We start from the raw sequence: 72,089 nt of genomic DNA on the forward strand, positions 1-72,089 counted from the left end.
TTCCAGCTTGTTTTACTCAGATACATCTCAGTCCTTTAAAGTTGGAATTACAACATCAAACACCAGGGGCCAGTCAGTTAATCCATGGACAGTCACCAGACCAATTTCCTACCGACAGTGTCCTGTTACATTAATGTATTTTTCACATAAACAGCAGTGACAGATTGTACTCCCGCTTGCTTTATCTAAATACACTTTACTCCTTCAAAGCCAGAATTAAAACAACAAAACAAAAGGGACAATAATTTTATCCACAAACCAACTCCATGCCTGTATTCTGCCTACAGTATCTACTTTGACTCTGATGGGATTAAAAATAAGTTTCATTAATATATTTTTGTTTCAAAGAAAAAGTAGTCATAGCTTGTCTTCTAACTTGCTTCACCCAAAGACACATTAGTTTTGCAAATCTAGAATTACAAAAAATAAACATTGGGTCAGTTATTTCATCCACACACAGCCTCAATTGCCCTTTGCCTATCTAGAAAATCTGGTTTGGCCATTCTAGGATAAAAAATAATTGTTATTGTTTTTGCAAAACAAAAAATGCAGTTATGTAATCTCAGCCTGTATTCAAGCTTGTTTACCCAAAACACATTAGACTTGCAAAGTTAGAATTAAAATAGCAAAGAGTAGGTAAACCATTTCATCCACATACAGCCCCCATACTGTCTGTCCACAGTGTCTGGTTTGACCTTGCCAGATTAAAAAAAAAAGAATAATTGTATTACTGTATTTTGTTCATATAAACAATAGTCACAGTTTGTATTCCATCGTACTTCACACAAATACACCTTAGTCTTCAGAGCTAGAATTATCACTACAAAATAGCAGGGCCAATAATTGCAATCATAAACAGCCTTCATAACCATGACATAAAAAATGCATTAAAATAAATTATTTTACAGACCAGTAATTACAGCTTGTATTCCCACTTGCTTCACCCAAATACGTATTAATCTTGCAAAACCAGAATTATAACATCGAGTAGCTAGGGCCAGTCATTTCATAAACAGTCCCATTAACAACTCATTAATGTTTTTTGTTTCTAAGAAGCAGTAATCATAGCTTGTAGTCCAGTTTGCTTCACCCAAATATACATTAGTCCTCCAAAGTCAGAATCAGAACAGCAAACAGCAGGGCTGGTCATTTCATCTAAAGAAACTCCTAAGTCAATTGTCTACCCACAGTATCTGGTTTAATCCTGTAGGATAAACAAAAAATATGGTTGTATTAATGTATCTCTCTCACAATCTGTATTCCATCTTGCTTGACCCAAATGCACATTAGTACTGTAACATAATCATTCAAGAGCAAGCAACAGGGCCAGTTTTTATCTACAAATAGCCCTCACACCCATTGCTATCCACAGCATCTGAATTTACGCTGCCAAGTTAAAAAGACAAATAAATAATGGTAACACTAATGTATTTTTCACATAAACAGTAATTACAACTTGAATTCCATCTTACTTCATCCAAGTACATATTAGTTTGGTAACAACAGCAAACAGAATCCATAATTTCATCCATAAACATCTCCTATACCTGCTGCCTACCTAAAGCATCTATCAGATTAAGAAGTAATAATAATTATGGTTACGCTAGTGTAGTTTTTCTGCTCAAAATCAGCAGTTATAGCTTGTATTCCAACTTGCTTCATCCAACTGCACTTTAGTCTTGCAACGCCAACATTATAGTATCAGCCAACAAAGGAGGACCAGTTATTTAATCTACAAATAGCCCTAGACCCTTTGCTACCCACCATCTGTTTTGACCTTGTCAGGAATAAAAAAATACTTAACCTGCTACTATCTAGAGAAACTCTAGGAACAACTTTTCTGTGCAAGACAAAAAAAAAACACTCATTCAATATGTGTGTGCTCCACTTTGTCATAAAAATAACTGCATCTAGGAACTAGTAGCAGAAGATTTGCTCCCAAGTCTTTATCATGGTCATTTATTTGGGCCAGAAGATTGAACAATGAACAATCAGTTGGAGTGCACATTTAATAGGGAGGGAGTTTTTCCAGGACAAACAGATATGGAAAAAGTAAATATATGTATTGAATTAATTTGACAATAGGCACGACCAAACTTGCAAATAACCGTGAGAATAGTGCTACTGCATTTGTAAGTACAGTAACTGAAAAACTTACAGAAAGTGGGACTTCAATGTACAGTAACATATTTTAACATAACATATTTTAACATAACATGACGGTTAAACAACCTTTCTATACATCATAGGTTCATAGGTAAGTACTAATCTGTCCTTGTGGGACATTAAGTTTATCCAGTTTTCCCTCAAAGGTATTCACTGTACTGCACTTTTAAACTGTGTATTACAGAATTGCCACCTACTTTTAACTGTTTTTTGCTTTTTCACTGTTTCAGCTGTTTGCTGTTTGAGACTGTTTTTCCTGCACTACTGTATTTTCTAGCATTTGTGTATTTTATAGCATAGGTTAGATTCAGATTTGCTGAATCTAGATTGTTTGGCATTATCTGAGCACTAAAACTGAGCTCAATGATTAAGTGTCCCAGGCAAGTACATCCCAAGCTCTAAACAGCATTCTATTTTCATCCAGGATGATACTTCACTACAAACAAAAAATGATTGACTTCAACAATTGGCTTAGCTTCAGGTGTCAGTTCAGGGGGATCCAGTATCTGTCACCTTGGGACAACATGATCCCAAGACCATGCTACTTTGCTAGGGATGGTCTCCACCTGTCACATCTTGGCTTTTGGTTACTGGCTAAGGTACTTGCATTCCAATAGTGCCTTTTTTAGGCAGTCATAACAACAACATTCCCAATGTAAAAACATCTAGAGACAAATTCAAGGTTATGCTGCTTAATGCTAGGAGTCTAAATCATAAACTACACTCACTGGAAGCACTCCTTACTTTGGAAGACACAAATGTCTGTGCAGAATCAGAGACATGTTTCAAGGCCACAGAGAGTTCTCCAGACATACAAGGCTACAATGCCTTCCACAGGTTAAAAACACAAAATGAATATGAAAGAACTAAGGAGGGGGAGGTGTATCCATCTTCATTAAAGAAAAATACATCTCAAGACTGGTTAAACAGTACAACTCCCTACAGCATACTCCAAGTCCAGCTAAATTGTAGAAAAGTCCCCCTCCATATCATTATTAGTTATAGGCCCCCACCATGAACCAGGTAAACCACACTGCCTACTTGGACCTACTTGAGTCACTCACAATACAGCCAAACACCCTATTCATGGGTGACTTTAACTATCCCTCCATCGACTGGACAACATATATGAGCAATAACACCCTCTCCCCTAAGGTTCCTGGGCTTTGTTAACACAAATGCTCTGGAACATTTAGTCAGCACCCCCACAAGGGGCTCAAATATCCTTGACCTAGTGCTCATCAACATGGGAGATTGCTGCATCACCCCATGTGTGGGGCCCTCTCTGATTAGGTCAAATCCCTTCCCCCCGAGACACTAATGCCTTTTATAAACACCTAAACAAGTGTATAGACTCAGCTGTACCTGAATGGATTAAATCAGAATCCTCAAGAAAAAAACAAACCACCCTGGTGGACAACCAGCATAAATAGGTTATACAACAAGAGAAAGAAAATGCTGTCAAAGAACAAGGAGGAAAGGTCTCAGCAGAGGAAAGACACCCTCCACAGCTTGACTAATCAAATTAGACATATTAAGTCATCCAAAACTAACTATGAAACCAAATTATACCCCACAACCACAATGCATTCTATAGCTACATCCAAAATCTTAAAGGGAAGGATCGGATTAGCACTGAACTAATAGTGGAAGGTACCACTGTACAAGGTACACGGAACCTGTGGAAATTTCCAACCTGCTAGCAGACAGGTTCAGAGAACACTTCACTCCACTATCCTCACTAATCATACCCCAAAATATACCCGTCACCAGTCCTCTACCTAGTATCTCCAAAGAACAGGCCATACTGCCCTCTCCAAGGCCAAAACCACAGCCTCTGTTGGACCAAACAACACCCCAGGCCACTTAATAAATGATCTAAAACAGTAGGTGGTGAAACCAATGGGTACTCTCTTCAACCACAGTCTAAGTACTGGCTTTGCCCCACCAAAATGGAAAACTGTAACTGTGATCATTTTGCACAAAGGTGGTCCCACAACCAACCTAGGGAATTATAGGCCCATAAGCCTAACCAGCCTTACCTGTAAGGCCATGGAAAGAATCATCATGGACATATCAACAAGAATATAGAAGACCCTTAAACTCTTGACCCGAACCAGTCTGGCTTTGTTAAAAGCAAATCATGCTTGTTAAACCTGGTGGGCTTCTTTGAAAATGTCATCAAAGCTTTGGATGAAGGTAAAACAGTACATACTGCCTATCTCAACTTGGCCAAGGCCTTTGACACTATCTCCCACTCAAGCATCATCAATAAACTCACCCAGCTGGGGATAAACTCATACGTCATTAGATGGATAGCCAAATGGCTCACAGACAGAATGCATACAGTAAAAAGTATGGGATTCCACCTCTACCAGCAGAGCTGTTACTAGTGGTGCTCCACAAGGATCTGTGCTGGGTCCACTTCTTTTTGGAATCTATTTTTCAGACATTCAGGTAAAAATAGATGGCCTGTGGCTTACCAGATTTGCTGATGACTGCAAACTGAGTGCAATCACTGAATCCCAAAACAATATCATCATACTACAAAAAGGGCTTACACAAACAAATGATAGGTGCCAAAGCCATGGACTTAAACATAACACAAAAAAAATGCATTATCATCCCCTTCGGTAAAGGTAAATTCCCAGCAAATTACAACATTAACAATACCCCCCTAAGTTCAAACCCAGTGGTGAGAGACTTGGGAATGCAGGTTGACAGTAGCTTTAACTTCGATCATCATGTGTCTACAGTGGTGAGGAAGGCCTTCTAGTTTGCCCATCTCATAAGCAATGGAATAGCATCCAAAAAGGAGGAAGTTATAACTCCTCTGTATTCGTTCCTCATCAGACCAATAATGGAATACAACGCTCCCTTCTATATGTACCTCACCAGACATCTGCAGCAGCTGGGAAGACCTCAGAGGTTTCTCACCAAGAAAATTCAAGGCCTTAATCACATGACCTACACAGACAGTCTGAAGGCTCTGTCACTATACTCTGCATCGTATAGACTGCTTAGAAGCAACTTGTACCTGGCCTACAGAGCAGTCTCAGACCCTACCTTAATGGAAATACTGCACATCTGCAAATCTTATGGAACAAGACTCGCTCATTCTAGAGACCTTAACCTAGCCTACAACATAAACAGGACTTGCTGGAGAGAGAGAGAGATACGTCTCCCACAGGCTGCCATTCCTCTGGAACAAACTCCCAATTCAAGTTAAACAGAGCTTTTCAATGATTATTTAAGCGTAACTTGGACAGTTAGATGGGGAAAAACGTAAATTCACCCCAGGAGTTTCATTTATGTCCCTTTTGGATAGGGGGAGCCAGTGTTTCGGCTTTTCCCAGTTAGGAGTCGCCACATCAGAGCACCAGTCCGCTATTGATTGGCAGTGAAGTTTTACAGTGTTGAGTTGCGAGCCCAGCACCCAGCCTTCAGAGAAGACACACACACACTTATCTGCATATCTTTAAAGTGTGCTCGACCACAGGAAGGACATGCAGATTCTGCACAGAAGGGAATCCAGCTGAGGATCGAACTGAAGAACCTCTTGTTGTGAGGATACGGGCAGTTGGTGCTGTTCATAAATTCACACGCTAATACTGGCTATTTCTCCTGGTCTGTGAAGGAACAAGGGTAAGACATGGCTAGGCTTGTAAAGGCCCTAGTAACCTCCTATGATCCTATGATCCTATACCTTGTGTTTGTGAGGTAAATATCCCAACTCCCAGTCCCAGGTTAATTAAAATCAATAACCTCTGTGTTAGAGTTAAAACATGATGTACAGAACACTGAAGTGTTAAATGATGTATTACTTCTACTGTTAAAATTATTTTCTCAGCCTTTGAGTTACATTTACTGTCTTCTGTGCTAACTTTAATGACTTTCCTTATGATTTCCTATGTTTCATTATCCAAGCTACCCCAGATTTTGCCAAATCCTGCTAGAATCGTCCAGTCAACCTCAGTTTCCCACTTCTGAATTAACAATTCTTTGCTCCTTTTTTATTCACACCACAGTTATTTTTTTTTTCTGTTGTCCCTTGCAACTAATTACACTTTTGCTCACTTTCCACTTGCAACATATCTCACTTTAAAACTCAAATGCTCTATATACATCACTATTTACACTTTGAAAGGAAAAAATATCTTCCAGTTGGCTACAACTAACCTTGTTTTTTCATTATAATTTCTTTTACTCTGGTGTTAGAATCTTTGATACAGCTACACTACTGCAACTGTTTAAATGAATGAATATGGGAACTGCTATCTTCACTGAATACCAGCAATCTCATATGTGTTGCCTGTATTAAGGCTCTGAAACATGTAAACAGTCATTTAAATTGTCAAAGAAAAGCTAACACTTTACTTAAGAGACTGCTATCTTCATCTCACTAGGAAGAGAAAGAAGTGGTAAACAAATTCAAGTGGCAATCATACCTCTCAACCTTCCCTCTCCAAAATGAGGAACAATGTCCTTGTTGGCTGTCATAATGTGGAACAAATAAGCAAAATGTCATAGGGAGGGAGTATTTCCACCACAAACAGCTATGGAAAAGTAAATACATGCATTGAATTCTTTTGGCAATAGGCCCGACCAAACTTCCAAATAACTGCGAGAATAGCACTACTACATTTTTAAGTACGGCATCTGAAAAACTTATAAAAAGTGGGACTTCAAGGTGCAGTAACATTTTAAAAGAACATGAGTGACGGTTAGGGCAATGCCATCAAGCAGTACAGAATGTTGCGTAGCCTCAAGTACCTTGTGCTTTTTTTTTTTTTTTTCTTCAGCTGTTGCTCAGACAACCTTCTCTCGGTGTTCCTGTCAGGTACTTTCACAGCAAAATGGAAAGATAAATACTTGAATAAAAATAAAGCCGCTGTGGGTTGAAATCGGAAAATGTACAAGCAAACGAGGTATGTTCTCAACCATGTACCACTTTTGCTGTATATTTTCTGATTTCAATTGAAACAGAAAAACAGACATTTTTTGTACCAGGCTGTAGGGCTGCTTAAAAAAAAAAGTGTGTGGGGGGGTGCACACCCCTGCACCAAGGCTTAAATCCGCCACTGGTTGTGGTGAGTACATAACTTAAATACCTGATGATGTCCTTTTTATTTGTTCCTCAATGACTAGAACACAGTTCCCAGCTATGTGACCCTTGGGTGGCCCTCATGGAAGGATATTCCGGAGAACTGATGAACCAAAGACAGCTCTGCTCCTGGAAGTCAAATCCAATTTGTAATGAGCAATAAAGGTAAGAGGATTAGACCAGGTAGCTGCTGCACAAATGTCATCAATATAAGATCTAGACCAAAAAGTAGTACTGGTAGCCATGGACCTGGTGGAATGTGCTTTAGGACATCTGGGTAAAGACAGACCTTCCTGACTGAAGACAAAGGAAATGCAATAAGTAATCCATTTGGCCAAGATGATTTTAGAAACTGATGAGCCCAATTTGTTTGGGGAAAAGGAAACAAACAACTGAGTTGTTCTGACTTCCTGAAATCTTCTGTTCAGTGAAAAAGATAAGATAAGGTGATTTGGAAGAGAGAGTATGGAGTTCAGAAATTCGTCTTGTAGATGTAATAGCTACTAGAAAAGCTGTTTTCTGTGATAAAAATTTTAAATCAGACTTAGCTGATGGTTCAAAGGATTTCTGAGTTAACCCTGCAGCACAACTGTCAAATCCCCGGGTGGTGATGGGTCCTTCAATGGGGGTTAAGCAAGAAAGTACCTTTAAGAAAAGCCTTGGCACAACTTTGAAGAAGTTTATGTGGAAGCATTTCTCCTGAGTGAAAATTAGACATGGCTGCCAACTGCACTTTGATAGTAGGAAAAAGGAGCTCCCTCTTGAAAATCAAATGCTAAGAAGTCTAGGACCTCCGAGATAGGGGCAGTGAATGGGTCCATTTCTTTCTGAAGAGCCCAAATAGCAAATCTTTTCCATCTGTAAATCTTTCTTGTAGAGGTCTTTTGGGAAGAAAGAGGTATCTGTTGGACTGGGGAGGAAAACCTGGGCTGTCTAGCTATCTGTGTAATTGGAGAAACCATGCAGTTAACTTGAGGCATGGGATGTCTGGATGATCCGTCCTGGAGGGATGCAAAAGCAAGTCTAGACTGGGGTCCAGAATCCATTTAAGATAATGAAGATGAGGCCAAAGGAAGGAGAACCACTCTTGACAATGTCAAAAAGGGGGGAATGAGAATAAATGTGCTCTTCAACCAAAATGCCTTCTGTAAGAATTTGGGCATCAGAGGTATTGCAGATAAGCATAAAGGAGACCAGAGGGCCAGACATGAACTAGAGTTTCTCTTGGAGACTCCTCCTAAGGGGGGAATAGGGACAAAGATCCTGCTGCACTTTTTGTGGGGAGATGCAAACAGGTCACAAAGTTGCCCCTGGTGACAGAAAATCCTCTCAGCCACTGACTGATTGAGAGAACACTCGTGTGGCTTCAGAATGGACCTGCTGAGTTTGTCTGCTAGAAAGTTGGACTTCCCCACTATATGTTTTGCCAAAAGAAAGCAGTCAGAGGACATCACCCACTGACACACTCTCACTGCCTCTCAACAAACGGAGTAATATCCGGTCTCCCCTGTTTGTTGATGTACCAAACCACAGACACATTGTCGGTTTAGTATCCCAATTGCCCCAGAACAGAGAATGTCTTGAAAGCCCTATAACACTAGGAGGACTGCTCTCATCTCTAGGACACTGATGTGTGAAATGGTCTCTTCTGGGGACCAAGTGCCTTGCACTGTCCCTCCCAAGGAGTCCTCCCACCACCCCAGTTGGGAGGCATTTATAGTCATTGTGGCTACCAGGAGCAAAAGTACAAAGGGATGCCTAGGAGAACTTTGTCTGTCTGGATAAACGTAGATGATCTTTGCAAACTTGTTTGAGTTTGACTGGAAAGGACAAGGGATAACAAAGAAGAGACCACTGAACACCTACAGTCCATTGAAGAATAAGCATGTAAAACTGGGCCATAGGAGCCAAGGTTATGGCAGCTGCCACTGAACCTAGGGCCTGAAGAGTCACTCTGGCTGGGGGATAAGGGTGTGCAATAATTTGCTGCACCTGAATTCTGATTATCCTTACATAATGTGGTGGAAGAGAGGCTATCTGACTTACTGTGTTCAGCTGGGCACCTATTAACTCCAGGCTCTGAACAGGTTGAAGATGAGATTTGCAGGTGTTGACTGAGATGCCTAGTGATTGACACAACTGGGGCAAGTAGTCCCTGGACTCCTCTAGCAAATGCTTAGTTGGAACAGCGAGGAGCCAGCCATCTAGATATGGAAACACTTGGAATCTTAACAATCTCAAGTGAGCTGCTACCACTTCCATACATTTGGTAAACACCCTGGCTGCTGTAAAAATCTATGGGATCACCTGTTCATTTTGATGTAATAGTATGCATCCTGAAGATCTATACAGCACATCCAATAGTCCTTTCATAGAAAGGGCAGAATGGAATGAACCATAAGTATTCTGAACTGACTTTTTCACAAATTGGTTCAGTTAGCTTAGATACAGAATTGGTCACAGGTAGCCAGTTTTCTTTGGTACTAAAAAGAACCTTGAGTAAGTTCTGAATCCTTTCTAGTCTGGTGGGACCTCCTGGATGGCTCTTTTGTGTAGCAGCTTTTTAATTTCTTGAGCTGCTGCCTCTCTCTGATTGGGTGGTATGTCAGGAAGCCATCTTCTTTTGATTGGTAGAATCTAGGAAAAAGTATTAAATAACCTCTGGATATACTTTTTAGCACCCAAGAATCTTTCATTATTGATGTCCAGGTACCTAGGTGCAAAAGAAAAGCACCCTCGACTGCCTCCAGAGGTGGGCAGTCAGGCAACCTTTCAGGAGAACTGAAAGGGTTTATCCAAAAAAGAATCTCAAAAAACCTGGTTTTGCTGGCCTTGCCTACCATGAGAATGGAGTCTTCCATTTCAACTCCCCCCTCTGCCTCTGGAGGAGTTATCCCCACATGAATCCTGGAAAGTTTCCTGGGACTTACAGAACCACATTTTCTTGCCTCCTCTATGATTCCTGGAAAAGGGTTATTGAGGGGTAGAAAAGCATAACCCTATGGCAGACAGGGTCTTCCCATCTTGTTCACTCTGGAAAAGTGTTTCCTTTACAGTAGGGCCAAACACAGGCATTCCATCAAAGGGTGCACTGATGAAAGAATACTTAAAAGGCTCCACAAAGTTGCATAAATGCATCCAGGCATGTCTCCTAATGACTATGCCTGAGATGGTTGCCCATGAGGTACACTATGTAGCATGGAATATTAGCCTCATGGATGCATTAGAGATGGATAATAGAGTGACCAGTTGTGAAGAGGACGTCTTGTAGTCCTCCATAGATATGGACTTAGACAGGGACTTGGAGAGTTCCTTAGCCAAGTCCTGCTGTAGTCTCATGAAATTCACCAAATAATTCAGAGACTTTAAGGCAAAGGTCACTCAAGCAAAAATGCACTTTCCAAATCTGTCTGATGTCTTGGACTCTTTGTTAGGGAAATGGACTGAGATGCTCTGCTCTGCTAGCTCCTTCATCATGGCTGCCACCACAACCACAGCATCAACAGGAACTAATTTTCTCCAGTATAATCTGTCTTTTGGTAGTGCCAAGAATTTATCAGGATGATGATGGATGGACTCTACTATATCCATATCCTTCCATGCCTGGCAAGATATTAACTCTATAAGCTCATCTGCCAGGGAAGTCACCCAAGACATAGATGGGCTGGAACCAAAAGCTTCCAGAAAGACTAACTCCTCTGGGGAAGGGGTATCTGAGGACCATCCACTTTCTGTTTGAGAATCTCTAGGATAACTCCAAAGGAGACATCATCCAGTGGAGATCTGGGGGACCCCTCCCCCTTCATCAAAATCAATACCCCCAGTGAGAGATTCCACAGGGGAATCTCTGCATTTCTTTTTACACGTTATCTCTTTGGAAACCTCTTCAGTTGGAAGGTCTGGAGAGGTATCCGAAGAGATGAGACATTCCTTGATAGGGACTGTGTAGATGCTTGATGGTGCCAGCTGTCCCTGTGGAACAGGCCTGAGAGGATCAGACCTCAAACCCAAAAGGAGAATGTCTGTAGGACCAGAGAGAAGGGAGTAGTCAAATCTCTCGGATGAAAGAAAACCCTCTCCACTTCCTCAAAGGCAGAAGGACTGGAAGAAGCTGTGGCTGGCCACACTGGAGCCAAAACCTCTGATGCTTCCATGCCTCAACCTTGCCCACACTTGTGCCTCAAAGAGGGAGTCAGACCTGAGCTGTCTGATGCTGAAGCTGCAAGGGGCAAGGACAGCTCTGACAACACTGGAGTGGAACCTAGCTCCCAAATCTGGTGCCAATGCTTCAGCTCTGAGATTCATCCCAATACAAGGGAATCAAAATGGAACAAGTCAGGGAAGCCATTAAACTCAAAGATCTGATCGTCTTCGGTTCCAACATAGACACTCGTAGGGCTTTCGGATCCAAGGACTCCAAAACTGTAGGTCAGATTGATGAAAAGATCACTACATGAGAAGTGGAAGGGAGGCTCACTGATCCAATGGGACACTGAGCAGGGATAACCCCCATCTGTATCTGAGTTCTGAGAAACATGCTCATCATCCTATCCACCTCAGCTTCTGAAGGGCTCCTGGAAGACTAAATGGAAGAAGTGGTGGATTGGGGCTTAGACTCGCTCCTCGGACCCCCCTGTAGAAAGAGGGAATGGAGCAGAGGAGAAATAGGTTGTATGGTGAGCCCTGGAGGGCAGGTTCATGGAGACGTAGCATGAACTGCAGTCAGATCCAAGGACATGGGATCTGAGTGCTTCCGTTTTGGATCCAAAGAGGTCGGACCCAATATTTTCTGAATCGTCTGTTGAGGCTCTGAAGAGGAAGCAGCAGCCTTCAGAGAGTGGGTGGGATACTGCTTGTCTGATTTCTTTGCCTCCAAAGAGGATTTGCTTGATTTTGCAGGGGCTTGAGCCCCTGAAGAAGAGAAGAAATGTGGCAGCAAACCTTTTAGTACTAACTTGTTTCTTCAGTCACTAAGGGCCATAGAGTTAAATGCAGCACAAATGAAGCAGCCAGTGTTTAGGCATGAAGCTCCAAGACAGTAGACACACTCCCTGTGTACATTGGAGTTAGAAATCTTATGCTCACAGGATGTGCATTTTTTTTTTAAAACCAGTCTACTTCTCAGCCATACTCCAAGAAAGGAGGGGAAAAGAGAAGTCTATTTATTTTTGTATTTATTTATTTCTAATTACCAGCAATGGTAGGAGTAGAATACCTTCTAGAGAGGAGAAAGGAAAAATTGTATAGACAAGCACCAACAATGGTACTGAAAACTACCAAAGGTAGTAGGCAAGTAAGAAGAACAGAAAAACTATCACTAAATAAGCTCCAAAAATTTAACAACTAAGGGAGGGAGGCAAGTGACAGATAAGATTGTAAGAAAAGTTATTCGGAAATATATATATATATATATATATATATATATATATATATATATATATATATATATATATATATATAAAAATATGTAGAAGAAAACACCCAAAAAAATCATAAGAGAAGGCTCCCTGTCTGCAGCATTATGGCACCAAATGAGATCTGGGATACAGCAAGTTGACTGGGGCATTATGGGTAGAGGGAGGAGCTTGTGACTTGGATCTGAGAGTCTTGTAAATGTGGATGAGCTGCTTCTGAAGTCAGATCCGAGACCTAGTTGTTGAAGAGCAAATGAAAAGGACAATATCAGATCCTTTCATTCTCTCTGTGAAGGCGGGACTGGCTCTATGACTCCTGAGTCCACCATTTGTAAGAGCATGGGAGGGAATAACAAAGTCTGGTCCTACGGGTGAAGGGGGAACTCCCCCATATGGAGGTGCATGTTCCTCCCATTGCCACTGGCAATCTCTGTCAATGATGGTGAGCACCCACTTATCAGAAACCACTAATTGCCAGTGTAGATCATTGTGTGCATTGTACATAGTCAGCCACTGTAGCTAGATAGTACATGCATATAAATTAATGAGCACATGCAAGATTAGTGCCATTTTGTATAGCCAGTCAGAGTGGATGCAGGAATGAATGGAGATGCACATGGGAGTGTGCTTGAAGTAAAAAGTCAATCAGCTTATGAAGTTCGAGGCATATGTTCCAGTTATATTTCCTGATGTGTTTAAATGACTTGAACACATAGCCAGCCTCAGTGTCTCATTTGCTACATGAGACATGCGACATGTTGACAGAATGGGATCTGAAGCAGCTTCAGCTTACAAACCATAAGGCATGCAGTTAGAAGTGGAGAAATATACGTCAGCCAACTCGCAAACAGATCAGCCATTATTCAGAGGTACTTACAGTCATTTAAATGATTTTTCAGTTGCTGAATAAGTGGTGAAGCATTCAAAATGTTCAAAATAATTACCAAGATAAATGAAATGCCCGAAATAACGACATACTGATAAAAGTATTCAAAATAATTAAGTGTTGAAAATAATTTCTGAAGTGTTTAAAATGTACAAAAAGGCTAAAATGACCAAATTCTTTCACAATGTACTACTTTTTCACATTGACTAAAACTTCAAAATATCTGAAGTTTCTGGAATGTTTGCAGTGTTGAAATAAAACTTTTTCAGAGAGAGTGTTGTGCAGTTGGGCTTGCTTACAAGTACCTGGTCTATGCTTATATTTAAACAACTTTTATTGTTATGGCAGAGGGATTTCGCAGACCTGGACCACTGGTGTTTGATAATAATATTGCTGAGAACTGGCAAGTGTTTAAGCAAGAATGATATTTTCATACAGGCTGCATTTTCTGATAAAGATGCACATACAATGGCATTCATACTTCTTAACTTATCTGGCTCAGAAGCCAATGAGAGGGAACATTCATTTGTGTATGCACCTACCATGTATGCAGGGGAGAAGGAGAATCACCATATTGTGATACAGACTGAAACGTGGGAAGACCCTGAGTGCTTAAAATGTAAATTTAGAGAAATATGAAACCCTCAAATGAATATTACCATGGAAAGGCACATGTTTTCCACAAGAAATCAAAAGCCTGGTAAAACTATACCAGCATATATTACTGACTTAAGAAATAAAGCAAAACCATGCAGATTTAGTCATTTACGATATGAGCTGATAAAAGACAGACTTGTGTGTGGTGTTAATAATGATGCAGTAAGAAAGATTTTGCTTCAAGCCAGTGATTTAATGTTGAGCAAAGCCATTGAGATTTGTCAAATACATGAGCTTGCAGAAAAGCATATGAATATGCTTACGAATGAGAAAAGCATGTATGCAGTATCTGCCAGTGCGATTGTTGATGATGTATAATAAGAAGTTATGTACTTACCATAACGTTCCATGTGAGTTGTTACTCTCACCTTCATTATTACTGATGGGTTCGGAGATGAACATCAGCTCAGATTCTGCCAAATAGCGGAGCTCGAGGTCTCTAACAGCTCAAGACCAATCCCTATCTCACAATGCACCACTACATTCCCCAGATCTTGTTTGATGCCAACTAGAGTAGAAACCTATCCCAGATTTCCAGGAAATCATACATCCATGGTAAAAGGAAAATTCTTCAAGAAAACCAAAACCAACCAAGTCATACCACTCTTGCTTCCAGACATAGGAAGGGGGTAGGAGGGAGGGCCGTAATAATGAAGGCGAGAGTAACAACTGACATGGAACATTATGGTAAGTACATAACTTCTTAATGTGAAGTTGTTCAATCTCACCTTCATTCTTACTGATGGGTAGCATTCCCAGCACCACAATCTTGGGTGGCTCACAGAAGTACCTGTTTCAGGACAGCAGATCCAAATGAAGCTCTGTCCCTAGAGGCCTTGTCCACTTTGTAATGAGATATAAAAGTATGTGGATTTGACCAGGCAGCAGCTGCACAAATAGAATCTATAGGCAGCCTGATCAAGAAGGCTGCAGAAGAAAAAAACACCCTTGTAGAATGAGCCTTGACCTTGTTCTGTAATGCAATACCCGCTTTACTGTAGATAAATGAGATACAATCAGTGAGCCATTTTGATAAGGTAGGTTTGGACATAGGTGTACCTTTTCTTGAATCTGAGAAGGAGACAAACAGCTGATCAGCCCTTCTGAGATCTTTTGTTCTGTCCAAATAAAATCGAAGTTGTCTATGCACATCAAGTTTGTGAAGCATATATTCCAAATGGTTTAAATGATTAGGAAAGAAGATGGGTAACTCAATCGTCTGATTCAGTGTAAATTCAGAACATACCTTAGGTAGAAACGATGGATTCATCCTGAGGGAAACCCTCTCTTTATGAAATATTAGGTAGGGCTGTTTTATGGAAAGGGCTTGCAATTCTGAAATTCTACGTGCCGATGTAATAGTCACCAAGAATAAAGTCTTCCATGAAAGAAACTTCAGTTCACAAGAAGAGGCAGGTTCAAAGGGCGGAAGAAAAATTCTTGACAAGATTAGATTTAGGTTCCAGGGAGTAGTGGGAGATCTGATTGATGGTTTTAAGTGCATAGTACCTTTCAAAAAATCCTTAGCCAGCTTATGAGACATGATACCATTTTCGGCTGCCCCTAAATGAAAATTAGAAATAGCAGCGAGTTGGACTCAAATGGTTGCTGCTGCAGCTCCTTCATTGAATAGTTTAGTTAGGAATTCCAGTATATCTGCTATAGATGCCTGGAAAGGGTCAATATTATTCTGTTGTGCCCAAATGGAAAACCTTTTCCACTTATTGAGGTAAAGTTTCCTAGTAGATGATTTGTGTGATGACAAAAGGTTATGTCGTGCTTCTTCTGATAGATTCTGGAACTTGGCTATTCTGGGAATTGGAGCAGCCAAGCTGTCAGTTTGATGGATTGAAGAGAGGGATGAAGAGCTCCTGATGAATGGGTCAACAGATCCGGCACTGGGTCCAGGATCCAAGGCTCCTCTAGCAGATGAGGCTTCAGAAAGGGGAACCAAATTTGATGAGGCCAATAGGGGGCAATTAAGATGAGTGTCCTGCCCAGGAAACTGGCTTTCTGCAATACTCTGGGAATCAGCAGGAAGGGGGGAAAAGCATAAAGGAGTCCTGGACGCCAATCGTGGACCAGAGCGTCCCTCGGTGGCTGACCATGTTGAGGGATCAGGGCAAAGTAGTTGCTGCCCTTGGTTTTTGTGGAGGTGGCAAAAAGGTCGCAGCAAGGCTGGTCCCATCTGCAGAAAATCATTTCCGCTACTTTGCTCTTGAGGGACCACTTGTGAGGTAGCAGAATAGCTCTGCTGAGTCTGTCCACTATTACGTTGGATTTCCCCAGGATGTGCATTGCAATCAGAAAACACTGGGTGGACTCTGCCCAATTCCATAATCTCAAAACCTCTCAACACAGGGGGTAGGATTTGGTTCTTCCTTGTTTGTTGATGTACCAGACAACCGACATGTTGTCCGACTGGATTGCAATTGTGCCTAGGGGAAGAGAGTCTTGAAAGGCCGGCAACACTAGAAGAACTGCTCTCATCTCCAGGATGTTTATGTGAGCCTGCCAAGTACCTTGGGTTGTCCGCCCCTGATAATGCCCCCCCCACCCAATCAGGGAGGCATCCGTGGTCACCGTTGTGACTGGAGAGGAAAGAACAAATGGGCTGCCCATAGTCACTGTTTTTGAAGTTAGCCACCAGTGAAGGTCTTTCTTGCAAGAGTTGGTAATCAAGACTAGGTGATTTAATGGTAATTCCCGAAAGGTCCATTGTGTGAAAAGCAGCCATTGAAGAATGCGCATGTGGGATCTCGCATGGGGTATTGCAGTAATTGCTGCTGCCATTGTGCCAAGCAGTTTGAGAATCTGTGATGCTGGTACTTTTCGCTTTGACAGGAGATCCACACTCTGTTGTTGGAGGACAATGACCCTTTTGGGAGGGAGCTTCAGGGACATGCTGACCATGTCTAAGTCTGCTCCTATAAAGACTGTACGCTGCAACGGCAGACTTTTCTAAATTTATCGTAATGCCCAGCTGTGAACATAGATCCCTGGTAGCATCCCTTGCCCGAATAAGCAGATGCCTGGTGGGGGCGGTAAGGAGCCAGTCATCCAAGTAAGGAAACACCTGGATTCCTGAATGCCTCAAGTGAGCCATGACCTCTGCCATGCATTTGAACACTCTGGGGGCTGTAGTGAGACCAAAGGGTAGTGCCAGAAACTGGAAATGACTGGCTCCCAGCCAGAAGTGCAGATGATCCCTGGATGGCCTTGTGTTTTTGATATGGTAGTACGCATCCTGTAGATTGATAGAGCACATCCAATCATTCTTCCCTAAAAAAAAAACGGGAGAATGGACTGAAGCGTGACCATCCGGAACTTCGTCTTCACCACATATTTGTTGAGCCTGCTGAGGTCCAGATTAGGTCTCCAGTCCCCTGTCTTCTTTGGCACCAAAAAGAACCTTGAGTAAGTTCCGGATCCTTGCTGGTGTGCTGGTACTGGCTGGATTACTCTTTTTGCAATAGGTTCTTGACCTCTATGGATGCTACATCCCATAGACTGGGTGGAATGTCTGAGATTCCTTTTGTTGGTCTGGGATAAGAGTGAAAGGGGAATGGAATATCCTCTGGATATAACATTTTGTACCCAATGGTCTTCTGAGATATTTATTCAGGTGCCTAGGTACAAAAACAAACATCCCCTGACTGCCTCCAGAGCAGGACAGTTGGGCCTCCTTTCAGGAGCGCTGATAGGGTTTCCCAAGGAACTGATCCCTGTCACCCTGGTTCTGCGAACCCCATCTGCCACGTGGGCATCATCTTCCACCATTGCCTCCCCCTCTGCCCATGGAGGAGGCTTCACCTTGTGAGTTCGGAAAGGCTCCTTGGGTCTTACGGAACCACATCTTCCCACCCCGTTGACCTTTGGGATAAGGTCTAGTAGAGGTAGAAAAATGGACTCCAACAGCAGATAGAGTCTTACCGTCTTGCTCACATCTGGTGAGGGTCTCTTTTACTTTTGGTCCAAATAAGGAGGAACCATCAAAAGGGGCATTCACAACTTATGTTTAAGAAAAATATTGGTTGCTGGAGATGTGATTTATCAATAAAAGCAGACTGGCAACATATGTTCTACGAATGCCATTTGATTAAACCATATTGGGATAAAATAAATTATTTTCTGCAAATGGTATTCAATGACAAATTCCAGATTTCCAAATCTATTATTTTGTTTAATGCACCTGTACCTGACTGTGTACCTGACTGTGTACCAAGAACAAAATATGTAATCTTGTGGACTCTCCTAGCCATTGCAAGGTAGAAGCTGAACATTACATCAAACTGGAAATCCAAAGCTTCTCCAACTTTTAAGCAATTCATGAATATGGTGTCAGCAGTATCGCAACTGGAAATGAACACTATTAAAGGAAGAACTGAAAGAACTACATCATTATATATAGCATGGCAAAAAGTAACTGAAATACTGGAGAGTAATGACTGTAGCAGATTATAATCAGGAAACAATTGTATAGAAAGTCAATTATATGCCAACAATAGACACCCTTGTAAATACTTTATTTTGGTTTTAATGTTTGATATCTGTTTAGAGGTTTTAGCCTACCTTTTTAAATAATTTGTAAATACTTCTTTTAAATAATTTGTAAATACTTCACTATCATAAATAACCTGCATTCATGATTTTGTTGTTTTTGGAAATGAATAAAAATATTTACAAAAAGGGGGGGCATTCACAAACGACGACTTAAAGGATACCACAAAAGAACATAAGCACATCCAGGAATGTCTCCACAGAGCAATTCCTGTACCCGCAGCCCTACTCATTCCATCAGCTGCGTAAGACATGAGGTGCATGGACGAGTTTACAATGGAATTGAGGACAGCAAGCTGAGACGTCACCTTGTCCGTCACTGAGTCGGCTACTGCACCCTGAAGAGCATCTCCAAGCTCCTTGAGGAGATCTCTTTGTAGACATATGAAGTGGGTCAGGTAGTTCAATGTCCAAAGTGTAAAGGTCGGAGAACTGAACATGTGCTTCCCAAATCTGTCCATTATCTTCGACTCTCTATTAAGAGGATGAACAGACGTAGAAGTCTCTGACATCTCCTTTTTAGTGGCTGCTGCCACCACCATGTCATCAACAGGTATGGGTCTAGATAAAAAGGCCTGGACATGGGGTGCTGATATGTACTTGTTTGGCCTTCTAGGAACAGGCTTCATAGAATCTGGTGACTCACACGGCCTTCGAGATAAAAGATCCATTAACTCATCAAAGGGTGGAGACACCCAAGAGGTGGAGGGTCGGGACCCAAAAGCCTTCAGGAGCACCAATTCATCCCGGGTAGGGTTTTGGAGCTGCCAGTCCCCCCTCTGCTTAAGGATCTCAAGGATATCCCTGAAGGAAATATCCTCAGAGGGGAACCTTGGGGACCCTTCCGATTCCTCCAAATCGGTGTCCGACGTGATGGATTCCTGAGGAGAATCTAGATGTCTCCTCTTACATAGCCTCTTATAAGGGACCTCCTCAGTGGAAATCTCTGGAGAAGTCTCGGAAGAGCAGGGTTCCCCCTAGGGGGCATCCTAAGGCTCTGGGTCCCTACGCTTATGGTGAACCTGTGATAGCGGAGAAGAACCAGGCGCCTTTCAGGAGGAGGGAGCCATATCAGAAGTTGTGGAAGTCATGGGGGACAAAGGCCTCCTCATGGCATCGAAGGCACCATGGCTCTGATGCGAGGAAGCACCCGGGTCTGAAGACACCAAGGATTCCTCCTGCACCAGAACCGCCGGCTCCAAGCCCAAGGTAGGACCTGAACTCATCTGTGCTGATGCCCCAAACAGGAAGAGTCTGAACCAACGTATCGGTTCGACTCCCCCCCAGAGCCGACAGGAGAGTGCTGGCTCCTAGATTCCATCGCCAGAGCAGAGGATATCAGGTTGGTTGGTACCAATGGCTCCACCAACAACTGACTGGCCTCCTCCGGCTGTGAAATCTTGGTGCTAGCCGGAGGAGGAGCAACAACAGTAGGAGAGGACTTTGTCGATTCCGAAGCTGTGAGAGTCGAAACCGACAGAATTTTTGCAAGTGCCAGGTCCTGTAGAAGTCTCAGCACCACTCAGTCCACATCTGAATCGGATAGTCTAGAAGCCCGAGAAGATACCACTGACGGAGCCGGTGACCCCAGAATCAGGGACCTCAAGGTAGCAGAGACCGATTCCAGAACTGGGGACCGGCTCCTACCAGCAACCTGAACGGTTGGTTCTGATAGCACTGCAGCTGAGACCCTAGCCTTCTTAGATGACTTCGGGACTGAACAGCCCTTCGGTGCCGAACCAGATGATGATGCAGGAGAAGATGGTTTGGGCTGACTGGAAGTAGAATCCAAATCCGACTGGAAGGCTATTTTAATTAAGCCCCTTTCAACCAACTTACATTTTCTCTCAGCTAAAATCTTGGAGCTAAAGCCATGGCAAATGGAGCAAACCTCCTGCAAGTGTACCTCCCCTAGACAGTACACACGTGTGGAATGACCATCCGTTATTGACATTTTTTGATTGCATTTGGGACACCGTTTAAATCCCAATTTAGCCTTCTCTGACATTCTGATCCAAATAACAATTATATCCAAATAAGTCCAAGAACAAATATATCTATCTGCCTATGGGTTATAAACTAGTTATTATACGGCAGCAATACTACAACAAGAGCCTTACCGACTAACAGTATTAGCAAAAAGCCTCAAGTCTGAAAACAAAAACGGCCAAGAAACAGCCAAAAGCCTAACTGGCTAAAGTAAAAGGTGCAAAATAAACTACAGCAAGCCTAACCAGGCTGGGATAGAGCTATGTACTACCACAAAAGGCTAACGACCTTAACTAAAATAACAGGGCCATGCCCAAGTATCTTAACACACTAAGAAAGAAACTTTATCCAACTGAATACAAGTCCAAACAGACAACAAACCAACACTTTTAGTACTACTAACCTAAAGACTATAACAAAGAGAAAAAAGGTAGATTTTTTTTCAAAATTCACTTATCTATCCAATAAATGGCCAAGAGCTGTAAAGAACACCCGATCAGTTGCAGCGGCAAACTAGTTTGGGGAATGTAGTGGTGCATTGTGGGATATGGCTTGGTCTCAAGCTGTTAGAGACCTCGAGCTTTGCTATTTGGCCGAATCGGAGCCAATGTTCAGCTCTGAACCCATCAGTAAGAATGAAGGTGAGATTGAACAACTTCACATCATAAAGCTAAGATAAAAAAGAAACATAAACCAAAGGGTGTGGCAGTAAACAACCTCATTGTTAACTGTCGTAATTGTGGATGTAGTCATGAACCTAAACAAGAGAAGTGTTTAGATTTTGGTCAGCAATATCACAAATGTAAAAAGCAGAATCATTTCAAAAGTCTTTGCAAGTCTAAAGTGGCACATACTTTTATTAAAAGAGAGCATCCAAAGAAGCAAGTAGATCAGACAGACAGCTGTGAGCAAATTTTCTATGTTGATGATGTCTCTGTGATTGATGAAATAGTTAATACAGTAGACTGTCAGAAAAAAGTGAAATATTTTGTACTGTACGAATTAATGGGAAACCTGTAGAGCTTAAAATAAACAATGGAACCAAGTGTAATGTTATATCAGCACAAATGATTGCTAACGTATAAGCTGGTGAGAAATGTGATTCAGCAAAGTGTGCAAAACTAGTTGTTTATGGTGGTGAAGAGATTCAAACTGATGGTGTAGTAGTTCTCACATACTATTCTGCTGGGAACAGCTATGGCTTGCAGTTTTATGTAGTCAAAAGCCATGTGCAGAGATGTAGCGAGCGCACTCCATACCCTTCAATCGGAGGAGGCACCGCAAGGAAGGGGGCCCCTAAAAGTGACAAGAAAATGTAAGGTGATACTTCATAGTGCTATTGGCAGCCATCAGTTGTCTGTTATTCAGTTTAGAATTTTAGTTGGGTCTGCAGTCACGCATAGGCAGAATTTGTTTCAGCTACAAATAATTGTGTCATCATGAAACTAACAGGAAATGTATATTTTCTCCCACAAATCTCTGGACAGCTATCACATTTTACATTTTCTTGGGACACAAATCCCAGGTAAAAGCTGTCCTATTCCATAAATAGAGAGGTGCTAAAGCCTAGTAACTTAACACAGTTATATAACCCTGTCACCAGTTTCTTTTTTAGTCAGCTGTTAGTTTCTATATTCTCTTACAAGTGCGTGCATAGAGCCATCTGTCCTTGTTACCGAATTAACATTCCAATTCACTTACCAGATGACAACTTGAGCTTATTTAAAACCCGTCATAAGTGCCTTAATATTTCACAAGATTTTGGTGGAGGCCTCGCGCTCTGTAGGACCTGCGTTAACAGGACAGTGCCATGTGCTGATAATTTAATTGTGGATTTAATGGAGTGTAATGCTAGTGGGCGTTACTTTATTTAGGGAATAAGCAGCAGTATGTTGGCATTTTGGCAACTTGATTTGAGAAGAAGGAACCTTCTCTAGAAGGGTGTTAATATACAAATAATAGCCACAGCAAGACGGGTCCACCGCTTCATAGCAGAAAAGAAAAAAGCTTGTGGGTGACCATGTATGAGAGTAAGTAAGACAGAGATCGAAAAACCACAATTTTATGAAAAATGGACCAAAAATATGAGGCAAATCTGTATAGTTGAGAGGTATGCCTGGGCAAACGAGCAGACATTTTGCACTCGTTGAGCAGTGAGTTTGCTGTTTAGCGAGTGTAAAACATGAAACAAAAAAGTGTTTGTGTATTTATGTTGTCTGCGTGTGAGTGAATCTGTGTATGAAAGCAGAGCAGGCTCTATGTATGTGTCTGTTACTGTTGGACCTATTCAAAGAATGTGTATTTGTGTTCATAATGGTGGTCGGCGGATAAATAAATGTTATTAATGTAGTTGTTTAATTTTTTAGTGTTTCCAGTGAAAAGGCGTGCTTTGTGATGTTGTCTAACAGAGTGTACAAGAGTGGAGATAGTAAATGAAAGGCAGCAAAAAATGCAGAGAAGCAACTTTTGAAAATTCCAAAGTTGCCAACATATTTTACGCTGCAGTCCAACGTACAGGTACAGGCACATGAAACAGACAGCGCTAGCAGCAACGAGTCGTATCCAGAAGCAGAAGTATCCAGAAGTGCTTCAAGTGAGGTCAAAGGTGAATCCAGTTGTTCTACTACCAAACAAACTGTGACAAATATTCCAGCTGCTGCTGGGAAAGAAGTATCTAAATTTGAACCACTGACTGATGATCCTGGAGATTGGCTGTCTATGATATTGGACAGACAACTGTGTGACATTGTTGAACGTGGCCCACAGCAGCAGAATGAAAGTTATGGATTTCCATTTCACAAAGAAAGATGGAGCTTCACACATACTCATTTCTATTGAACCATGGCAAACGGTTAGACAATAAGATATTCATGGTTAATGTACTCAAGTCCAGAAAGATGCCATTTTTAGTTTTTGTTGTAAATTATTTGGCACTGGTGGCATACCACTACGTAGTGGAACATCTGCTTGGAAAGCACTGTCAAAAAGACTTCAACACCATAAAACAGGCAAAGGTCATGAAGACTGTATGATGAAATAGTTTGACCTTCGGTCAGGCATAGTAAACTGTACATCTATTGACCAAGACGAATTGCAGGCTTTTATGAAAGAAAGAGATTTTTGGAGAGATGTCAAATGCATGATTGATGGTGTTATTTTCTTAGCTGAAAGAAACTTGGCATTTCGAGGAAGTAATGAAAAGCTTGGCGATTGTCTGAATGGCAACTTTTTGGGACTGTTTGAATTGCTTGCAAAGTATGATACTGTCCTCAGTGAACTTTTACAGAAGATTAAGAAGGCAGAGACACATGTTCAGTACCTCAGTCCACAGATCCAAAACGAGCTGATTCAACTTGTTGCCAGTAACATTCAAGAGGCCAACATAGCGCAGCTTAAAAAAGCAAAATATTACTCACTTATTTTGGACTGTACTCCCGACGTGTCACATGAATAACAGATGTCAGTGGTGTTACGCTTTGTTGAATGCAACGGTGATGATGGTGTCAGTATTCCTGAAGTGTTTGTTGGTTTTCTTAATGTTCATGATACAACTAGCAAGGACTTATTGGAAGCATTTCTTGAAAAGACAGACAACTTAGGAATAGACATTGCTGACATGAGAGGCCAAGCTTATGATAATGGCTCCAATATGAGAGGAAAGAATAAAGGAGTTCAAGCCCGCATGCTAGAAATAAATAACTGTGCATTGTACGTACCATGTGGAGCTCACACTTGGAATCCTAGACGTGGTAAAGTCATTGAAATATGCTGTTGACTTTTTCGGTCTGATTAACAGAATATACATTGTCTTTTCATCACCTTCACATTGGGATATACTTCAAGAACATATGCCAATATCTGTTAAAGGGTTATCGGACACTCGGGAGGTGAGAAATGATGCTGTGAAGCCATTGCATTATCACCTTGAAGAATTGTGCAATGCTTTGTCATCTTTGTGAGAACATGCGCTCAAAAACAAAGATGACAATACAGCAACAGAAGCCAGTGCACTTTTAGACCATGTTACTACGTGGCCTTTTGTTCTGACTGTGTGCACGTGGGACGATATACTGTTTCACGTCAATAAAACCAGCAAATTACTTCAGTCACCAGATGTTTCAATTGATGTCCTGCAGGCAGAAGTCTGTGCTACAATGAAGTTTTTGCTAGACCATCGAAATACAGGATATAACTCTGTAGTCACGAAAGCATGTGAAATAGCAGAGCATATGGGTACTAAGCAGGTGTATCCAGAAACCAGAGTGCCACGTACGAAGAGAATGTTTGATTACGAATGTGCTGATGATTCAAGTCTTCTTTCTGCTGAAGAAAAAATCAAATTGCAGTTCTTTCTTGTTCTCACTGATCAGGTCATATCTTCTGTTTCATCGCAATTTGACCAACTGATGGAGTGGTATAAGTTGTTTGGATTTTTGTACAACGCTAACAGCCTGAAGTAGTATCGCAGAGAAAATGAACTGGAGAGTCACTGCAAAAATTTTGAAAGAAAAACGAGAGACATTGATACCAACGAACTCATAATGGAATTGAATTGTTTTATTTATGTCATCGAGAGACAGAGAGGACTTGTCACGGCAAACAATTTTTTTAATGTACATATACAAGAACAGCCTTCAGGAGGTATATCCAAATCTTTGCATTTGCATCAGAATTCTTCTGACCACACCAGTTACTGTCGCCGGTGCTGAAAGGAGCTTCAGCAGGATGAAACTGATCAAGAATATCTTGCACTCAACCATGACAGATGACAGGCTTTCTGCGCTTGCAGTTATCTCAATCGAATGCAAGACTGCCAGATCTCTGGACTATGACACATTGATTAACCAATTTGTGGACAACAAGGCTTGAAAGAATCACTTTGCGTAAATACGCTAACGGTGTACGGAATACATGTACACTGTAGGCCTATGTATACATAATATCAACCCTGTATATATGTTAGCATGCTAAGAAGACATTTTTTCACCTTATTCTTTTTCAGACATGTTTTGTTAATAATTTGTATGCAATTTTGTGTGCATTATGCTAACTGAACCGTCATGGACCAACTGCACTGCAATGCAACTTTTAGATTTACATTTCATGTATTTCATTAATGATGAATACAGCATACATGAGTTCATTGGGTGAAAGCAGTCTTTTGACGTGCATATTTATGTAATTGAAGTGGATTTATTATTATAGTTACACTATAGTAAGCACTAAGCTCTAGTAGTTTAGGATTATTTTTAGTTTGGTCCTGAGTAAGCACTAAGCTCTAGTAGTTTAGGATTATTTTTAGCTTGGTCAAGGCATTTGCTGATGTATGTAGACAGTGTGGTCAATAAAATGTTCATTTCAGAGGGATAGTGTAAAAGGCCTTGGATGTATGTTCAGAGGGGGCCACGTTCTTTGTTGCTACGGCCCTGGCCATGTGCAGTCATTGTTAGGCCTCAAAGACAGTCTGAGAATGGGACTGATTTCATTTAATAAAGAGGTCCGCCATACAAGTCAGAACAACAATGATAGTTGTACACAGACTATCTTTAGTGAATATGCTATTTTCAAAGACGTGCTTGGCAAACTTCCAGTCACATATTCTATGAAGTTAAACCATGAAGTAAGCCCAGTTATCAGACCAGCTAGGAATGTTCTGGTAGCAATGCAAAGCAAAGTAAAAGCAGTACTTGACAAAATGGTGAATTTGGGTGCCCTTACTCCAGTAAAAGAACTGACTGAATGGGTATGCTCAATGGCCGTAGCTCATAAGAAAAGCTTGGATGATATTCAAATATGTATTGATCCGAGAGACATAAACAAAGCGCTTAAATGCCCTCATCATCTGATGCGCATAGTAGAAGTAGCCGGTCTCATGCCAGACACCACTGTTTTTTCATTCTTAGATGCAAAAAGTTCCTTTTGGCAAATTTCGCTGGATCACAAATCTTCATTGTTAACCACTTTCAGTACACCATTTGGTAGTTATAGATTCTTGAGAATGCCATTTGGGATAAATTCTGCCAATGAAGTATTTCAATGTGCAATGGAGCAAATTAATTCTTGTTATCCATCTGCTATTATAGTAGACAACATTACTGTAGGGGGCAACAGTGAAGACAAACATGATAAAAACTTCAAGAAAGTTCTAAACCGTGCTTGTGAAGTAAATCTTAAACTGAATCCACAGAAATGCAAATTCAAACTGAAAGAAGTTAGTTATGTGGGTAATTTGTTTACCAGTTCTGACTTACAACCAGATCCGTCTAAGCAAGTAGCAATTCTTGAGATGCCATTCCCAGAAAATGTTACATCTTTACAACATTTTCTTGGTATGGTCAACTATTTAGGAAAGTTCATCCCAGACCTGAGTGAGCTTGCAGCACCATTACATAAGCTGACATGCAAAAATGTAAACTGGTCCTGGTTGAAACAACACCAAAAAGCATTTGATGTTCTGAAACAGAAAATTACCAGTCCACCCACATTTAGATACTATGATGTTCACAAACCTGTATTTCTTTTATGTGATGCTTCAAAGTATGGTCTTGGCACAGCATGTCTTCAAGAAGGCATACCAGTAGCCTATGTATCCAGAACTTTAACCCAAACTGAAATGTACTATTCACAAATCGAAAAAGAGCTTTTGGCAGTAGTGTTCGTATGCAAAGTTCAATGATTTGATTATGGCAAACCTATCCAAATAAAGAATACATACAGCCCCTGCACACTTGCAATGCATGATGTTAAAACTGCAAAAGTACAGTTTCAATATTGTCCATACAAAAGGCAAATTTCTATACCTTGCTACTGCTTTGTCAAGAGCACCCAGAGAAACAGAACAGCATGACAATGAGAAAGCAGACTTCGAAGTCATGGAAGTCAAGAATTTTTCCTCCTCACATCTTGCTAAACTCAGAAATCATACAACTTCAGACTCAATTCTCCAGAAGCTGAAAGATCTTATCAGTGAAGGATGGCCAGCATGACAAAACAGTTTTTTTCCTAATAGAGATGAGCTTCTGATGGAAGACAGAATCATCATGAAAGGTCATAAAGTGTTAATTCCTACATTACAACAAGAATATATCAAGATTTTTCATCATGGTAAACCGGGTACTGACTCTACCAAAAGAAGGGCAAGAGGCATAGTATTTTGGCTTCTATGTCAAAAGATATAGAGAAGGAAACTCTAACGTGTTCAATTTACAACAGCATTAAATCGCACCAACAAAAAGAACTTCAGCTAACCCAGATTCCTGAATTACCATGGTCAGCGGTTGCTACTGATAGTTTCAAATGGAATGGTCAACATTACTTAGTAGACTATTATTCAAATTGGTTTGAAATTGAACTTTTTCCAAACTTAGCGTCTATGGCTGTCATTACAAAATGAAGAGACATTTTTCTGTCCATGGCAGTCCACACAAAGTCGTATCTTACAATGGTGCACAGTTTACAAGTCAGCAGTTCAAGAAATTTGCCAAGTCTTGGGACTTTGTCCATATTACTAGTAGCCCTGAGTATCCACAGTCCAATGAATTAGATGAGTGTGGAGTTCAAAGTGCAAAGGACTTGTTGGAGAAATCCAAGAGAAACGGTACTTTTTCTAAACTTACTTAATCTCAAAAACATTCTTCAAGATAATTTGCTTAGTTCACCTGCTCAGAGACTGATGTCCAGACAGACTATCAGAACTCTTCTGATCAGTAAACAATTACTGATACCAATTGCAAATAATAACAGAATGGTAAAGACTCAACTTTTGAGAAAACGCCAGTAACAAAAGTAGTACTACAATAAATCCAGCAAACCTCTCGGACCATTAAGACAAGGAGAGATTGTGAGAATGCAAACATCTAAAGGATATGGCCGAGTGGGAATCATCAAGAACATTTGTAATGAACTGAGATCTTTCATCATACAGTCTCTGAAGGAATGGATTTCAGAAGAAATCGAAAACACATACTACAAATCTTCAAACCAGTGACGCAGCAGATCGCCTGTGCCAATGGCTATATTTCTCAGAGTGACTCTACACTTTTCGAATTCCAGAGGACATTGTACTTTATTCATGTAATCCTAATGTAATCCCCAAAGTTCCAATTGCAAAAGAATACCCAGAGACTGTGCTTGTTGCTAAAACCAAAGTTTCTTGTGACCAAATCGAGTAGAATTTCCAGTCCCAATCTGAAATACACAGCGATTTAGACTTGAATTCATTTATTGTTAAATGCTGATGTGATATCTAGCTTGTAAAATATCTTGTTCTCCTACTGCATGTCGAACAAATCAAAGAGGAAGGCTGTAGATCACTGTGTGTATTGTACCTAGTCAGCCACTATAGCTAGATAGCACGTGTAAGATCAGTGCCATTTTGTATAGTCAGTCAGAGTGAATGCAGGCATGAATAAAGATGCACATGCAAAGTAACAAGTCAGTCAGTTAGCTTATGAAGTTCAAGGTATATGTTCCAGGTACAGCTCCTGATAGGTTTCTGTATAATAAAGGACTTGAACCCATACCCAGCCTCAGTGTCTCATTTGACACATGAGAGAGACGACAACCAGGACACCTTGTTGAGAGCTAAATTTTGAGACAGGTCATGGTGAGGGGAACTTGGGAATGACTGTTGCCATGCTTCCTCATACCCATAGTTTGGAAGGTAGGTTATCCTTTTTGGAAATAAATCCCTCTTTTTAGTTTTGTCAGAGGTCTTGTCTTGCCATTTCCTTTTGGTGCATTTGTTTTTGTTAGGCTGGGACTTATGTTTGTTTGGCCTCCAGAAAAGTATCCTGCTTACTGGGGGGAACTTTGGAATATGGAACATTCTGGACACCCCTTAATCAGTTTTCCTCTGTTATCCCAGCGTTTTAGATTCTGATTCGCTGCTGTACCATACGCACAATCAGAATCAAATGGAGCATTCAAAATCTCATTTTTTAACTCACCAGAAAAGTTTTGACAGTGTAAACAAGTATGCCTCTTTACCACAACCGAACTTGCTGCATTTCTAGAAACAGTATCATTCCCCTCACAGATAGTCCTTAAAGCATGTTTAGAGAAAACTGGAAAGAATATCTTTCCCATAGCCTTTCTGTTCAGCAGGTAATGCAGCAAACTCGTCTAAACTATGCATACACCTGAACACAAACTTCTGCATAAAACACTGGCAGTTAATCACTTTAAAAGCTACCACTCTGGACTTCCCCGTCTTCTTTCCCTGTAACTCTAGCCACTTGCTTTGTTTATCTTAAGGGACTGGGTTTGAAGAAGACATGGTCTTTTATTGGAAAAGGTCGCAGGGGGCATACATGGAGTGTCTGCAAACAAGGGGGTTTGGAGGCTAGGCATGGCTGAATACAACCTAAATTTGTTCAACACTGTTTAGGCAGAGACTCACTCAGAAGAGGAGAACTGCAAGCCTTCTTAAAAAAAAATATCATCCTTCAATACTTGGATTAGTGGAGGGAAGGTCGCCACATCTGGAACTTCATCCTTGAAAACATTATATACCCTGTTGATTGCAGGTGCAGCTGATGATTGCACCCAATTGAATACATCCCTAAATCTAGCTAGAATTTGCAAAAAAGAATGCATCTGCTTGGATTTCTGAACCTATTTGTCCTGAAAAGAAACTGGCTAGACACTGATGCTTCCAAAACCTCAGATTCCAGATCCCCTTCAAAATCAGGATCCTTGCCAGGTTGAATGGGGATGGGAGTACAGTGTTACTCATAACCTGGGTTTGCACCCCATAATCAGCGACCTAAATAATGGATCCAGTCTCAGCCACCAGCTCAGGTGAAAATACAGTCAGAGACTGTACAGGGAGGGACTTTTGTCTCTTTTTTTGCATGCCCTACACTAATGGAAGAATCCTCTGAGGAGGCATATCAACAGTGGCAATAGATTCTGTACTTCTGATTTCCTCTACACATAAAAAACTTTCAGGGTCGCTAAAAGGGCCTGCTGGAGAAAGCCCTGGGGAACCCCTAATTCTGTGGACAATCCCACTTGTAGGTGGAGTCCATTATGATTCCCCCTGGCCTGGTAAGGAACCCTCTGAAGGACTGTCCTGGGAAGACTCGATTTAAAAAGACTAGATGATTTACACTGCTTGAGAAAAATATGTGCAGAGTTAATAAACTGTTTACTTTTAGGAATTGAGGAAACTAAGTATTGCTTTAATGAAAGTAAAAGATCAGGTTAATGTGGGACAATATTACACAAAAACATATAAACTGACACATAATGATAGAAATAAATTACGAAGTATCAATTTCCAACAAAAAGACAAAGAACTATAAAAGTAATAAATACGCTTTACCCTGTTACAATTTGACATACTAGCCTGGAATGTTAATGGCCTGGTGGAGAGGAAAAAATAGAACACTGAACCATATTTACAGTAGTAATGCACAAATAAAATTACAAGAAATGCATCTGCTTTATAAAGAACATGAACATTTTGTAAAGAAAAGTGGGCAAAGGCTTTTTTTGCTGGAATAGGAGGAGGGCAAAAGAAATGCATCTTAATATTAATTAAAAGTGTATCATTATAAAAACTGAGGAACAAATAAAGGACAGTAAGAGGTAGTTGGCAGAGCATCAAAATTAAACTGTTTGCAGTATGCATTACACCAAAAGTATTGAGACAAGATGCAAAGAATATTATAGACATCAGAGCCTTGCATCAAGCATGTGTGGTAGTGGCTGGAGATTGGCAAACTATAGGAAATTATGAAGCTATTTCTGAAATCCAAGACTGAACCTCACATATGGGATTAACAGTGGATAGTGCCAGCCAGCAAAGAACAGCATCAGAAGGTTAAAAAGCTTTTAAACTTACAATTTCATTGTGTCACATTTACAAACAGAAAATGTGTCACACTGAAGTGTCTAACAGCTTTTAAAGTTGTTAATTCTACAGAGGAGCACTTTGGCCTGTAGTCCATGCCTCCCAGCTGTCCCTGATTTTGCCTCATATGTTTTTTTTGTTGTTTATTTCCCCCTCACCCCCATAACTGGTATTATTTGGAACAGTTAAAGGTCCATCCACTACAAAGATTTTTATTGAATCAGCAATCATATTTTATTATGTGTTCTTGATATGGATGCAAAGACTCACCTCTCCAGCTTCACTCAAGATGAGTTTCTTGGCACCCATGTCTTCAACACAAGCTGGTTATGATTTTCACAGCTGATATAAAAATGTAGAATGTTATTGGAATAAGTACAGATATTAAGGCGACACAAGAAGTTTGAAGTTAATATAAGAGAGGATAACTACTGCAGTATAAATCAAACGGCAGTTCAATCAGAACTTGCCAGTATTTACAATATGTACAACACAATTCACAAGTGAATAGGCAAGCAGAGAGAAGTACAACAATTCACAAGTGAATAGGCAAGCAGAGAGAAGTACAACAAAGTCAGACAGAGGAAGAAGGAATGTCATAGAGATTAAGTGACATGGCCACTGGAGAAGCAGGTATACTGGGCTTGTTTTAACAGGTACATTTTATGTTCCCTTTTGAATTTGGAGTAGTGTTTTTTTCTTTAGGTTTGTTGAGAAAGATTGCCAAACTGAGGCAACAGTGGAAGAGAGGCATATTTAGTAGAGTGGAGGTTAACTCTAAAAGCTGCCACGGTGGAAGTTGTTTGTAAATAGTGCCTTAAGTTACAAGAATTTCTTCATGGAGTTTGGCTGACAGATGTGAAAAAGTTTTGAGATTTAGTAGATTAAAGTGCAGAGATCCTTTATTTGCTGATTTGTTGTCTGAGTAACTGATTGTGTTGCATTCTACATCACTCTACATCACTTTGTACTAAACTCTGCTGCAGATTACACAAAACATGCCTACCCACAATTATATCATCAGATGGCACAGCTTCAAGAAGTAACAAGACAGCTGTTCAGTATACAGAAAATACAAAAAAAATTAAGCTTAATAAATATGGTTTTACTGAAGTAGCTAAAGTGAAAACCTGCATATTTTAGCATCAGAAATCCCACTTTAGATGATGAGAGCATATATACAGCCAAAATAAAAGGCAGAGAAAAAATCTTTGTATGTGATCTTTCAAAAGTATGGTATTTACAGAAGCTAAAAATGAGCAAGTAGAATACAGCATGCTGAAAAGCAACTGTAAGAACACAGAATGTCACTGCAAGATTATTCAGAAAATATGAATGAGCATACAGATTGTTTGTTTGTGTCTTTCGGCTTTTCCCGGTTAGGGGTCGCCACAGCGGAACTCCGGTCCGCTAATGATTGGCAGTTGATTTTTACGTACCGGCTTGCCAGGCCTGACGCACAACCTGCAACGAAGGTACGCCCATTCACGCATGTCTCCACGCAGTAGATGCTCTAGCTGATATGGTTTTAAAATAACTATTTTTGTACTAATCCTAAAACAACTAAATTGTTAGCTCAATATCTGAGGCAGCAAAAAGTTGAAAGGATGGCAACTACAATCAGAAATTATGAGAATAGCAGGGAAAAAGTTTACCTAAGAAAATTATGAATGTAATGAAAAATTATTGCAGTACAGTATATAGACAAGACACAGAGGTTTAGAGTAACACAGAAAATATTAACATAGTTGAGATAATTACCATTTTCTCAGTTAACGGATGTAAAAAGAGGGACATTAACATTAAAAATAAAGGGAACCAAAATTAAACAAGCAATAAGAACTGTAATAATATATTAATGTTGATAAGGTTGGATGCCAAAAAAGCAATTTGGTAGTGTGTGTTGGGAATTAAGATATTTTCAGGCATTTGGGTTTCCACAAGCATGGACATAAAATGGAAGTTATATACTCATCATTACACTGGATCTCTGTTGTCCCTAATCTATTCACTTTGATGGGGTATCCACAGCATGGCAGATCAGACTTGATAAATTTTGCTCAACTCCAGAGCTCCAGTTTCTTTCTTCTCCCATTTTGCACCCAAGTCCCCTCACAGCCCTTAGATCAAGTTTGCCTACTAATGCCAAGAAATATTGGAGAGGGGAACAAATAATTAGAGAACAGAGTTCAGGATTAGTTGAATAGGTCTGTCTGGAAAGTCAGTAAGTGACAATGTGGTGGGGAAGGTGGGCAGGACAATAAAGTGTATGAAGAATAACTAATATCCAGTGTTATGGTGAGTACATAAATTCCCTATGTTATGTTTTCCCATCTGTCCACTTCATTTGATAGAACAGAACTCCAGCTACTAGAAATTCCTAAGTGTTATCATAGAAAGATACCCATGAAGATGGTAGATCCAAAGAATGACCTAAACCTTGTAATCATATCCAGGTATGCAATGCTGACCATGTTGCTATGGCCCATATGTCACCAATGGAGGAACTCTTGAAAACCATCAAAGTTGCTATTGTCTTGGTAGAATCATCATCATCATCCTGCTTTCTTCACATGGAGTTGTGGTGTCGCAGCAACTGTCACTACCTCTCTCAATTCAATGTCAATCTCATATCTTTTTCAACAGTCATGTCTGACTGTCACAGGTCTTCATGCAATTCAAAAAGACTTAGATGAGCAGACACTGGACTCTTTGCAAAAACTTCCCACTCCAGATACTTGAAAACAGACAGAATCCCAGGTGGTTAACTATGTTGTCAATTTCCAAGCTCTCCATCAAACTGTGCAACCACAATGCAGACAGAGTATTTAGGGCAGTGATCACAGGCATTGCCATGGATCTCCATGCCTTGCTGCATTTGTGTGACTTTGGGAAGGAATTGCATATTAATGTCTGTAGATGTGTCCTTGCTTTCTGGACCTAAGGTAAAGGAAAAGCTTCTGAAAAGTGAATATGAAGGGAAAACACTATCTGCTATGGGATTGCACTTTGAAACCCCTCAAACATCGTCTCTAGAAACCAGAAGAATGACAAAGCTGTCTGGTTTAAGAAATCTCAGTGTCTTTCCTTTGACTTCCTTTTAGGCAATGGCAACCATGGCAGAGGGGACTCCTTTAATCAATGAAGCCCTTGAGGCAGAGGGGGTCTGCAAACTCAGAGGTTTAGAGACTTTTCCTCTCAGAAACTGCCCATCAGTCCTAAAGGCTTACCTGACTGGTCCACTATGAAGGTAGTCAGAGGTTGACTGTCTCTTCACCTGGAATCATGATTGGCCATCCCTCAAGACAACTGGGTGAAGAGCATAGTATTCAGAGGCTGCACAGTTCCTCCCCTAGCTACTCCCAGACTGTCATTCCTGTCTCTTTCAGCTGTGCCACCCTGACAAAAGATAGCAGCACAGGAGATAATTCAGATCTTCAAAAAAAGGCCGTCTAAGAGGTCCCATCAGACCAGAATGGATCCTGTGTTTATTCCAGATTCCAGTTCTCATGAAATAAAAGGAACTCAGGCCCATTTTACACTTAAGTGGCCTAAGCAGTTCTTCTTCTTTCGGCTGCTCCCATTAGGGGTCACCACAGCAGATCAACTGTTTCCATTTCTTCCTGTCCTCTGCATCTTGCTCTGTCACACCAACCACCTGCATGTCCTCTCTCACCACATCAATAAACCTTATCTTAGGCCTCCCTCTTTTCCCGTTACCTGGCAGCTTCATCCTTAGCATCTTTTTCCCAATATACTCTGCATCCCTCCTCAGCACATGTCCAAACCAGCGTAATCTTGCCTCTCTGGCTTTGCCTCCAAACCTTCCAACCTGGTCTGACCCTCTAATATACTTATTCCTAATCCTGTCCATCCTTGTCACACCCAGTGAAAATCTTAACATCTTCAACTCTGCCACATCAAGCTCTGACTCCTGCCTTTTTGTCAATGCCACTGGCTCCGACCCATATAACAGCTGGTCTTACTACCCTCTTGTAGACCTTCCCTTTCACTCTTACTGGTACTCGTCTGTCACAAATCACTCCTGACACTCTTCTCCATCCACTCCACCCTACCTGTACTCTCTTCTTCACCTCTCTTCCACACTCACCATTACTCTGAACTGTTGATCCCAAGTACTTAAACTCATCCACCTTTGCCACCTCTACACCCTGCATCCTCACCATTCCTCTATCATCCCTCTCATTCACACACATATATCCTGTCTTAGTCCTGCTGGCCTTCATTCCTCTTCTCTCTGGGGCATATCTCCACCTCTCCAGGGTCTCCTCCACCTGTTCCCTACTCTCACTACAGATCACAATGTCATCTGCAAACATCATAGTCCATGGGGACTCCTATCTGATCTCGTCTGTCAACCTGTCCATCACCATTGCAAATCAGAAAGGGCTCAGAGCTGATCCTTGATGTAATCCCACCTCCACCTTAAATGCATCTGTCACTCCCACTGCAGACCTCACCGCTTTCACACTACCCTCGTACATATCCTGTACCACTCTTACATACTTCTCTGACACTCCCGACTTCCTCATACAATACCACAAGTCCTCTCAAGGCACCCTGTCATATGCTTTCTCTAAATCCACAAAGACACAATGTAACTCCTTCTGACCTTCTCTGTACTTCTGCATCAACACTCTCAAAGCAAACATCGCATCTGTAGTGCTCTTTACTGGCATGAAACCATACTGCTGATCACTAATCATCACCTCCCTTCTTAACCTAGCTTCCACTACTCTTTCCCATAACTTCACGCTGTGACTGATCAGTTTAATCCCTCTGTAGTTACTACAGCTCTGCACATCACCCTTATTCTTAAAAATCAGTACCAAAACACTTTTTCTCCATTCCTCAGGCATCCTCTCACTTTCCAAGCTTTCATTAAGCAATCTAGTTAAAAACTCCAACACCTCCATGCTTCCACAGGTATGTCATCTGGACCAACAGCCTTTCTGTTCTTCATCCTCTTCATAGCTATCCTTACTTCCTCCTTGCTAATCCACAGCACTTCATGATTCACTATCCGCACATCATCCAACCTTCTCTCCCTCTCATTCTCTTCATTCATCAACCCCTCAAAGTACTCTTTCCATCTGCTCAACACACTCTTCTCGCTTGTGAGTACATTTCCCTTATTATCCTTTATCACCTACCTGCTGCACATCTTTAATAGCTTGGTCCCTCTGTCTAGCCAATCGATACAGGTCCTTTTCTCCCTACTTAGTGTCCAATCTTTTATACAACTCTTCATACGCCCTATTCTTAGCCTTTGCCACCTCTCTCTTTGATATGCACTTCATCTCTTTATACTCTTGTCTACTTTCTTCATCTCTTTGACAATCCCATTCTTCTTCACCAACCTCTTTCTCAGTATACTCTCCTGTACTTCTTCATTCCACCACCAGGTCTTCTTGTCCTCCTTCCTCTTTCCAGATGTCACACCAAGCACCTTTCTAGCCATATCTCTTACTAGCTCTGCTGTAGTTACCCAGATATTCGGTAACTCTTCACTGCCACCCAGTGCCTGTCTTAGCTCTTCCCTGAACATCACCTCACAATTACGCTTTTTCAGTTTCCACCATTTGATCGTTGGTGCTGCCCTCACACTCATCCTCCTCTTCTTGATCACCAATGTCATCCTACAAACCACCATCCTATGCTGCCTAACAACACTTTCCCCTGCCACCACATTACAGTCTCCAATCTCCTTCAAACTGGCCCTTCTACACAAGATATAATCCACCTGTGCATATCTTCCTCCACTCTTGTATGTCACCCTATGCTCCTCCCTCTTGTTAAAATATGTATTCATCACAGCCATGTCCATCCTTTTCACAAAATCCACTACCATCTGACCTTCTTCATTCCTTTGCTTAACACCATACCTACCCATCACTTCCTCATCCCGTCTGTTCCCTTCACCAACATGCCCATTGAAATCTGCTCCAATCACCAGTCTCTCACCCTTGGGTACAGTCATCACCACTTCATCCAACTCACTCCAAAATTTTTCTTTCTCATCCATCGCACACCCAACATGTGGAGCATATGCACTAACAACATTCATCATTACACCATCAATTTCCAGCTTCATAAACATCACTCTATCCGACACTCTTTTCACCTCCAAAACACTCTTAGCATACTGTTCCTTCAAGATAATGCCTACGCCATTTCTCCTCCCATCCACACCATGATAAAACAATTTGAAACCATCTCCGATACACCTAGCCTTGCTCACCTTCCATCTAGTCTCTTGCACACACAATATACCAACCTTCCTTCAGTCCATCATATCAGCTAGCTCTCTCCCTATACCAGTCATACTGCCAACATTCAATGTTCCGACCCTCACTATCACAGTCCTAGCCTTTACCTGCCTTCAGGCATGCCTTCTCCTTCTTCTCCTCCTTCGGCCAACAGTAGCCCAATTTCTGCCAGCACCCTGTTGGCCAACGGTACTGGTGGCGGTTGTTGTTAACCCGGGCCTTGACTGATCCGGTATGTATTTCTGTACTGTTGTCTGCATGTATGATTTGGCAAAAGCAGTTACGTAAAAAAAAAAAAAAAAAGACAAAGTTCCAGAAGGGCATGTTGAAACTATGAAAGCAATCCTTCTGTGTACAAAAAAGTGGATTGGATGGGCTCTATAAAGCTTCAGAATCATTGCCACCAGATGCATATCAAGACTAAAAAATCAACTAGAAGGTGTCTCTGCTTCTGGCTTATAACCAATGATTACCAGTACTGAATATTGCCATTTAGTCTACCATAGCTCCCCTGTTGTTCATCAGGCGCATTTCAGTCATGATAAACTAAAAGGGATCTACATCTTCCTGTACCTAGACAATTCGTTTCTCATTTCAGCAAGGAACTATTTGCTAGGTTTGTGGCTGTCCTTGGGCACTTCCATACTTTTTTTCAAAATCTCAGCTGAATCCCTCTTAAACCTGAGCTCGCAGTATGCCATCTGGACACAAGATTAAGAACTTCTGAACTTCCAGATGACAGACTCGCATCTCTAAGTCTTTCCTTACCAATGTTTTGACAAATGCCTCCACCTCCTGCATCACTCATTGTGGCACCCATGATACTTAAAACTTGATTAATCACTCTCATTCTCCATGTCAGATTTTACATGAGTGTGTTACAGTGGACCTTAGGCATGCAGTTGTCTTATCATCATATCTACCATCTGTCATCCATTTACAGGCATCCTGTGGACTGGTGGGAGAATTTGCCCTTGGTTACAGTCAGAAGACCTTTCATTCTATCCCTCCCAAAGACCACACACACAATAGATGGCCCTTTCTGGGGTGGGAAGCATTTTGAGAGGAGAACAGTCCGTCTCAGTTAGACGTCCATTTCACACTATGAAGATAAGGGCAGTCCTTCTAGCACTGCAGGCTCTTCAGGACTTTCTTCCTGAAGGTGTGATTTCTAAACATATGGACAACACTTCTGTGATATGTTACTTCAACAAAAAGGGGGAACCCATTGCTACCCCTGCTGTTGAGAGGCTTTGAAAGTGTGAACATTGTCAGTGTCTTCAAAGAGGTTTCTGACAACAATACATATTCCAGAACAGACCAGTCTTCTGATGGACATGGGCTGCTTCATGAATGACCCCTTAATTCAACAGTAGTGCAGATCACTTTTTTTTCTGCTGGGGACAGCCTTGATGTGAACTTTTTTGCATCCCTGGCCAACATAAAGTGCACCAGTTACTTTGGCCTAACCATCCACAGGAACACATATCTATGGATGCTATAGTCCATCAATGGCCTCCCTGTCTCCTTTATGTCTTCCCTTCACTCCATCTCATGGCACAATTCTTAAGGAAAGCCTCCCCTTGCAAGACCTCAGTTATTCTCACAGCTCTCTTTTGACCCTGACAGATTTGATTTCCCATATTCCAGTCTCAATTCAAGAAACAGCCATGGATACTCAATCCCATTCTGGATGTGTTATCTCACATATGCAGCAAGACTTATCTGGACATACCTTCTCTGAAATTAACTGCATGTTTTCTCCAATTCTAATGATGGCCAAGGATCCTTCCTTTTTTCAGGGTTATTCAGATCCTTTCTGCTTTTCAGAAGGTATAACTCAAAAGCTACACAGGAGTAAATGGAAAATATTTTTTTCCTTGAGAAATCAGTGAGGTCATGACTCTTTTTAAGAACCACTTCTATCAGTTTTGAGATCCTAGCTTCTAGCCCTAGTTTCTAAACCATTAAAGTCTAGTTGGCAGCCATTTACAACTTTCACTAAGGCTTCAATTCCATATCCATAGTCTCTCAAAAAGTTTGTAAAATTTTCATAAAAGACTTTGCTCTTCAGATTTCCTGTCAAAGAACCCTCTCCAGCATTGGACTTGAACCTTGTGCTGAAGGCCTTGATTCAGATCCTTTCAATTCTACTTCTTCCTGTGACATAAAATTTCTTTCTTGTAAGACTTGGTTATTGGTGGTGATCAGGTTACCCAGAGGAATCCCTGATCTGCATGCTGTCTCCAATAAACCCTTGTTTGTTTTCCCCCAAGAAGAATGTTTCCCTCAGAGATAGCACCTCCTTTATACCTAAAATTGCTTCTGAATTGACCTTAAACCAGATCATTCATACTCCTTCACATTTCCCAAACCATTCCAAACATAGGAGGAGAAATAGAAGTTATGTTCTTACCATAACGTTCCATGTTAGTTGTCTTCTTCTCGCCTTCTTTCTTGCTGGATGGGTTCGGAGCCGACCTCGGCTCCGACTCGGCCACTCTAAAAGCTCGAGAGTTGGATCCACCGGCTCGAGGCTCCCCTTATATCCCACAATGCTAGGCGGTATTACCTCAGATCTCGTTTGTAAGCTAGGCCCAGCCAATAATAAAAACCAGAACTACTGGAAATGGGAGAACCCACCTCTATAAAAGGAAGGAAAGAAGGTGACCTGAAGCCTGATCAAGGAATATATGCACAGCAGAGCATATACCTATAGCAATAGAGGTGGTAGAAAGAGAGGTCACAATCAAACTCCTCTAGGTCTGTCCAGGCTAGGGGAAGGAGGTGGGGCAGAAGAAGAAGCGAGAAGAAGACAACTAACATGGAACGTTATGGTAAGAACATAACTTCTATATGTTAAGTTGTCTATCTCGCCTTCATTCTTGCTGGATGGGACCGTCCCTAGCACCTTGTCCCGGTGGCCTATCGGAACAGACTCTTGAGAACAGTGGAACCAAAGTTAGCTCTATGTCTAGAAGCTAAATCCAACTTATAATGAGAAATGAAAGTGTGAGGAGTAGCCCAAGTAGCCGCTGCACAAATGGTGTCAATAGGCAGCCTGTCTTGGAAGGCTATAGAAGTAGCCAAAGCTCTGGTGGAGTGGGCCTTAGGTTTGTTAGGCAGCTTTTGGTGTCTAATTTCATAAACAAAGGAAATCAGAGATGTTAGCCATCTGGAGAGTGATACCTTCGAAACTGAAAGTCCCTTTCTGCCTTCTGCATAAAAGACAAACAACTGGTCAGTTTTTCTGATCTGTTTGGTCCTATCCAAATAATACCTTAACTGACGATGAACATCTAGCCAATGCAATTTTTGTTCAGACCTGTTAGAAAAGTTAGGAAAAAACACAGGGAGGTCAATGCTTTGATTTAGGTTAGACGCAGAGGCTACTTTAGGTAAAAAAGATGGATTGGTTCGTAAGGCCACCCTGTCTTTATGAAACAATAGATGCGGTGGTTGACTGCTGAGTGCATGAAGTTCTGAGACCCTTCTAGCTGAAGTAATGGCTACCAGAAAGAGAGTCTTCCAGGATAGCAATTTCAATGAACAGGAAGCTGCAGGTTTGAAAGGGGGAAGAATCAAAGATGTGAGAACTGAGGATTTCTTATAGGAGGTCTGAGAAGAAAAACTCCCTTCAAAAAAGCTTTGCAAAGCTTGTGAGACATGATGGCAGAATCTGAAATGCCCACATGAAAATTAGATATAGCTGCCAATTGGACTTTGAGAGTAGAAGGAGATGAACCTGCGTGAAAGAGTTCAGCTAGAAAATCAAGAACTATTTGGATGGGAGCAGTGAAAGGATCTAAGTCCCTTCCTTGAGCCCAATAGGCAAAAGCGTTTCCACTTACTAAGATAAATCTTTCGAGTGGAAGATTTATGGAAGCTATCAAAATATCTCGAACAGTGTGAGATATTTGAGGAAGCCTGGCTAAGGTTGGAACTGGAGGAACCAAGCAGTGAGGTTCAAAGATGGGAGCGAGCGATGAAACTGACCCGACTGACGGATCAAAAGATCTGGAACTAGGTCCAGATGCCAGGGTTGCTCCAACAGAAATTGATGTAGAAAGGGGAACCAAACCTGTCGAGGCCAGTAAGGAGCAATGAGGATCAATGAGGCCTTCTGAGCGATAGCTTTCTGTATCACTTGAGAGATTAGTGGGAAGGGAGGGAATGCATACAGAAGTCCCGGGCCAAACTTGGACTAGAGCGTCTCTGCTGGGCTGGCCTGGTAAGGGGAAGAGGGTGAAATAATCTTTGCACTTGCTGTTTAGGGGAGTAGCAAAAAGGTCGCAGCAAGGCTGACCCCACTTGAGAAAAACTTTCTCCAAGATAGAATCTTTCAGAGACCACTCGTGAGGCATGAGGATAGCTCTGCTCAACTTGTCCGCGATAAGATTGGACTTCCCGGGAATGTGCGTTGCTACCAGAAAATGCTGAGAAGAAATCGCCCATTGCCACAGTCTGAGTGCTTCTCGACATAGGGGGTAGGACTTGCTTCCGCCTTGTTTGTTGATATACCACACTACAGACATGTTGTCCGTCTGAATTGCTATCGTTCCCAAGGGAAGAGAGTCTTGAAGGGCTTGCAACGCTAAAAGCACTGCTCTCATCTCTAGAACATTTATATGCAAGTGGCGTTCGATTGGTTGCCATATGCCCTGGACTGTTCTGCCCTGATAATGCCCCCCCCACCCGATCAGGGAGGCATCCGTTGTCAGAGTAGCAACCGGAGGGGGAAGGACAAAGGGTCTTCCTAGGAAGAGCTGGGGGGAAGAAATCCACCAAAGAAGATGATTCCTGCATGCTTGCGTAATCACAATGGTGTGGGACATCGGAAGTTGCTGGTACGATCACTGTGTGAAGAGCATCCATTGAAGGATTCTCATGTGAAATCTGGCTAAAAGAAGTAGAGGGATAGCAGCCGCCATAATCCCCAGTACTTTTAGAACCAATCTGACTTTGACTCTGTTGCTGTGGAATAGAAGGGAGACCAGTTTGTGTATGTCTGCTATTCTTTGGTCTGTAAGTCTTGCAGACATGTTGACTGTATCTAGATTTGCGCCTATGAAGGTAATAACACAACAAGGTGACAAAACAGACTTTTCGCAATTTATTGAGATACCTAACTTTTGAAAAATGCGAAAGGTGTAGTCTCTGGCAATCAGAAGAAGATGCTTGGTAGGAGCTGTGAGGAGCCAGTCGTCTAAGTATGGAAACACCTGGAATCCTTGACGTCTCAGATGAGAAGCTACCACTGCCATGCATTTGGTAAACACCGGGGCAGTGGTGAGTCCAAAGGGCAGGGCTCTGAATTGAAAGTGACTGGTTCCCAGCCTGAAGCGGAGGAATCTCCTGGGCGTCTGTTCATTTTATATGATAGTACGCATCCTGAAGGTCTATAGAGCACATCCAGTTTTCCTTTCCCAATAGGGGTAGGATGGATTGTAGCGTGACCATCCGAAATCTTGTTTTCTTGACAGACTTGTTCAAGATACTGAGATCCAAAATTGGTCTCCAGTCCCTGTTTTCTTTGGAACCAAAAGAACCTGGAGTAGATTCCGGATCCTTGCTGGTCTGCTGGCACTGGCTGAATGGCTCTTTTTGCAAGCAGCTTTGAAATTTCCAATGCTGCTAGATCCCTTTGAGCGGGTGGAACATCTGGAAGGGATTTTTGGATTGGTTTGGATTGAAAGAACGGAATGGAATAGCCTTCGGAAATGATGGACTGTACCCACTTGTCTTGAGTTAGGGATCGCCAGGCTTCTGGGTACAGTGATAATCTTCCCCCGACTGCCTCCGAAGGTGGACAGTTGGGCAACACCTCAGGGATGCTGGAAGGGCTTATCGGAAAAAGTTTCTCGATTGCCCTGATTCTGCGGACCCCCCCCTGCCTCTAGGGTGACGTCTACCATTATTGTTCCCCCCTCTGCCTCTAGAGAGGAACCGACTCTGTGCGTCAGGCAAAGTTCCTTGAGATTGTTTGCGGAACCACATCTTTCCACTTTTCTGGCCTTTGGGGTAAGGTCTAGAAGGAGTAGAAAAACAGACTCCGACGGCAGAAAGAGTTTTGCCATCTTTCTCGCACCTTGTCAAGGTTTCTTTCACTTGAGGACCCAAAAGAGACGATCCATCAAACGGGGAATTAGTGAAAGACATTTTAAAGGGGTCCGCAAAATTGCACAGCCGCATCCAGGCATGCCGGCGTAAGGCCACACCTGTCCCTGCGGCTCTGCTCGCTCCATCAGCCGCATATGAAAGGAGGCGCATGGAGGAGTTAGCTATAGAATTTAGGGTAGCCAGCTGAGTGTTCATCTTATCCTGAAAACCCGCAGCTGTAGGATCCTTTAACATCTCACTCACTTTCTTGATCAGGTCTCTTTGAAGACGAGTGAAATAACAGAGGTAGTTCAGCGAACGCATAGCAAAGGTCGCTGACGAAAACATCCGCTTCCCGTACCTGTCCATAGACCTAGATTCCTTGTTAGGAGGATGGACAGGCACCGAAGGATCAGCTAGCTCCTTCTTAGTGGCAGCAACTACCACCATAGCATCCACAGAAACTCCCTTAGTCAGAAATTGCTTATCTGCTGGTGCTGTGATAAACTTTGAAGGTCTCCTGGGGGTAGGGTCCACAGAGTCAGGAGCCGTCAAGCCTTTTAGCTACCACCTGCATGAGGGGGTCAAAGGGGGACACCCAGGAGGTGGAAGTGCGAGAGCCAAACGCCTCAAGATACACAGATTCATCCTCTGAAGGGTTAAGGGTTGGCCAATTTCCCCTCTGTTTCAGGATCTCTAGAATGTCTGCAAAGGAGACATCTTCAGAAGGGGAACCCTCGGAATCCTCTAAATCTGTCAGAGGTGACAGACTCAGGTGAGTCTATGTGCTTCCTCTTACACTTTCTCTTCCTAGGGGGCTCCCCTGCCAATTCAGGAGAGGCCTCGGAAGAGGATGAGATCCCCACAGGGGATTCTTGAGGAGCTGGCTCTCTGCGGTCTGGGATGAGGGAGTGAGTAGACATAACCTGAGGCACCGAAGAGGGAGGCGGACGGAGCCGACTGTGGAGTTGAACCAGGTTCCAACACACTCCGCATGACCTCGAACGCACCTCTGTCAGGCAGAGCCAGAGGTCCCCGCTCGAAAGCTGAAAACCTCTCGGCACCGACAGCGATGGCTCGAGGTCGATGTCGGAGCCGAACTCACCAGCGCCGAAGCACCGAGAGGGAGGGGTCGGACAAGGGTCCGATGCCACTCACCCCTCGAGCCGACGAGGAAGTCCGGCGCCGAGATTCTTCCAAGGAAGAAATCAGAGCCGAAGACGGAGCCGAAGACAATTGTATCGGCTCCGACGGTATCACAGTCTCGGGTCCGAAACGCCCCGGCTCTGAGCTCAAAGGAGTCGGAGGAGGAATATTCTGAGAAATAGGGTTGAGCATCGACTGATGAGTCGGGCTCTGAAGCATCTGGGCCAGTGCCTCGGACTTAAGAAGTCGACTCACTACCCTCTGAAGGTCATGGTCCGAAAGCCTCGAAGACCTAGAGGAGTGTGATCTATGGCTCCGTTCAGACAGCAGGGGAGAAGCTGGAGCTGAATGAACGGAGCTGAGGGACGGTGACCTTGACCTCTTCCTAGAGGTTGGCTCCGAAAGCCTGATCGGAGCCGACTTAGCAATTTCCAAAACCTCGGCTCCGGCGGAGCAGGGAACCACCGAAGTGGAAGTTAGAGTCTCATCGGCTCCAGCCGGAGCCGATGCAGGAGTAGACTTAGAAGTCTTAGGTGCCGACTCAGTAACTGGGCCAAGACCTAGAAGCCTTAGAGGGTTTGCCCGAAGATGCAGTCGGGGACCTCAGGCTTTAACACTATGAAAATAAGCAGTCCTTCTTTCCTGCAGGACTCTTCAGGCTGAAGGTGTGATTTCAAACAGGACAACACTTCTATGATATGTTACTTCAACAAAAAGGGGACATTGCTACCCCTGCTGTTGAGGAGAAAGTGTGAACATTGTCAGTGTCTTCAAAGAGGTTTCTGACAACAATACATATTCCAGAACAGACCAGTCTTCTGATGGACATGGGCTGCTTCATGAATCCTTAGACATTCAACAGTAGTGCAATCACTTTTTTCTGCTACACAGCTGAACTCATCCCTGGCAACACAAACACCAGTTACCATCCACAGGAACACATATCTATGGAGCTATAGTCCATCAATGGCCTCCCTGTCTCCTTTATGTCTTCCCCTTCTTCATCTCTCATGGCAACTTAAGGAAAGCCTCCTTGCAAGAACTAATTTAAACTAACAGCTCTCTTTTGAACTGATTTAAAGATAGTAGTTTAGAAATCTTAAGTCCCTACAGAAACAGCCATGGAACACACACTCTGAGGATGTATTATCTCATATGCAGCAGACTTATATCTGGACATACCTTCTCTGAAATTAACTGCATGTTTTCTCCATAAGGAGGGCCCGAAGGCCTAAGGGAAGAACAGATAAGTTCTTGTGGTAAGGAATAACTCAAAAACACAGGAAATGGAATAGAAACCTTTAAAATAAGGGGATACTAACCTTTAAAAACTACTTTAAAAGTTTGAGATTAAGTTTTAAACCATTAAAGTCTATTTGGTACACTTACAACTTTCACTAAGGCTTCAACACCTCGATAGCTGTAGCAAAAAGCAGATCTGTAAGAACCCGCCCAGCATTGGACTTGAACCTTGTGGAAGGCCTCGATTCAGATCCAACTCTACTTCTTCCTGTGACATAAAATTTTAAGACTTTTATTGGTGGTGATCAGGCCAGAAGAATGTCTCCGAACCCATGTTTTCCCAAGAAGAATGCTCAGAGATAGACCTCCTTTATACCTAAATTGCTTCTGGAATTGACCTTAACCAGATTCATCATCCTTCCTTCACATTTCCCAAACCATTCCAAACATAGGAGGAGAATATTTGTTTCAGTCTCTGGAAGTTCACAGACAACTTCAGTTTTATTTCTATTGTACTAAAGATTTCAGGAAGGATAACCAACTCTTTGTCTCTTACTCCTCTTCCAAGCTTCTTTCCAAGGTCTCAAAAGTTGCTCTGTCCATGTGGTTGTAAGTCTGCATTACCCACATTAATTCCAGCAACAGCAAAGTTCTATCATCTAAACATAAGGTTCATTGTACCAGAATTCCAATGCCAGTATACAAGACCAAAGGGGACATTCACAACTATGGGCAGTATAAAGGTGTCAGGAATCATGAGCATGCAAGAGACCATGTACCCAAGAGCCATGAGGTACTCTCTGGCTGTGAGAAAGTCCCTGACAATGATTTTTTGAAAGTACAGAGTCAGGTAGGAGACCTTGTCTTGAGGCAAGAAAGCCTTTTGGAATGTAGAATCCAGTAGGGCCAATAAGAACACAATTCTGGTTGTGAGGTCTGTTTGGGACTTTTGATGATTTATGGTGAACCCCAGAGAGGTTAAGAGGTACTGGGTGAACATTAAGTCTGAGTTGAGTTTTGTCATGCTTGTAGCCTGGATAAGGCAATCATCCAGACTGGGGTAAATCTGCACCCCCTTTGTTCTGTAGAAGACAATTAGAGGGGCTACATATTTTGTGAAGACCCTGGGAACAGTAGACAAACCAAAGGGCAGAGCACAAAATTGATAGTGCCTGGTACCTGCTCTGAAGTGCAAAAAAAACTTCTGTGCAATTCCTCTATGGGAATATGCAGGTATGCATCCTTTAGATCTAGGGTAACCATGAAGACCTTTGGAGAACTCATAGGCAAGAGTTTTTGAAGGATCAACATCTTGAATTCTAGACCTGTAAGAGCTGGCTGAGGGCAGGCAGGTCCAGTACAGGCTACCACATGCCTTCCTTCCTGGGGGCTAGTAAGAGTATAGAGCAGAAACACCTTCCTTTTTGGTGTTCTGAGACCATGTCCACACAACCCTGGGCACATAATATCTCTCTTTGGGTAAGAGGCTCTGCCCTTTGGTTTGGAGGAATGTCTGAGAAGCCTGATGGCTTCAAGGGGTGCTTGAATTTGAGCTTGTATTACCTTGAAATAATGGTTAGTACACAATGGTCTGAAGTAAAGACGAACAAATTCCCTTGAAATAATGCTAACCTTCCTCCTAATCTGGGAGAAAGAGGGGAGGGGAGGGAAAGCAGGGGGAACCCATAATGGAAGAATCACAATTGTTCCCTGCCAGGGGCCTGTGGTCTGGAATTTCTTGGCCTACAGGTTTCTGAATGCCATTGCCCGAGTCTTTGGTGCTGTATCTGCCTCCTTCTCTACATGGCTTTCTTTGCCTAACCTTAGATTGGGAGTGATAGGACCAATGCCTAGAAGGACAGCTTCTACTGAAATGAGGGGGGCAGTACCTGCAGGAAATTTTTAACAGTCTGCATAGACTTGACCTCGTCTTCAACTTTTTTGAGCACAGCTTCTGCTTTGGGGCCAATGGGGAATTTCTTGTCCAAACCAAGCATCCAAGAGATTTGATTTGACATGGTCTGGGGGGGAATTTTCCCCTAAGCCATGCGTGTCTCCTAATTTTAGAGCCTGTAGCTGCAGCCCTGATGGCGACTTCCACAGTATCATAACCACAATGGAGGGAACGTTTTGTCAACTCAGAGATGGAATTGCTCCTTAAACAGCCCCTTTTTCTCTAAAGTCTAAGCTTCTGTCTTAGCTGATCCAGTAAAGTCTCCTGGTATTTTTATCAGGTGGAACTGGCAGTTTAATGCCCTTACAGATAAGGTGGCAGATGTGTAAACTGTTTTGCCAAATCTATTTAGTACACTGCTTTCTTTATCTGTGGGCAAAGGATTTCTGGAGGAGGTAGCTCTGGCTCCTTTGGGGCTGGGGGTCACAACTTATGGGTCAGCTGCAGGATTCTTAAAGAGATGCTTATGATAATCCAAAACCCTATAAAATCTGTCAGATTTTCTGGGGGACGGAGGGAGGGAGTCTGGATTCAAGGAAGAGTCCTGAAAGACTTGATCAACAGACCACGATGCTTTGCCAGAGATGGTCTGCACCTGTCGCTCCTGGGAGTCAGGTTACTGGCTAAAGCTCTTCCCACCCCTATAGTGCCTTTTTTTAGGCAAGGTTCAAAGGACAAAACCACCACCATAACAGGTACAAGCATGCAAATTCTGAAGGTAATGCTACTCAATGCTAGAAGTCCCCACCTCAAAATGCACTCTCTCGAGGCACTCCTAAAAATGGAGAACATCGATATCTGTGCAGTAACTGAGACCTGGTTCAGGGCTCCAGAGTGCACCCCTGCAATGTCAGGCTACAATTCTTACCACACTTTTCGGCCACCAAACCAGGACCGAAACACTAAAGGTGGAGAAGTGTCCATATTCACCAAGGATATTCACACCACCAGGCTAGTTGCCCAACACAATGCGTCTGAAATTCTTCAGGTGCAACTAGCACTAGGTAAGACTAAAATCCAAACTGTAGCTTGCTACAGATCCCCCACCATGCCCCAAGATTCTCACTACACCTTTCTAAACATACTGAAAAATATTAAGATACAACCAAACACCCTAATACTGGGTGATTTCAACTACCCTGCCATTAACTGGGAAAACTACTCTTGTACCAACACCTTTGCCCAATGGTTCTTGGAATTCATAAATTCCAATGCCCTGGATCAGCTAATCCATAGTCCCACCATGGGCTCCAATATCCAAGACCTGGTCATTACCAACATGGGAAATCGATGCTCCACACCTATGGTCACCCCTCATTGGTCAGGTCTGACCATAAGCTAATCACCCTTAACATCCACATCCCACCCCCACCCCCCAGTAAGGAAACCTCCATAAAAAAACTTCTCCAAAGCCAACTTCATGCTACTCAAGTCAGAAGTGACAAACTTCATGACACCCATGCAGATGGGAACTGAAAGTTCGACTACTGAATCCTAAACTAAGGCACTGTACAAGCGCATCCACTCATGCATGAATCATGCCATCCCAAACAGAACCAAGATGCTCTCCTCCAAAAAAAGGAAGTCAATCTGGTGGTCCCCTGCCATAAACAAACTTTACAACAAAAGGAAGAAACTGTTGCAGAAAAGAGGAAAATCCCAGGATGCAAAAAACTCCCTTACCAGCCTCAGTAAGAAGCTGAGATCCCTCATAAAATCCTCCAAAGCTAGTTACGAAAATAAAATTGCCAAAAATTCCAAAGAAAACTACAAGGCATTCTATAACTATGTCAAGAATCTAAATGGCAATGCTCAGATCTGCTCTGAGCTACAACAGAATGGCATTAAATATACCGATCCCAAGGATATTGCCAATATCTTGGCAAATCAATTCAGTGCCAACTTCACCCCCCTCACCCCCTAATTGGCCCATCTCAATACTGGAAGATTGCCAAATTCTGGTAATAACGGCCACACAGGTAAAAAACGCACTCTTCAAAGCTAGGAATACAGCATCCATGGGACCAGATGACATCCCGGGCTGTGTACTACATGAACTACAAAATGAACTGGCACCTCATCTGTGTCATGCTTAATCATAGCCTCACCTCAGGCTTCATGCCCATTGAGTGGTGCACAGCTACAGTTATCCCACTCCACAAGAGGGGATCTACCTTGGATCCCGGGAACTACCGCCCCATCAGTCTGATGAGCCTGATCTGCAAGGCCATGGAACTTATAAACAAAGACATTCACAACCTTCAAACACTGGACCCCACCCAGTTTGGGTTCGTGAAGGGTCGATCTTGTCTCCTGAACCTGAATGACTTCTTCGAATCAGTCTCCAGAGCGTGGACAAGGGTAAGGCAGTCTACACAGCCTATCTGGACCTCGCCAAGGCCTTTGACACCATTCCCACTCTGGAATCATAGATAGACTTACTAAGTTGGGCATTAATGCCTATGTCACTCGATGAGTTGCCAACTGGCTTACTGACAGAACCCACACTGTAAAAGTAGTGGACTCCAAATCCAGCTCCAGACAAGTGGAGTACCTCAGGGTTCAGTCCTGGGACCACTCTTGTTTGGCATCTACTTCCCTGAAGTACAGGCCAACACTAAGGGACTCTGGCTAACAAAGTTCGCAGATGACTGCAAACTGGGAGCCATTATTGAATCCCCAAATGATGTGGATACTCTACAAAAGGGCCTTACAGAAACAGATGCTTGGTGCCAGAGCCATGGGCTCAAGCTCAATGCCAAGAAATTTATAGTTATCCCCTTTGGGAAAAAAACATGTAGCCGTGAATTACCACATAGGTGGCAGAACACTAAACACCGAAAGTGTGATAAGAGACTTAAGGATACAGGTGGACAGTGGTCTCACCTTCGATACCAACATCGCCACAACAGTCAGGAAATCCTTCTATGTGGCACACCTCATCACTAAGGGCTTTTCATCCAGAAAAAAGGAGGTCATTGTCCCACTGTACTCATCCCTCATTAGACCCATTATTGAATACAATGCCCAGTTTGGTATGCACCTCTCAAGACATCTGCAACAACTGGAAAGGGTAAAGAAATACCTCACTAAAAGAATCACAAGCCTAAAGCAGATGCCCTGCACTGAACACCTTAAAAAACTCCAGCTATACTCTGTCGCATATCGTCTACTCAGAGGTGATCTCTGTTTACCATACAAGGCCATGTCAAACTCAGAGCTGTTGGACATGCTACACTTAAAGAAATCCCAATACCTCAGAGCCACATGCTCCAGGGATCTAAACCTTGTCATCACAATAACCAAAACATGCTGGAGGGATAGGTTCCTGACCCAGAGACTCCCCAGACTTTGGAATAGGCTGCCCATACATGTCAAGCAGAGCGCCTCTATGGACCTCTTCAAAAGGAACCTTGACGATTGGATGGGAGAAAGGAAATTCACCCTGGGGATCAACTCAGTCGTCCTGCTAGACAGGGGTCCAGGGAAGTAAATAGTGTGGGAAGAAATATCCAGGGAATTGTTATGGCTAGGCTTGTATAGGTCCTAGGGTCGATAGCCTAGTACCAACCTATGAACCTATAAGACATCATCCACAACCTCCAGAACAGGAGGGATGGTGAGGGGGTGATGTTCTGGGAGGTTGAGAAATTCCCCTATCCATTTCTTGGACCGAGGGTAACCTTGGGGTTCCCACTGGAAATGTTCCCTCAAAGCATGCAGTGTTTCCCCAAAAGATAAATCTCTGGAGGGAAAGCAGAAGCCAGGTTCTCCTCAGTGTCTGAGTCTTCAAAGGATTCCATGGAGGTGCCCTCTTCAAAAACAGAATCCTCCTGGTCAGATTCCTCATCTGACTCAAAGGGATCAGAAAAGACTTCTGGGAGAGGATATCTCTCTTTTTCCTGGGAAGTATTCAGAAGGGTTTGCCTGTCTCTAATAATGCAAAGACAAGGTTTAAAATGGTTCAAGCAATATATAGCCTAACTAATTAGACATAAAATCCACTCTTCCAAAATTTGAAGAGCAGTAAAAAAATCCAATTTTTTATTTAGTTAAGCACTTTTGTTCCTGTTAATACAGGGACTTCATCAGAACACAAACAAAACACCACAGCATCAGTTTATATCCATTCAAACAACAATCAGGTGGTCAGACTAATTGATACACAAGCTTAAAGAATCCAAATTAAAAATACATTAAAATACTGTATAAAACTTTCTCTCTATAAAACTTGTCTAGTCTTACGGATTGGTAAAACAGAAACACTTTCATTTAATCTGGGTAATGTCTCTAACAATGGAAATAAGAACCTCTGTCAATCTCTTGAGCTCCTGATGATAAACCTGTGAGTGAGAGCCTGTAGGCCTTGGCTGTCGCTGAGAGGAAGCCACTTTCCTAGGAGTATTTCTTGGTTTAGTCCTGGAGATGTCCAAAGCATGGACGCCCATTTCCCTCAGAAGAATGTTCGATGTCAAGGTTTGCTGCCGCTCAACGGCTATGTTGCAGTCATCGGAAACCAAGACAAATGGTCCAAGGGAGCAGCCTCAGATCCAACCAATGAACTGAGTGCTAAGGCTTGGGCAGATGTTGAGGGACCTGACTGCATATCGAACTCCGAATGGGTGATAGAGGCCTGCAACACCACCGAATTGCAGAAGTGGGTTGTGAAAGCACCTCACCTTCTTCAGTGATAAGCCTGGGAGGATTGGGTGACTGCGAGCAGACGTCATCAGACGCCTTAAACCTGGGGCATTTTTCCTTCTCCCATTTACACTTAGGGAAACTGGCTTAGGAAAGTGGCATATGCCATAACACGAGGTCTACCTGACACTTCAATGAGGTGACTAGCTAAAATCTTGGCCCTACATTTAATAGTTCTAGAATTGAACTGGGCACAGAAATGACAGCTGGGAAAGTTCTGATCTTGGCCCAAGCAAGTTACACAAAAAGAATGGAAGTCTCAGTGTTGAATCTGTTTACCACAATGGACACAATTATTGACTTTTTCTGACATTAGTCAAAAAATACAGGGTTGCCCAACAGGGTACTTAGCTTTCTGAAGTCTTCTCTCTGGTGCAGATAAACCAATGCACAGACTGAATCTCTGCTTCAGGCTCCGATGGCAAGAAAAACTGAGATCATGACATCGGCTGAGTCCCCATATACTCAAGCATACTGACATTGGTTAGGGTGTCCGCTGGTTGTAAGAGAAGGGAGTTTTTTTTCTGGTAGTCGGGCCAGCCAAGGCTTCCACAGTGGAAAATCCCACAAGTCAGGACTGCAACAAGGCCAAAAGGATGTCATCACAATGATCTCAAAGGGATTCCTTCTGAATCTTCACAAGTAACCTGGTTATTAGTGGAAAGGGTGAAAAAGCATGCAGAAACATTCCTTTCCAAGGAAAATAAATGACATCTGTCTTTCAAGGCCTTCTTATATAGATTCCTGAAACAGAATCTTGCCAGTTGATTGTTCAAAGAGAAGGCAAAATATGTACATGAGGATCTCCCCACAGTTGAATCAAATGTTGGAAGACCCACTGATCTAGTTTCCATTTGTGAGGTTCTGCTTTGGTTCTGCTCAGCTTGTTTACCACACAATTTTGCCCTGACAGAATGTAGGATGCCTGTAGAGTGGAATTGTGCTGTGAAGCTATATCCCAAGCTAACATGGCTAGTCTGCAAAGGGGGTATGACCTAGCTCCCCCTTATTTATTGATGTACCACATGACTGTGGTTTGAAACCACTTTGAAGAGGTCCAGTGGGACAAAGATGGTTCAGAGAGCTGAGTGCCTTGATCAGGACAAGCATCTCCCTGATATTTATATACTTGCTTCTGTCCTTGGTGTCCCACACCCACTGCCACTTTTATCCCTCCTGACATTGCTCCCCAAGCAAAGTCTGAAGCATCTGTGGTGACTGACTAATTGGAGCAGGGAGGGAGAAGAAGCAACCTGGATTTAAAGATATCTTTTGTCTCCACCAAACAATTTCTCTTCTGTCACACCCCAGCACTGAGATTTGAAAAGATAAAGGATGTTGATGCAGGGTCCAAAGAGATTTCAGATGCCACTGTACTTTTCTCATGTGGAGTCTTGTCAAGGTTATAATGAGAATCATGATGCCATGAGACCCAAAATCCTGAGGGATTCCCTCACTGTGACCAAAGTCTGACTGAAAAACCTTAAAAACAGATCTAAATAAGGGCCTATTTTTTTTTCATGTGGAAGAAAAGCTCTTTGAACTGAAGTGTTTAGCTGACATCCCAGGAACAAAATCTGGATTGAGGGATTCAAAGAATTTTGACTGTTCTCTTGGAATCTCAGCTTGTGTAAGAGATCTCTCACCCAATACAGAGATTCTTGACACTCTGAAAAAGACTCTCAAAGATGCGCAAGTCATTTAATTATGGGAAAATGGGGATACCCTGTAGCCTGCAATGGGCTATAACTGGAGCAAGACAATTTGTGAGCACCCTTTGGTACAGTGGACAGACCAAAGGTTAATAGAGAATTTTATAATGTGATCCAGACATACAAAACCTTAAGAAACATCTAAAATCTGGATAAAAAGGATGTTATAAGCATCTTAGAAGTCTAGTGTTACCAGGAAACTTAAATGAGGAAGAAGAGATAGGTTGTGAAGTCAGATCATTTTGAATTGGAGCACTATCGCAAAAAGGTTTAGGAAAGAAAGATCCAGAAACTGGTCTCCAAGTATTTTCTTTCTTTGCTACTAGGAACATCCTTGAATAAAAATCCTTCCCCGCTTGGGAATGCTGAACTAGTTCTGTTAGTCCTTGGGACAGCATGTGATGAAGAACAGGTAGACACAGAGTCTGATCTGCAGGATGAGGAATGACTGCCTAGGAGGAGGAATTTCCTTCCACTGCAATCTGTAATCTTACTGAATGATACTGAGTACCTGTTTGTCTTAAGCAACCTGTTGCCAAAGAGAAAAATGAAGATTGAGACTTTCCTGGAAGAAAAAGGGGGTAAGGGTGAGAGTGGGTCACAAGGTTTCTTGAATAGATATTCAGACATACTGAACTGTCTTTGGTATTGGAAGGTTAGGGACATTTTTTTGTCAAAAATATTTTTATTGAAGTTTTTTGATACAATAAAAACAGGATAAAATAACAATATAAAGCTTGCATTTACAATACATGAAACCTATAACTATATACACATTTACAATAGAAGTCACCACAGAGAGCATTAATAACTTTAAAACTTATTCACAAAGAACTGAAAGAGAAAAACACTTATGCAATTAGGGAAGAGGAAGTAATAGGAGGAGCATATCGGAGAAAAATATGTGGATTAAGATTGCGAGATCCAAGTTAGGAACCTGGCATAATGCATGAATATTTATAATTATAGCTATAATTTTAGTTTGGGACAGTGAGAGATATAGACTGGTTCGTTTGTAACAAGTTAAGAGTAAAAGCAAGTGGTTAGGGTTGAGGTAATATCATGTATTACTTCTAGAGGATTAAGTATAGCAATAGCCCCCAATATTTATGATATTACTGCTTATGTTTAGTGTTAGCATATGCTAATTTGTGGGAAAAAATATACTTTATAGCTAAGGTGCAAAAATCATCCCATGAGATTGAGGCTTGATCACACCATTTTTTGGTGATGTAAAATTTAACAAGGGTGCAGATAGAGATAAGAATATGTTTTATGATTTTCGGGTATTTGGGTGAGACAATATGTTTCCCATGAAAAGGTAGATTTTTCATAACCCATCTTCTCTAATCTTACTCTTAGTAGCACCATAAATTATGAACTTTTTTACATCCCCAAAAAACATGTAAGGTATCTGCTATTTGGTTTGGGCAATATGGACATTCTGCTGAGAATTTAGGATTAAACTTAAGAAGAATTGATTGCATGTAATAAGCATTGTTATTGACCAAAATTTGAGTGAATAACAGACGCTTGAAGGGAATAAGCTTAACGGTATTTTCTATGGCCAATTTTTTTATTTTCATCTGAAATTAGCTGGCTTTTAATTTGCCAATAAATTGAGAATAAAAGTGAGCTCTGAGTTTTTATGCTTGTTATTAGTTTATAAGTCTTAGAGATCATTCTATCTTTGGATGCAAGGGTTTTTATTATCAAAGTGGCTAGGTTGATTTTGTGATGGTCTATGTTGGCAAGGGACACCTTGATTTTAATTAAATAAAGGATTTGTGTGAGGACAGTGGCGTAATTCCTAGGGAGTCCAAGTTTCTCCCTTAATTGTGTTGTACTGGTTTCTTGGCATTCATATAAATCCCACACAGTACAGTCCTTTATAAGAGGGAATTTAGATAGGTTTATTGGTTGATTGTTAATTGATAAGTTACAATTTAAGTGGATCAGTTGTATGAGGACAAGGGCATTGACTAATTGCATAGATCTGAACAAATTCTGGATAGTAGAAATCATATGTTTAAGCAATGGGTGAAGTTTCCTAATATGAGTCTTTTTGATTTAGGTAGGTTATAGACATTTTTGGAACTCCCTTGCTATTCATACTCAAATGTCTGGTTATCTGAATTCTGCTGAGACTGTTTATTCTTTTTTCTGCCAAAAATGGAAAAGGAGAAACTCCCTTGGACCATTTGTAAAAGGAGGGCTGGAAAATCTTAGAGATTTCCTGGATCAGCTTGCCCCTTTCATCACACTTTTTGATCACATCTCCCAAGGAGCCAAACACTAAATCTCTATCCAATGAGGATTTTAAAATCTCATTTTTATCATCATTTGAAAGGTTCTGAGTATGCAGCCATGCAAACCTCCTTTAAACAGTACCAGTGAACATAGCCCTGGTAAAAGTATCAACAGAGTAATACACACACTGCAAACAATGAATAGTGACCTGTGCAAAAGAAGTAACTAATTTATTTGAAGCACAATTTCCTCACAAGAAACTGCAGAAGAAAAAAAAAACCCTCATGCCTTTACAATTTTTCATAAACTAGCATACAAACCTGATAATTCAAAATTCTGAAAAACAAGGTTCCAGAAGTAAACAATTTTTCCCATCCTTATCAAAAAGAGTCGGGCTGTAATTAACTAACTGGTTAGTGGCTGTGGGATTAACTAAGACTTAGTGTATAAAAACTTAAAAGACTGAGAAATTTTACACATTCTATCTAGCTTTTAGGGGCAGCTGGCTGACTAACAGGAAAACTGCAGGCAGTAGCAGGCACATAATTTAAAGTTGACAAAACAGGAGGAATGGGTGCAGGTTCTGAAAAAAGCTTCAGTAACAACTCATAGTATTTTCTGAGGGATTGCGAAACCTCAGTGTTCTCCCACTGTAAACACTAGCACATTCTAGCAATAGTCTCAGAGAAAAAGAACCCCCCACAGGGAGAATCAGAAACTGAGCACTCCTCCGAGTCTGAATCAGAAATCTGAAGAGAAAAAAACTTGAACCCATCACTGAGTTTTCATGTTCAGATTCTGAATCTAGAATATCTGGAATCCCTCTTTGCTTTACCAGAAACTACTTTACAAGAAGAATCAATAGCTTGTTTTAAACCCTAAGCCAGACCCAGTAAACTACTCCTGTCTAAAGACATTTGAAGAGGATTAGAAACACGCTTAGTTTTCTGTTTCTTTTTGGCAAGAAAAATTAAGAAAATGGAAGCTTTTTCCCCCAAATTGAAACTTATCTATCCAGCAAAGGAAAGGACAAGCCAAAAGTTGATTCTCAAAAGCCTCACAGGTTCATATTCTTCAGTGGCAATAAAGTTCTGAAGGGCTAGCTCAGTGCAAGCTGCTTGACAGTTGGGGCACACAGAAGGTGCCCTGGATTTTGTAAGCTGGCCAGCCATTAATATCCTTAGCAGGATATAACCCATACTTTTAATGTTACTGCAGCAGTGATCAATATGATGAATATCTTGGAATATTGCCAGGACCCATGTGATACTTGGGAGTGCTGATGGTACTTTAGTGTGAGAAGAGGTAGGGCAGTCAGGTGAGAAAATGGGATGTGTGAAAAGATGTATAGAGGTGTGGGCTGGAGCTTAAATTTGTCAACTAAGGTATTATTTATGGTTTCTGGGTCAGACAAGGATATGCCACAGGAGATGAGTTCAAAGCAAAACAAGGTATTACATCACAGTTTCCTAATGTGCTGAAAAAAACTGTGATCATCTTTGGTACAAGTGGCTACTCTAAGTTGATAAATGGCTTTGCATTTCCTAACTGGTCACCTAACAGTCTTACTTAATACTTTTATGTCACTTCCATAGTGAGGAAAAGGCATTACTATTTTTTACAAAGAGTTATGAGCTTCTTTTTCCTATACAGCCAACTTACATGGGAGTTCTGCCATACTGGTTTACTTTTGAATGTATCACTAGTTTCATGCTGAACAGGGCCAACCCCCTCAACACACATATTTATAAGAGAGTAAACTCTAACAAGTATGCTGAGGCAAAAGTGCATCATGAATCACTCTATATGACAGAATACAGCAGTTGGGATTTTCCATGATATTAATAAGTATCAGTAAAATGACTTTGAAATAATCCCCAAATTTTTGCTATATTACTTCCATGAACAGTCACAGTATAAATGTCAATCGCTAAAAATATATTCCTATAATGGGTCTACTTCACCCTGTCGAAGGCCGGCAATATTGAAGCTGATATTGTCGGCACCAAAATGTCGAAAGCGAAAGTCATCGCCCATGTAAACAGAAATCTCCATAAGAGGAGATTTCCATTTACTGCAATGTAGTGTGATGTCGGAGTTGGTATATTTAAGTATGAGGGGTGTGAGGGGGGCTTGCCCCCCTGCATAGAGCAATTTGTGTTGTGTTTGGGTGGTTTTTTTTTTGTGTGTCCGATGTTCAGGGGTTTCGAAATTTTCATGTCGATTATTACACTGTCGACAGTTTGAGTTTTCGACAGCATAATATAAACACCCTATAATTTATGCTAATTGTTTAGACTTAATAATTATAACTGCAAAGTGAGATACAGACTGTAAAGTTAGTCGCTGCACAAATCCAAATTATTATAGGATGGAGTATGAACTATCAAAAGTCAAAAACTATTTTTTCAGTCCTTTACTGAATGTATTATTCATACTGCAGAACAATGTTTTAGAAATATATGTAACAGATTTGGGTTTTACTTTAAATCATTTAGATCACTACTACTTTGAACTAACAAATAATCCAATAAAGTTTCACAATTTGAGATGCTTTCCTTTAGTGAGAATTCTAAATATCATTAAGATGCTTAAATTACCCTTAGTTCTTCAAAATTTATTAGGTCTCCCTACCTTAACGTCGGTAAACAAAGTTCAGTGATGTTTTCTCTAAAGTTCTGTGGAATAGTAAATCCCCTTTCTTGGGGTTAGCAACTCCAACACATTTTCACATTTTCCAGACTTCTAGTCCGTGTGTGTGTGTGTGTGTGTGTGTGTGTGTGTATGTCAGTAGGTTTAATGTGCTGATGAAATGTCATTAATGTAATAATACTCCATTACACTGGCTGCTGTATAATAATGTTCTTTACTCCAATGTTTATAATTATGCTGTTCCACATTTCATTGAGGTCAATAATGCATAGCATGAATTTGGAGAACACAGGGCAAAGAATGGACTTTTTTATTTTCTCTTACCTAAACATATTTATACATGGTTTGTTGCTCTAACATGGGAAGAATTTAGTCTCATCTGGATAAATTCTCTTTATATGAAATTCACAAGTTATATCAATATTTAGTAAACTTGGATATGGACTATACACTAAATGTCGTGTGCACACTGGTTAATAATGTCAAACACATTACTCATAGTATAGCAAAAAGTGAATCATATAACATATACTGGCAATTTTCCCAGGAAATGTAAATGGGAACAAGCTATGAGAGGTCAGTTTTATACTGATAAATGGCTAAATAGCTACAAGAATGCTTTCATATTGTATTTATCATATTTTCTACTTAGTTGTTAAGTGGGAGAACCCACAAGGCAAAAGCTTCTTTTCAGGGCTAACAGGAGAGAACCGTCTGATTAAGGAACATGTCAAAATCACAAAACAGTTAAATGAAGGATTAGGAAATCAAACTCCGTACAACAGGATGACTCATTGGCAATTCATAGCTGAATTCTTTGTACTAAACTGCCAGTTTATCATAGCACTTCAGTATGGATCAAAATATTACTTACAATAAATTAATCTCCATTAAAGCTGTACTTATTGAATTATACCTATCCACCCTAATGTTGGCAGTCTAATACAATGCATATTGATTTATACCATTACTGGTGGGATGGTCTTTGAGTGCATTAATGGTGGCATGTAACAGTAAAGTGAATTTCACTGATTTGGAATTAAGTATAATGTTCAATACACAATTTTAACGCTTAGATAAGTTATATGAATATAAAGTTGGGAAACAAGAGTGGTGGTAGCCACCATGGCAACTAAATGAAGCTTATTATCTGAGCAGAAGAAAACTTTCTGCACACTTTCATTCATAAACATGGTGAAAATACTACTTAAATTGTTTAAAAAGTCAGTGGTAGGAAAATAAATGTAACTATATTTCTTCCCCCATTTTCTTTTTTCCTCATGTTTCTTCTTGGTTTGGGAGTAGTTATTTTCACTTAATTTTTCTACATCTTTATTATATCACTTTCTCAAATTGTTTTATGTTGTTTACATTTTACATGATTTTACAATACTTGATTTTATGTATATTTTGATGTTTCTTTCTACATTTCAGTAATTGTTTTTTGGCATGAAGGGACCTGACAATGCGTGTTCCTACATTTCTGTAGGAAGCCATTTAAAAATTATTCTGCTTAGGTAATTGTTACAAAGAAAAAGAACATTCCAAGAGAAATGCTTAAGGTGTGCTGAACAGACAGGCTTAAATGGAAGTTGTGCTAATTCTTTATCATGAAGCTGTGATCCATAACCCTGAAAAAAGTATACTATAGAGGTCTGGTATAGCCAGTAATTTGACAGAAGCTGCTGAACTTCACAAAATTCTTGATGCCTGAAATGAAACATTTCAACTCAGCAGTTCTACAAAACAAAAATTACATACTTAAAGACAGAGCTGTGTTGGCAGTTTCATATCCATCACCTGTAGGACTAAGACCGGCAGGTATTTAATCAGCCCAGCTCATAAAACCTTGCAAGGCCAAACAGCCCCTCCTCATTAAAAACAATACACAGTCTGTGAACCCGACTTCAGATCTTTAAACCCTGGAAAAGCAGAGCAGCACAAAGAGTGAAAGGAGAGGAATGGTGAAGGACAACAAACTGCCGAAACAAATCTATTGTAATACTGAGTACGTAAAGTACAGTTGTGTAAAATCTTACCATAACAGTAGATGTCCCTCTCTTCACTGTTGCAGTATTAATTACACTAGGGGTCCACTGCCAAGGGTGGCCTGATGTCCAGCCAGTACACTAAAGCCTTTAGGTTGCTTTAAGGTAAGGCGTACATCATGCGTATCCTCCTCGCGTAGTGTAGAGCATAGAGGTGAAGTCCAAATGCACCATCCTCAGAACTGAAAGCCCCAGTAGGAATGCCAGTCCAAGGAAAAATAGGTACTCAGTACATCCAGAACAGACCAGAGGGAGGGAGTGAATACTGCAACATTGAAGAAGAGGACATCTACCATTATAGTAAGATTTTACACAACTGTATTATGTCGTTCCGTTTCACTGTTATAGTATTCATTACAATAGGGAAACTGCCAAAGTTCAGGAAGAAGAGAGGGAGGAGGAAGGACCAGCAGAGGCCTCTAGGAAGCCATGAAGGATGGCCCAAGCAAAACCAGCTCTAGCTCTGGAAATTCCATCTAACTTGTAGTGCTTGGTAAATACAAGCACAGAGGTCCAGGTTGCTGCCTCAAGTATAGAGTTAGTACCCAAATCCTTGAAAAAGCACCAGAAGAAGCAACAGCTCTCATAGAATGAGCCTTAACAGAACTGGGCGGCGCAGTGGTGCAGCGATAGCTTTGTCGTCCCACAACAAGAGGTTCTCCAGTTTCTCGGCCGGGGTGCCTTCTGTGCAGAGTCTACATGTCCTCACTACATTTGTGTGGGTTTCCTCTGGGTGCTCCAGTTTCCTCCCATGTTACAAAGACATGTATCTGGATAAAGACCTAGGATAAAAGGAAACAAAGAGCTGATCAGATTTTCTAACAGTCTTAGTCTTATCAAAATAAAATCTGAGTTGTCTATGCACATACAACATGTACAGCACACCTTCTCACTGGCAGATTGCACAGACAGGAAAAAAGGGGACAAATGAATAGACTGATTAAGGGGCAACTCATTCACCACCTTGGGCATAAAAGGACTAGTATGCAAGTACACCTTGTCCTTATGAAACACCAAAGGAGGAGGAGGACAAGCCATAAGGGCTTGAAGCTCAGACACCCATCTGGCAGAAGTAAGTGCCAACAAAAATACAATCTTCCAAAAGCAATATTGCAAGGAAGCTGAAGCTGCTGGCTCAAAAAGGAGCCCGAGTCAATCTTTCCAAAACAAAATTAAGATCCCAGGGATAAGGAACAGGCTTCCTGGGAAGCCTAATAACGAAGGATGCCTTTAAGGAATTGTTTAGCTTCAAGTTTAGAAGCTAAAGGAGAAGATCAAGGCAGACAAGTAGAGATAGCTGATAAATGGGCCTTAACAGAAGAATAAGCCAATCCAGGATTGAGCAATTCACACAGATAACAGAGAACCAGATGAACATCTACAGAAAGTGAATCCATGTTAAGAAAAAGAAACCAAACAGAAAACCTCTTCCATTTGGATAAGTAGGATTTCCTAGTATTGGGTTTCCTGGCCTCCTGCAGGACCCTAAGCATGTCCTCAGAAAAAAGGTCTCTATGTGGAATCAAAATCTTATCACTCATCATGTCAGTTGAACAGTGGATGGTGGGGATGGATGAAAGATCCCTTATCTTGTGTGAGTAGGTCCACCCTGTGAGGTAACTTGTGATGACTGCCCTTGGATGAATGCAGTAGAAGGAACTAACACTGTTTCTGCCAAAAGGGAGTCACCAACAAGATTTTGGGAGCATCCTGTTGAATTCTGAACAGGACTTTTGGAATGAGGGGATGGGGAGTTAAAGCGTAAAGAACCATTCTTTTCCAAAAAAAGACAGGGTGTCCACTTTCTAAACCAGAAGAACTGTGACTCTAGCACAAAATAGAGGAAGTTGTCTGTTCAGAGGGGAGGCAAAAAGATAAATATGATGCGTACCCCACTGGTGGACGATGTCCAGAAACACATCCCTGTGAAGCATCCATACATGGGGCTGAGTTAAGGACCTGTTCAGAATCTCTGCCACAGTGTTTTGACCTGAGGGAATATAAACTGCCTGAAGAGTCACTTGATACTGGATAGCAAGTTGCCACACAAATTAGTGCCAACCGGCAAAGAACATAAGATCTTGTCCCTCACCCATTTGTTTACATACCACAAAACTGTAGTATTGTCTGTAAACATCTTGAGAGATCCTGGGAAGGATAGAGGATGAAAAGCCTGAAGAGCTAGCAGAAGAGCTCTTGTTTCTTTGGCACTGATGTCCTCTTTCTGTTGAAGAAGTGACCAAACACCCTGTACCTTTAGGAAGCCAAACGATGCTACCCATCCCACATCTGAAGCATCTGTGAACAGCTCCTGAGAGGGGAAGAGGGGGATGAAAAAGGAGCCTTGGATTTAGAGACAACTGCTGAATCCGCCAATAAAGTTCCTTCTTGAGACAAGACAGAAGAGGAACTACAAATTTGAGAGGATGTGCATGTTGAAGCAAACCACTGAAACTTTCTCACATGGAGTTTGGTCAGATGGAGAATAGGAATGGTGGAGGCCATGAATCCCAGAGCTCTCAGAAATGCCCTGGCTGTTATACAGGATAGAGGAAGAAGAGTTTGAAAAAGGGAAATAAGTGTTAAGGCCTTGGGAGGAGGCAGGGATGCCAGCACAGAGACAGTCTGGATCCTGCACCCCAAAAAACATGGTCCTGCTTAAGAGTCAGAAAAGACTTTGTGAAGTTTATTGTGAATCCCAGGGTTTGTAGAACAGAAATGGCAAAATGAAGATTTACAATAAGATCTCAGGAGAGGATGCCTGAAACAGGTCGTTGTCCAAGTAAGGAAAGATTTGGATCACGTGAAGCCTGCAAAAAGCAATCACAGGAGCGAGGCACTTGGTGAATACCCTTTGGGGTCGTAGAAATCCAAAGTGCAAAGCAGATAACTGAAATGCCAGGAAGCATCAGAGAAATGTAAAAACTTCCTGAAAAGGGGGTGAATAGGGATATGGTGATAAGCATCCTTGAGATCCAGAGACACCATATAAGCCTGTGGATGCAAAAAAAAGGGAACAGAGTCTGAAGGGACAACATTTGAAAGGACAGCACCTTCAGAAAAGTGTTTAGATAAGAGAAGTCTAGATTTGGTCCCCAAGTACCCTCCTTCCTGGGCACTAGAAACATCTGGAATAAAAACCACTTCCCGCTTTGGGACACAGGCACCTCTTGAATAGTACCCTGCTTCAAAAGATCTTGAACCACCCAGGGAAAGGAGGACAGCTCTTCCTGAGGGGGCTGAGGAATTCTCATAAAAGGGGGAAGAAATTTTCAGACCATGAAATACCCCAGGCAAATAATGGATAGAACCCAGGAATCCTGAGTAATCTTTAGCCAAACAGGAAGAGAGACAGGCAAAGATAAAGAGGAAAGTTGACTGGTTTATCAGGAAAAGGAAACTTCTGATGCACACAAGTCTGAGTAGCCTTCACAGGAGGAGCCTGCTTGCCACTCTTTTTACCCATAGGAGGGGGAGATTGCCTGTGAACAAAAGCTGACTTATTGAGGTAATTTCTCTGAAATTTAGCTACAGGAGAAACACAAGTTTAAGTTCCTGTAAAGCCTTACCCTTATCCTGAAGGGACTTAAAGCAGCAGCAGCTTTGCCAAATAAGTGTTTATTATCTAGAGGGGCATCCATCAACTTAGCCTTAATATCATCAGGCAAAGGTTGAAGCTGAAGCCAAGAATACTTTCTCATCACTGACCCAAAAGCAGCAGCCCTAGAGGAAACATCTGCTGCATCATAACTACAACTCATGGAATGACAAGCTACTTGGGAGGAAAACCCTAACAGGGAAAGGTCAGCAGTTTTACCTTCACAATCTGGAAGATTAGAAATCACCTGACAGGCCTGGGAAAGGAAAGCTAACAGGTACCTGGACATATGGGTCTGATAATTATCAGCCCTAAAAACCAAGGTAGCAGAGGTATAAACATTCTGACTAGCCTTTCCATGGTTCTGCCATCTATCAGAAGGCAGTAACTAATGAGAGGGATGCAAATGAGATGGCTTGTCAGAACCTACAGACACCAGTGAGGGGTCAGCAGATGGACACTTGTACAAGAATTTACAGTCCTCAGGCACCCTATAGAACCTATCAGGTTTCATGGGGGCAGGGGACTGAGAATCTGGAGCCATTAGAAAAGGTATCCAACAAAGAACCCAAAACAGTTGGGACAGCAGGTCTGGAGAATCCATCTGCAGTAGTTCATAATACATTTTTTGTGTCTTAGAAACTTGAGCACAATCCCATCTAAAGAACTCCATCATCCTAGACATAGTGTCCCCATAAGAAATCTCTTCAAAGGGAGTATCATGGCTGGCAGAGTTCTCTTCCTCTGATCCATAATCCAAAGGAGAAGGAATCTGGGAGGAGTAAGCAAGGGATTCCTCATCTGAATCCACCTCCTCCTCAGAGGAATCCTATTCTCTATGTCTCAAGAGGGGTAGAGGACAAAGGGGAGACTGAAACAGAAATTCCCTGAGGAGGTTTTAAAGCCAATAAAACACTAAACAAGCCCTGAGTGAAGGACTACCATTCACTACGTGGATCCTTAGAACCTGGGGAAATATGTCTAGTTTTCTGCTTTTTCTTCAATGGGACATCTGTCTTATAAATCTTAGAAGGCTCTGACCCCAGACGGTATTCAATAATTGTAGTAGGGACTTTTTCTCTGACAAAAATTTGAGGAACACCTCTAGGCCCCTCTGAGATAATCAGCCGCAATTCCCCCTGAACGTCCAAAAGCAGATGTCTGCAATGCATCTTCAGACATGCCTAACGTTGGATCCCCACCTGCCTCTAACACAGTCACTGAAGAAAAATCCAATGATGAATCCAGGCAAAACACCAGGCTATCACTCACCTTGGGAAAGATGTCCAACAGAGTCTGTACATCAGAGGATTCTGGCCTAGATTTCTTGGCCTTCTTCACAGATGTCTGTCCCTCAGAGCAGGAAGTTCCCCCTCCATCATGTCTTTAGCAAGAAGCTTAAGATGTTAATTTTCAAGATAAAGTGCCAAAGAAGAAAGCCTACTACGAAGGGTATTGGGAACAAAAGTCTGACAGACAGAACAGGACAGGACATATGGTTGTGTGAAGCACCAAGGCAAAACAGACACTGTTCATGATGGTCTTTATTAGGAATCTGTCTCCCACACTAGCATTTACCCTTCCTCGATGACATGAACCCCCCCAGGCAACAATATAGTAAAAGAAAGATGAGACAACAAGACTCCAGTGGGGCACTTATCTGTAGCAGCTAGGTGAAGCAGCAATGGAACAGGCATTCAGACTGATAGTCAAGAGATGGTGTTTGGACTGGCCAGCAAAGTAGTTCTCAGGATAGTACGTCTAGATGCACCTTTATGCCCTATGCTACTCGAGCAGCATACACAACATATGGCATACCTTGAAGCAATCTAAAGGCTTTGGTATACTGGCCAGATATCGGGCCAATCTTGGCAGAAGATCCCTAGTGTAATGGATACTGCAACAGTGAAATGGAAGGACATCATCTAAATCTGATGATGGGAGCTTCATATCCTTCACCTGTTGGACAGGGTCCTAAGTTGATACTTGATGGACCACCAGAGAAGAAAGCCCTGAAAGGGTTGGTCTCTTGAACAGAACACTGTACGAGACACAGGAGTATAGTAATCTAAGTTGCAGATGATAATAACTTACCAATTACAGCTACAAGATCCACAAAGTCACAGGCGTATAATGACACATGGTAATAAATCAATAAATGGTATATGAACTTAGGCTAAGCAAAGTTCTGTCCTAAGTCTAGAAAGTGACTGACAAGCTACAGCAACTATTCCAAAGCTGTGAGAGAATGAAACTGCATAACACTTACTAAGCAGTTTACAGAACAAGCAGACCAAGGTTACAGCTTGTTAGAAAGAACAGGAAAGTTGTGAAGAAGCATTAGATGGCTACAAGCAAGGATAATGCAGAGACAGACACTACAGACCCCACTAGGAATTAAATACCATAGACGTACTGCCTAAAAGTGGCTTGGAGATGTTTACACAAATAACTGTCAGGAGGGAAAGCTAGACCATGGGTTGAAAAGAAACAGCATTCTAAAGGGCAAAACTTGAGGAGGTTTCAGAAGAGATAATGTCACTTGGATCAACAAAGGGAGCTGCACTGATGCATATACTACAAAGACAACCACCACAGTAAGGTACTGCATAAAAAAAAAAAAAGACTGAACAGTAATTGTCAGCTAGAGCATACAAGGAAGTGGTCAGTGTGTGCATGGAATGAAGCTATTGCCCAGGTGTAACCTTCAGCCAGTTAGAAAAGTTAGATGACAGGGGAAAAGGATTAGTCTCCCAAAAAAAAGTGATTTGATACCTTCCAAGGGAAAAAAAGCAAACTAGAAAAATAGACAAGGTGACTGAGAAAGTACTTATCGGCCTATGATACCAAGGAATACTGTACCCATGGTTTAAAAGAAGGTTGTAAGAAGAAAAACATTGAAATGGTTGACGTGTCTATGGTTCAAGTAAAATCAACCAACAACTGGACTAAAGGCCAGTCAGAAGACTGAATCTCTATGCACAGGCTCACTGCTGTTGATATCTAAAACAGATGTAAGTGCACATGCAAGTCAACAAATATACCACATAGTAACAGACAAGACAGTGAAATGGTAAGGTCTCCCTGGAAAATCAGTGTTCAAGACAAACTGGAGTAAAAAGGCCATAACTCAAAGCCCTGGAAGAAATGTCATCATAAAGGCGGTCACAAAAGGAAGAACCCAGACCATTGACTTGGCCAGGGTGAGTTATCAGAAAATAAGAGAAATGAGCTACAATGTGTTCATAAGTTGGTACTAGGCTATCAGCCCTAGGGCATATACAAGCCTAGCCATAACAATTCCCTGGCTATTTCTTCCCACAATATTTACTTCCCTGGAACCCTGTCTAGCAGGACGACTGATGTGATCCTCGGGGTGAATTTCCTATCTCCCATTCAATCGTCAAGCCTCCTTTTGAAGAGGGCCAAAGAGGCGCTCTGCTTGACATGTATGGGGGCAGTCTATTCCAGAGTCTGGGGAGACTCTGGGTCAGGAACCTATCCCTCCAGCATGTTTTGCTCATTGTGATGACAAGGTTTATATCTGTGGAGCATGTGGCTGTGAGGTATTGGAATTTCTCTAAGTGAAGCATTTCCAACAGCTCTGGGTTTGACATGACCTTGTATGTTAAGCAGAGATCGCCTCTGAGTAGACTATATGTGACAATATAGCTGGAGTATTTTTAGACGGTCAGCATAGGGCATCTGCTTTAGGCCTGTGATTCTTTTAGTGAGGCATTTCTGCGGCCTTTCCAGTTGCTGCAGATGTCTTGAGAGGTTCATACCAAACGGGGTGTTGTATTCTATAATGGGTCTAATGAGGGATGAGTACAGTGGGACAATGACATCCTTTTTTTTTGGATGAAAAGCCCTTAGTGATGTGTGCCACATAGAAGGATTTCCTGACTGTTGTGGCGATGTGGTTATTGAAGGTGAGACCACTGTCTACCTATGTCCCTAAGTCTCTTATCACACTTTCGGTGTTTAGTGTACTGCCACCTATGTGGTAAATCACTGTACATGTTTTTTACCAAAGGGGATAACTACATTTCTTGGCATTGAGCTTGAGCCCATGGCTCTGGCACCAAGCATCTATTTCTGTAAGGCCCTTTTGTAGAATATCCACATCATTTGGGAATTCAATAATGGCTCCCAGTTTGCAGTCGTCTGTGAACTTTGTTAGCCAGAGTCCCTTAGTGTTGGCCTGTACTTCAGAGAAGTAGATGCCAAACAAGAGTGGTCCGAGGACTGAACCCTGAGGTAATCCACTTGTCACTTGTCTGGAGCTGGATTTGGAGTTGGCTACTTTTACAGTGTGGGTTCTGTCAGTAAGCTTGTTGGCAACCCATCAAGTGATGTACGGATTAATGCCCAGCTTAGTAAGTTTGTCTATGATTGAGCATGGAGGATGGTGTCGAAGGCCTTGACGAGGTCCAGATAGGCTGTGTGGACCGCCTTACCCTTGTCCACAGCTCTGGAGACTGATTTGAAGAAGTCAGTCAGGTTCAGGAGACAAGATCGGCCCTTCACGAACCCAAACTGGGTGGGGTCCAGTGTTTGAAGGTTACCAGTGTCTTTGTTTATAAGTTCCATGATAATATGTTTCATGGCCTTGCAGATCAGGCTCCTCAGACTGATGGGGCAGTAGTTCCCAGGATCCAAGGTGGATCCCCCCTTGTGGAGTGGGATAACTATAGCTGTGTGTCACTCACTGGGCACGAAACCTGAGGTGAGGTTATGATTAAACATGACATTTAGGTGAGGTGCCAGTTCATTTTGTAGTTCATGTATTACACAGCCCGCGTCTATATCATGTTATCGAAAGCTGATATAATCGAACACCTAATAATCGGCACCAAAATGTCGAGGGAAGAAAATAGCGAAAGCTAATATAATCGTAAATATATTAATCAAAGAGTTATACTTGGCTCGAAAGAACCAGTGACATACTGCATCTTACATCCGGGAACGCTTCTTTGTAATTAATTAGTAAAGCATACATTAGGGATGCATAACACAGTACTATACACCATCTAATAAAAAAGGTATATACATTTACTCTGTAAATGGTATAATACATGCCATGCTTACCCGGAAGTAAACTCTGAATGCGTTATAAATCATGTAAGAAAACAAGCTATGTCGTGCATTACACTGCAAAGGCATACAAGCCATGGCTGATACTTCGCAATTCTGTCCGGGAATAGTAGGTAACACATATACAACTGTTATCTCACAGAAACATAGGAAAATGTTACAGATAGATGGCTATTTGTATAATCTAGAGAGGACTGTGAAAAGTAAACATTACTGGTGTTGCAGGTACAAGCTAGTTTCAAAATGTAAAGGCAGGGCTATTAGTGTTAGTGTAGCGGATGGTGAACAATTAGTAAAGTCTGTCCCTCACCAACATTCTCCAGATCCATCCGACGTGGAATGATACACAGCTTGCCATACCTTAAAACAGACAGCACAACATTGTAGGAATACACCAGCATTACTTGTTGATGATGTTATTGCATCTACTTCTGTTGAAAGTACTGTGCATTTACCCTCACGTAGGTCTATGTTGCAGCAGGTCAATAGGGTGAAGCGTAAACAAATGTTAACCTACCCTATTGCACACACTTATCTACCTACAGTAGACACCACCGAGTATTGCCTCAAGCAAGGAAGATTCATACAACAACGCATGGTTGACATACACACTAATATGCATGTATTGGTATTTACCACTAAGGAAAATCTACAGGATTTGTGTAAGAGTGTTATATGGTTTATGGATGGGATTTTCATTACTAAAGCTCGCTTTTGTAGACAATACATGCCTTTATAACATGTGGTGATACCGGAAAATGTGTACCACTCATTTACTGTCTAATGACGAAAAAGTCATACAAAGCGTATAACTATCTGCAGGAGTGTGTAATTAGCTTCTTGACATTGTACAAATTGCAATTTCTGTTAAATACATCCTCACAGATTTCGAGATGGCATCTATAAAAAATGTTAAACAGAATTTCAATTATGTTGTAAGCAAAGGTTGTCTTTTTCACTTTGCCCAAGCTATCTGGTGGAAAGTGCAAGGTTTAAGACTAGCTGCTCTATATGGGACATCTCCGTCATTTCAATGATCAGTTAAGAAGTTAGTTGCGCTAGCATTCCTGGATGAAGGCGAAGTACTTCCTGCATTTCAATCGTTATGTACAACCTTCCCTATTGAGGGTAAAGGGTTGTTAAAGTATTTTACTGAAATGTATGTATTAGGGCGCCCTAGAAAAGTACAAACTAGGGCGATGATGATGTCACAATTCCCTCCTATGTTTCCCATTGTGTTTTGGAATATTTCCTCTCTGACTGCGTTATCCTTACCTAGGACCCAAAACTACATAGAAGGATGGCACAGACGTATACGTTGTCTCTTAGGGAAGCGCATATGTGATATAGCAGCTGTACTTCACGTGTTAGTACGTGAGCAAAATAGGGTTAACAAAGTTAGATTGCAGCTAATGGCAGGTTCATCTGTTTCACAGAAGAAAAGAAAGACACTGGAGAAACAGTATAGGATGCAATCGGTGTTAAGTAAACGCTCCGAATACACCACTGAACGCTTTTTGACAGCTATAGCTATGCTTCTGAAGGTGTAGATCAGCTTATTATGTCTATGAATGCACCAACCACAATTGTACATGTTATTTTCACATTAATTATTTTCATTTCCACTACGTTTTGATGTCTATGGAATACAATATACTATTGTGCA

The sequence above is a fragment of the Protopterus annectens genome, chromosome 16.part0, assembly GCF_019279795.1.
Source record: "Protopterus annectens isolate FY-2018-M chromosome 16.part0, PAN1.0, whole genome shotgun sequence".
Lineage (NCBI taxonomy): Eukaryota > Metazoa > Chordata > Ceratodontiformes > Protopteridae > Protopterus > Protopterus annectens.